Genomic DNA, 72,089 nt, shown 5'->3' on the forward strand with positions numbered 1-72,089 from the left:
GGCCGCGCATGGGCGGTAGAAAATGGCGGACACGACAGAGAAAAAAATGTTCACTTGAACTTTTTTTGTGCTGACGGTCCGCCAAAACACGACGGATCCGTTGCACAACGGACGCGACGAATGTCCACAGGCTAATACAAGTCTAAGGGCAAAAAACGCATCCTGCGGGCACATTTGCAGGATCCATTTTTGCCCAAAACGACGGATTGCGATGGATTAAAAAAAACGCTAGTGTGAAAGTAGCCTAAGTCATTATTTTTCCCATCCTCACAACAGCACCATAACGAGAGATAACAAAATCCTTTGAGAGGGACCACCTCTTGGAGAGCCTCTCCTCCAAAGGAAAGATCAGAAGCACTCAAATCCAACCAGTAGTGTTAAAAAAAGGTGGGTAGTAAAGACCAAGTTGCCGTCTTACAAATTTCATCAAGAGAGGCAATGGCCCTTTCTGCCAAGGTAGATACTGCTCTTGTAGAGTGAGATTTCAAACTCTCGCCTTGCAAGAGCAGTAGGCTAATGAAATTGCCAATCTAACTTATCTAGCCAGGGACCCTTTAGATGCTGCCTGGCCTTTGTTCAGACCCTGAGAGAAGAAAAACAGAGGTAGTTTTCTGCCACCTAGATGTATTTTCTAAGTATTGAATTAAACACCTTCTGACATCTAAAGAATGGAATCTAGCCTCTTTCTCATCCCTGGGGTCATTACAAAAAGAGGGTAAAAAGATGAGACCTATGAAAGAATAAGGACACCTTAGGGAGAAAAGATGGGTCTGGTCTAATGACCACTGTCAGAGAGACTACTGGTATATGGTTGGTTTACCGTAATTTCCCTATCCTTCTAGCTCAGGTAAAGGCCACAAGCAGGAGAGTTTTACAGGTAAGAACTTTTAAACTGTACTTCAGCTAACGGCTCAAAGACTAAATGGTGGGACCTAAGATGGAACCACAAGTCTAGACCTGCCCACTGAACGTATGAATCTCACTACCCATGGGGGGGGGGTCAGCAATTTTTTTTATTAAAAAAAAAAAAATACGGCCCAAGGCTGATATATACATACCTTAAGGGTGTTATCTGACAAACCTAGCTCCAGGACTTTCTGTAAGAATTTTAAGATCCTAGTCCATGGTACAGAGTCATTCAAAAAGGGGATTCCCTCGGATCTAGGGAAAAAAATCTTATTGACCTTGGATGGGGGTCTAAGGCTGGCTCATAATGTTACCATCATCTGAAATACTGAAAGGTTCAGGGACCATTCATCCTGACTTCACTGGTGAGGGCTTAGATAGTCTGCTTTGATATTGTTCTTTCCTTATAATCTGCCGATTTCTGCCATCGCCATGAGTTTCCCTGTTTCTTTCATCATACACCTGGACCTTGCCTCCCCCCATTGCTTGTCTACATAGAACATCGCTGTCCTGTTGTCTGAAAGAATTTTCACATTTTGTTTTTTTTTAGTCCAAGTAGGGCTTCTACCAGAGCCAACCTGACTGCTGTCAGTTGCCTCAGGGTTGAGGATGCGACACTTGTCTTAGAGCCTGTGCCCACTGCCCCTGAAAAGCCGTTCTCCAGGTGTGCCCCCCAACCGATGGGACTTGCTTCAGTGGTGATAACTGACGGACTCAAGATTTCCCAGGAACTCTCGAAAGCAAATTCTCCCAATAGAGCCGCCACCAAATTTGTGACTCAAGAGTTGTTTTTGAAACCCGAATTCTCTTGCCCAGTTGTCCATTGTATCTTTTTTCTGCATCCAGAACTTCCCAAGAAAGAATTTCCTCCAAGATGAATTAGCGGGAAACCCTTTCTGGATATCTGCTGCTGCTTCCAGTATTTGATAATGGAGTCGCCCAAAAAGGAATTCCTCCTGACAGACAGCGCCATCTCCCCAATCATTACATGAATGTGCACATACGGGCAGAGCGCCAGGTGTATGGGGCACGGAGGGGGCTTCGTTTGCCCTCCCTCATACTCGCCCCTTACAGGCACGGTTCTCCAACTTCCCAGGAGGGAAGGAGAATATCCATTAGACCAGCAGCCCCACAGGGGTATCCGTTACCCCCACACACCCTGTATTCACCACTCTGAATATTCTGGGGACGCAGATTTAGGCCTCATTCAGACAGATCTGGTTACCACCACAAGATTCCAGATTACATGCTCCCCAAGCACTTTAGAAAATGAGAGACAGAACCTGATTGGTTGCTAGGGGGCAGCTGCTCCATATGTTCAGTAATGATTTCATTGGCTGCTAGGGGCAAATCCCTCCCAATCAAATTCCAGTTTACATCTTCCCTAAACACCATGGAAAATAGGCAGGATCTGATTGGTTGCTAGTGGGACGTTGCGCCACATTTAGTAATGATCCAATTGGTTGCAAGAAGAAACATGTTTATTTTGTGTATAACCCTCAGCAACCAATCAGATTCTAGTTTTACATTTTCCCTGGAAAATAAAAGGCAGGATCTGATTGGTTGCTCAGATCAGTTGCTCCATATCTTGACAACACTAGGAAAATGAAAACAATGATTTGATTGGTTGCTGTGGGCAACTACCAGTGAGTACCTGTAAACCCAATTATTGGAATTGCATTGCTGGTTTCATTAACCCCATTGTGTCCTGGCAGCAGTCGTGCGTCCCCCGTCATAGCACATAGATGGCGCCCGCCTCCGTTCTGTGATCTTGGCAGACTTTCATGGCATCTGTCCATGAATCTTCTTCAACTGCGTTCTGTAATTGATGTCGTATTACGTTTACTAATGTTCCCCATTTTCGTGGCAGAAACAGGCAGCTGAGTAATCGGCAGCAGACGTGTAAATCCACTGAGCTGTGGAGATCGAGGATACAAGAGGTTAGGAAATCCCAGTGATTAGTAATGTGACAACTTACGGGATGGGGGGAACCGATTGTCTCCAGGAGAGCAGTCTTCAGAATCCATCCCTCATGCTTCACACTGCAGCTCTGCTCTGTAAGAGACCGCCATGCTCCAGCTTAGCTGCCTCGTCCGCCGCAGATGGCAACCCGCCTCCTTTCGACTATGTGCACACGATGCGGATTTAGTGCAGATCCGCAGCGTTTATTTCCGTGCAGAAACGCTGTATAATGTAAATCAATAGGAAAAAAAAAATGTGCTAATGGTGCAGAAAATTCCGCATGGAAAACGCTGCGGATCAAAAGAAGGAGCATGTTACTTCTTTTGTGCGGATCTGCAGAGTTTCTGAACCCTTCCATTAAAGAAATCCGCAGGGGTAAAAAACGCATGAAATCCGTACAAAATACGCATCGAATCCGCACCAGCGTTTTCTGCCAGGAAATGCAGATTTTGTGCCGAAAATTCTGCACCCCAATTCCGCAACGTGTGCACATAGCCTTCATGTGTTTCAGGGCCCCATTATGCCTCCCATTCATGCTTTACACTGCAGCTCTGCTCTCTTTGGGCACAGCTATGATCAGTGACTACAGTCTATAGTATTTCTATTGCTGTAGTTCGCTAGTGAGCGTTGATTTGGGCGTCGATCCACTGCTCCTGCCTGTAACATGGCAGATGAGGAACTATTGAAGGCTCCCATTGCCGCCATCTTTGTGCTCCTGTGAAGTCGAGCCTGTGGCCAGGCTACAGAAGAGGTTAGCAATGTTACTACAGTTTCCTTGGAGGAAAGGATGAGACAAAAAGAAGAAATCCCAAAAGAATTAATTAAACATTTTTTAAATTGCCTTCTTTTCCTAATACAATTTTTTTTTTTTTTTTAAGTAACTGGTATTGCTGGCCAGATCAAAATGTAGGAATATTTACCCTGAAATGCGCTATACACTGTAAGGCTATGTGCAAACATTGCGGATTCTGCTGCGCAGCGTCAAATCCGCTGCGAATCCGCAGCAGATTTCCATGAGTTTACAGTACCATGTAAACCTATGGAAAACAAAATCCGCAGTGTACATGCTGCAGGAAAAAAACGTGCAGAAATGCAGCATTGTTTTTTCCACAGCATGTCAATTCTCTGTGCGGATTCCGCAGCGGTTTACACCTGCTCTTCAATAGGAATCTGCAGGTGTAAAACCGCAGGTGGAGTCCGCAAAAAAACACACAAAAACCACGGCAAATCCGCGGGTAATCCACAGTGTGTTTTAGCTGCGGATTTTGCAAAAACAGTGAGGAAAAATCCGCACACTAATCCGCAACATGTGCACATAGCCTAAAAAGAAACACTTGAGAAGCCAGAATTGCTGTCTTTTTTTTGTGCACTTCTAAACAAAAATGCAAAGTGAGCAAAATGTGGTAAATTCCCCAATGTTACCAATGACACCGTTCTCACACCGCACAGAAAACGCGCTCACACCGCACAGAAAACTCTCTCATTGCGCAGAGAATACGCGCTCTCACCGCGCAAACAACCCGCTCTCTTACACTGCACAGAAAACACGCTCTCACCGCTCAGAAAACACGCTCTCTCTCACCGCACAGAAAACAGGCTCTCTCACCGCAGAAAATGCGCTCTCTCACACCACACAGAAAACACGCTCTCTCACCACAGAAAAAACAAACTCTCTCACACTACACAGAAAACGCGCTCTCTCACCACAGAAAAAACACACCGCACAGAAAACACGCTCTCACATTGCAGAAAATGCGCTCTCTCACACCGCACAGAAAACGCTGTCTCACCACGCAGAATATGCGCTCTCTCACACCACACAGAAAACACGCTCACACCGCAGAGAAAACGCGCTCTCTCACCACACAGAATATGTGATGTCACACCGCACAGAAAACACGCTCTCACACCGCAGAGAAAACTCTCTCATTGCGCAGAGAATACGCGCTCTCACCGCGCAAACAACACGCTCTCTTACACTGCACAGAAAACACGCTCTCACCGCTCAGAAAACACGCTCTCTCACAGCGCACAGAAAACGCACTCTCTCGCCGCACAGAAAACGCGCTCTCACACCGCACAGAAAACAGGCTCTCTCACCAGAGGAAACGCGCTCTCTCACCGCAGAAAATGCGCTCTCTCACACCACACAGAAAACACGCTCTCTCACCACAGAAAAAACACACTCTCTCACACCACACAGAAAACGCGCTCTCTCACCACAGAAAAAACACACTCTCACACCGCACAGAAAACACGCTCTCACATTGCAGAAAATGCACTCTCACACCGCACAGAAAACGCCGTCTCACCACGCAGAATATGCGCTCTCTCACACCACACAGAAAACGCGCTCACACCGCAGAAAAAACGCGCTCTCTCACCACACAGAATATGCGATCTCACACCGCACAGAAAACACGCTCTCACACCGCAGAGAAAACTCTCTCATTGCGCAGAGAATACGCGCTCTCACCGCGCAAACAACACGCTCTCTTACACTGCACAGAAAACACGCTCTCACCGCTCAGAAAACACACTCTCTCACACCGCACAGAAAACGCGCTCTCTCACACCACACAAAAAACACACTCTCTCACACCACACAGAAAACGCGCTCTCTCACCGCACAGAAAACACGCTCTCACACCGCAGAGAAAACTCTCTCATTGCGCAGAGAATACGCGCTCTCACCGCGCAAACAACACGCTCTCTTACACTGCACAGAAAACACGCTCTCACCGCTCAGAAAACACACTCTCTCACACCGCACAGAAAACGCACTCTCTCGCCGCACAGAAAACGCGCTCTCTCACACCACACAAAAAACGCACTCTCTCACACCGCACAGAAAACGCACTCTCTCACACCGCACAGAAAACACGCTCTCTCACACCGCACAGAAAACGCACTCTCTCACACCGCACAGAAAACGCACTCTCTCACACCGCACAGAAAACGCGCTCTCTCACACCGCAGAGAAAACGCGCTCTCTCACCACACAGAATATGCGATCTCACACCGCACAGAAAACGCACTCTCTCACACCGCACAGAAAACGCGCTCTCACACCGCACAGAAAACGCTCTCTCTCACACCGCACAGAAAACGCGCTCTCTCACACCGCACAGAAAACGCGCTCTCACACCGCACAGAAAACGCACTCTCACACACCGCACAGAAAACGCTCTCTCACACCGCACAGAAAACGCGCTCTCTCTCACCGCACAGAAAACGCACTCTCTCATACCGCACAGAAAACGCGCTCTCTCACACCGCACAGAAAACGCGCTCTCACACCGCACAGAAAACGCGCTCTCACACCGCACAGAAAACGCGCTCTCACACCGCACAGAAAACGCGCTCTCACACCGCACAGAAAACGCGCTCTCTCACACCGCACAGAAAACGCTCTCTCACACCCCAGAGAAAACGCGCTCACACCGCACAGAAAACGCTCTCTCACACCCCAGAGAAAACGCGCTCTCACACCGCACAGAAAACGCTCTCTCACGCCCCACAGAAAACGCGCTCTCTCACACCGCACAGAAAACGCGCTCACACCGCACAGAAAACGCACTCTCTCACACCGCACAGAAAACGCTCTCTCACACCGCACAGAAAACGCACTCTCTCACACCGCACAGAAAACGCGCTCTCTCACACCGCACACAAAACGCGCTCTCACACCGCACAGAAAACGCGCTCTCTCACACCGCACAGAAAACGCGCTCTCTCACACCGCACAGAAAACGCGCTCTCTCACACCGCACAGAAAACGCGCTCTCTCACACCGCACAGAAAACGCGCTCTCACACCGCACAGAAAACGCACTCTCTCACACCGCACAGAAAACGCTCTCTCACACCGCACAGAAAACGCGCTCTCTCTCACCGCACAGAAAACGCGCTCTCACACCGCACAGAAAACGCGCTCTCTCACACCGCACAGAAAACGCTCTCTCACACCGCACAGAAAACGCACTCTCTCACACCGCACAGAAAACGCTCTCTCACACCGCACAGAAAACGCACTCTCTCACACCGCACAGAAAACGCACTCTCTCACACCGCACAGAAAACGCGCTCTCTCACACCGCACAGAAAACGCTCTCTCACACCGCACAGAAAACGCACTCTCTCACACCGCACAGAAAACGCACTCTCTCACACCGCACAGAAAACGCGCTCTCTCACACCGCACAGAAAACGCGCTCTCTCTCACCGCACAGAAAACGCGCTCTCTCTCACCGCACAGAAAACGCGCTCTCTCTCACCGCACAGAAAACGCACTCTCTCACACCGCACAGAAAACGCACTCTCACACCCCAGAGAAAACGCGCTCTCACACCGCACAGAAAACGCGCTCTCTCACACCGCACAGAAAACGCACTCTCTCACACCGCACAGAAAACGCACTCTCTCACACCAGAGAAAACGCGCTCTCACACCGCACAGAAAACGCGCTCTCTCTCACCGCACAGAAAACGCACTCTCACACCCCAGAGAAAACGCACTCTCACACCCCAGAGAAAACACGCTCTCACACCGCACAGAAAACGCTCTCTCACACCGCACAGAAAACGCGCTCTCTCTCACCGCACAGAAAACGCACTCTCACACCCCAGAGAAAACGCGCTCTCACACCGCACAGAAAACGCTCTCTCACACCGCACAGAAAACGCACTCTCTCACACCGCACAGAAAACGCTCTCTCACACCGCACAGAAAACGCTCTCACACCCGAGAAAACGCGCTCTCACACCGCACAGAAAACGCGCTCTCTCTCACCGCACAGAAAACGCACTCTCACACCCCAGAGAAAACGCGCTCTCACACCGCAGAGAAAACGCTCTCTCACACCGCACAGAAAACGCGCTCTCTCACACCGCACAGAAAACGCGCTCTCACACCGCACAGAAAACGCTCTCTCACACCGCACAGAAATCGCGCTCTCTCACACCGCACAGAAAACGCGCTCTCTCACACCGCACAGAAAACGCGCTCTCTCACACCGCACAGAAAACGCGCTCTCACACCGCACAGAAAACGCGCTCTCACACCGCACAGAAATCGCGCTCTCTCACACCGCACAGAAAACGCTCTCTCACACCGCACAGAAAACGCACTCTCACACCCCAGAGAAAACGCGCTCTCTCACACCGCACAGAAAACGCGCTCTCTCACACCGCACAGAAAACGCTCTCTCACACCGCACAGAAAACGCGCTCTCTCACACCGCACAGAAATCGCGCTCTCTCACACCGCACAGAAAACGCTCTCTCACACCGCACAGAAAACGCACTCTCACACCCCAGAGAAAACGCACTCTCTCACACCGCACAGAAAACGCGCTCTCTCACACCGCACAGAAAACGCTCTCTCACACCGCACAGAAAACGCGCTCTCTCACACCGCACAGAAAACGCGCTCTCTCACACCGCACAGAAAACGCTCTCTCACACCGCACAGAAATCGCGCTCTCACACCGCACAGAAATCGCGCTCTCTCACACCGCACAGAAAACGCGCTCTCTCACACCGCACAGAAAACGCGCTCTCTCACACCGCACAGAAAACGCGCTCTCTCACACCGCACAGAAAACGCGCTCTCTCTCACCGCACAGAAAACGCGCTCTCTCTCACCGCACAGAAAACGCGCTCTCTCTCACCGCACAGAAAACGCACTCTCTCACACCGCACAGAAAACACACTCTCACACCCCAGAGAAAACGCGCTCTCACACCGCACAGAAAACGCGCTCTCTCACACCGCACAGAAAACGCACTCTCTCACACCGCACAGAAAACGCACTCTCTCACACCGCACAGAAAACGCACTCTCACACCCCAGAGAAAACGCGCTCTCACACCGCACAGAAAACGCGCTCTCTCTCACCGCACAGAAAACGCACTCTCACACCCCAGAGAAAACGCGCTCTCACACCGCACAGAAAACGCTCTCTCACACCGCACAGAAAACGCGCTCTCTCACACCCCACAGAAAACGCGCTCTCTCACACCGCACAGAAAACGCGCTCTCACACCGCACAGAAAACGCTCTCTCACACCGCACAGAAAACGCGCTCTCTCACACCGCACAGAAAACGCGCTCTCACACCGCACAGAAAACGCTCTCTCACACCGCACAGAAATCGCGCTCTCTCACACCGCACAGAAAACGCGCTCTCTCACACCGCACAGAAAACGCGCTCTCTCACACCGCACAGAAAACGCGCTCTCACACCGCACAGAAAACGCTCTCTCACACCGCACAGAAATCGCGCTCTCTCACACCGCACAGAAAACGCTCTCTCACACCGCACAGAAAACGCACTCTCACACCCCAGAGAAAACGCGCTCTCTCACACCGCACAGAAAACGCGCTCTCTCACACCGCACAGAAAACGCTCTCTCACACCGCACAGAAAACGCGCTCTCACACCGCACAGAAATCGCGCTCTCTCACACCGCACAGAAAACGCTCTCTCACACCGCACAGAAAACGCACTCTCACACCCCAGAGAAAACGCACTCTCTCACACCGCACAGAAAACGCGCTCTCTCACACCGCACAGAAAACGCTCTCTCACACCGCACAGAAAACGCGCTCTCTCACACCGCACAGAAAACGCGCTCTCACACCGCACAGAAAACGCGCTCTCTCACACCGCACAGAAAACGCGCTCTCACACCGCACAGAAAACGCTCTCTCACACCGCACAGAAATCGCGCTCTCACACCGCACAGAAATCGCGCTCTCTCACACCGCACAGAAAACGCGCTCTCTCTCACCGCACAGAAAACGCACTCTCACACCCCAGAGAAAACGCGCTCTCACACCGCACAGAAAACGCTCTCTCACACCGCACAGAAAACGCGCTCTCTCACACCGCACAGAAAACGCGCTCTCTCACACCGCACAGAAAACGCACTCTCACACCGCACAGAAAACGCACTCTCTCACACCGCACAGAAAACGCTCTCTCACACCGCACAGAAAACGCGCTCTCTCTCACCGCACAGAAAACGCTCTCTCACACCGCACAGAAAACGCGCTCTCTCACACCGCACAGAAAACGCTCTCTCACACCGCACAGAAAACGCGCTCTCACACCGCACAGAAAACGCTCTCTCACACCCCAGAGAAAACGCACTCTCTCACACCGCACAGAAAACGCACTCTCTCACACCCCAGAGAAAACGCACTCTCTCACAGCTCCTTCCACAGGAAAGTAAATATTGTGGGAAAAACGTTTCACGAAGTTCTGAGGTTTTTTGATCACTCGGATCTGAAGAAATGCAATGAATGTAATCCAGCATCGCCGTGATCGCGCCGCCCTTGAAAATCATTGACATCACACTGATCCGCTGTGAGAACCAAGTGCCAGGCCTGTCTGACAACCCCGACAGCGGCTGTGAGCCAGGGCACAGGGTTGTCAGCCAGCTTTCCCAGGGGCTATAAAACTCCCCCAGACACCGCTCTCCCCAGTCTGGGCAGTCCGGCCGCGCTTACAGGCGCAACCTCCCACTGATCCACGTGGCAGAAGTAAATTAAAGGCCAGATCTGAGACAGAAGATCTCCTGCCTGAAAATGGTGCAGTAAACGGTAGGACAATAAAGGGTTAACCATGCTGAAGATGAGAGGCACTGAGACCCCCCGACCGGAGACCCCTGAGGTGCGCCAGTCTCTGTCACTCACATGTCCCCGTAAGCTATTTCCGCTCTGCCGCAGCCTCGGTTTCAGTCCGGATGACGTAATCCTGAAATCTGTCTATTAGTTTAACGAAATGGTTGCGCGTGGGTGACGTAGTTCCGGAGGAAGTAGTTCTTGCTGTTGGTTTCCGTTTCCGGGTCCCCGGGCGCAGCGAGTGAGGTCGGTGTAACGGCGGCGGCCTCCTCCTGTGGGTGGCCGGTACCATGGCGGAGCTGGTGCAGGGACAGAGCGCGGCTCCCGTGGGGATCAAGCCTGACGGATTGGCGGACGTGCTGCACCACCGGGTCCGGCAGGTGAGGCCGGACGTGTACGGGAGGGGAGCAGGCCGCGGCTCCTGGGGAGGGGGTGGCCGAGGGCCCGGGCGCTTGGCGGTGGCGGGGCCTCGGGGGAGCGCTGTTCTGGATCTCCTCACGCCGGCGCTGTGTGGAGGGAGGTCCGCGCTGCTGCTAGGCCCTGCCCATCCCCCCGCTGTCACCAGGGCTCGGCCGCAGAACTGACACTCGGGGAGCCCCCAGCATGCAGCGCGGCCCTGATTATGTGCTGCAGACTGCACACAGCTGTTAGCAGGATTACTGACCTCATCATCCGTGCACGGATGCATGCTGGGCTCTGTAGTCCCGCGTCGCCTTGCCGGCTTCCTATTGCACATGTTTACAGCAAGTTTTAGAGCAGCTGTGAAACTACAACTCCCAGCATGTGCCACCATGACTCCTCCAGCACACTCCTGTCGACATGACCTACACCTTTGCCATTACGCCCCCAGCCCAGTGTGCTCCTGTCATCTCAGCCTCCCACCTAGCAGACACTTCCCTACCGCCACCTCCCACCCAGCGTACACTTCCCTACCGCCTCCTCCCGCCCGGCGTACACTTCCCTACCGCCTCCTCCCGCCCGGCGTACACTTCCCTACCGCCAACTCCCGCCCGGCGTACACTTCCCTACCGCCACCTCCCGCCCGGCGTACACTTCCCTACCGCCACCTCCCGCCCGGCGTACACTTCCCTACCGCCACCTCCCGCCCGGCGTACACTTCCCTACCGCCTCCTCCCGCCCGGCGTACACTTCCCTACCGCCTCCTCCCGCCCGGCGTACACTTCCCTACCGCCTCCTCCCGCCCGGCGTACACTTCCCTACCGCCTCCTCCCGCCCGGCGTACACTTCCCTACCGCCTCCTCCCGCCCGGCGTACACTTCCCTACCGCCTCCTCCCGCCCGGCGTACACTTCCCTACCGCCTCCTCCCGCCCGGCGTACACTTCCCTACCGCCTCCTCCCGCCCGGCGTACACTTCCCTACCGCCTCCTCCCGCCCGGCGTACACTTCCCTACCGCCTCCTCCCGCCCGGCGTACACTTCCCTACCGCCTCCTCCCGCCCGGCGTACACTTCCCTACCGCCTCCTCCCGCCCGGCGTACACTTCCCTACCGCCTCCTCCCGCCCGGCGTACACTTCCCTACCGCCTCCTCCCGCCCGGCGTACACTTCCCTACCGCCTCCTCCCGCCCGGCGTACACTTCCCTACCGCCTCCTCCCGCCCGGCGTACACTTCCCTACCGCCTCCTCCCGCCCGGCGTACACTTCCCTACCGCCACCTCCTCTGCTATGACCACCCACATTGTTCTTCCATAACCCCCTAGCTGTGCGCAATCTCTGTTGTATTGACCTCCACCCTCAAATTTTCTTCAGCTGCCTGGTCCGCAGAGCTCACACTTCCCCAATGTCTGTGTTCTCTCATTCCTTCCCGCATGTGACTTTTTACCCAATAGTTTCTGCTGCGGAAATACAAAACTCTGTTTGCAAAATGCATGCTGGGACTTGTTTCCATTTCCTCTCCTGCTGTAGTCTCGTGAACACCATGCGTCAGTATCGCTCTCTACTTTCCCCATTGTCTCACTACGGTTCTTTTACAGTTTGTCCCCATTTTTACCAATATGTAAGAGTACAGTGTAATCTTGAAACCAGAACTACAACTCACAGCATGGCCCCCAGGTAGTATGTGCTGGGATTTGTCATATCACTGTACACTCATGAATGTGAAATTAGAAGCTTGCATATATCAATGGGGGTCCAAGTCCGGAGACCACCGAGGAGCAGAGTGCAAGGTCAGTACACGGCTCATGACTATTGAGTCTGCACTCTCCCCTGTGCATGCAATGTGTGGGGTGTCGGGACTCTAACCCCACTGAACTGTGCAGAATTACAGGACTACAACATATAAAACAAAATACTAAAGTTGTTTTTTTTCAACTTTTGCTACCTTTGCAGCAGCTAAAGAACTATAATACCCAGCAAGTCACTTTCACTGCCCTGTGCCCTAAACTGACCCTTCTTAGTTGACCTACTGCCATATTGTTCTGGGTCTAGGTTGCATTCGCACATGTCCCAGTCTGAACACAGATGTGCTGACCAGCCGTGGGTTTCTTGGCGCAAACTTCACAGCCAAATAGACTTGTATGAGGCTTTCTAGTTTGGGTATGGACTCCCTCGGCCGGTCCCTGCTCTAACATGCCGATGTGTGACCTTCCAATGACCGTCCTGGTGTTCTCCTTGTTGCGTCTATACTTTTTATCCCAGTAGGTTGCATTCTCTAGAGTTGGGATAAAACTACAACTCCCAGCATGCCCATGGTGGGAAGATGTAACTTCAGCACTTGTTGCCGTTTCCTGGTTTCATCTGCTGCTGTCTTTCTGTAACTTCCAGTTGTGGTTCTGTCTCTAGTAAAGTTTTGCTTTTCAATGTGGCCCCTTATCTGCAGGCAGGCCAGTGCTGGGTGTTTCCTGTGTTCCCCATATGGTCTGGGCGGGATGATCAGAATATGTTGGTCTCATCACTTTATTTATGAACAGACCCTAATGGTTATCTCCTAGGTTTGCCAGGAGTACGGGTGCATCTGATATGGCCTTCATCACAGCCCCTGCCATGTAGTAACCCCATTTTTTAAATTTATTTATTTTTTATCAACTTTGCACAATAGGACGGTTGACTCCTTTAGCTGCTGTAAAGACTACTAGCATGCTTTGCCAGCTATCTGCATATTTGGAGATGTAGTTTGGCTTGGATCTTATCTAAACACTGAAAATTCTAAAATGGTGATTCAGTGTTGACCTCCTCACTCCCGTCTCATATTCCTCTTGTCCCTTCCGCTGCCCAGACCGTAGTCAGGGATGCTGAGAGTAGTAGTCAGAACTCTGAGGCAGGTGGTGAGATCTGTGCTCACGTGAATGCGACCCAGCTCCCTCTGGTGAATGTTACCTTTGGGAATTGTATTGTGAGCAGTTTCCCTGTATGAAGACCTCGCAGTTGTCCTCCAGTTGCCTGGATGGAAGTGCCGCCACCGTCACCCCCATGACTCGCTTATATTGGGAATATTTCCAGTATTCTTGGGATGTGATTCCCTAATGTGGTGACATGGCAACACATGCCTATAACACCTGGCATTGCTGCCGTCAGGATTGCACCGCGGCATATTGACGGCCTCCATTTTTTTCCTGCCATTGGTGCGATTAACCCCTTGTTGCACTTGCTGCCAGCAGCTCTGTGTCAGCCGCTCGTTGTGACGCTCACTCCAAGGTCACACAACAAGATTAAGTCTGAGCGCGGACTAGAGTCGTCTCTATCCCCTGGTGTCACGTTGGCTCTCCGCCTGCGCTTTCTTTGGCTCCGTGGCGTGAACTCTGCAACATGTCAGTCACTGCCCCTCGCCAGCTGTTGCCCAGTCCTGATCTGTGTATCACCCTACTGGTATCAACAGGTGGCAATGCAGACCACGTCCTGTAGCTGCAAGGAGGTCTTAACCCTTTCTGTTTTCTTGCAGTCATAAACCCCCATGACCATTTTCTTTTACATCTATTTTACAGATCGCTGCTAAGATTGATGGAATCCCACACTTGAATAATTCCGGACCGCTCGTGGACCCCTCGTTGTATGGATATGGCATCCAGAAAAGACCCCTGGATGACGGAGGTAGCGCCAATTATCTGCTGCTTTTATTTTACGTGTATTGTGTCATAATCTAGTGAATGGGAGCAACCTCATGCATCACATTGTGATGGTGCCGCTGCGCCATCTGGAGTGTGCAGTGTAGCTGCCATGCACGTCCTGTGGTGTGTGTGCAATGTTCTAACTGCCCCGCGCACCCTTTGTGGTGTGCAGTGTCGCACACTCCCTGCAGCTGTCATGCACACCCTGTGGAGTGTTCTTTGTCACCACTGTGTGCGCCCTGTGGTGTGCATGCATTGTCGTAACCACCGTGTGCGCACCATGGGGTATGCAATGTCACCTCCTCCGCAGACCCTCCCCCCCCCCCCCCCTCTTTCCGGCGATTGCGCGATGTCGCCTCCATGCGCTCTTGGAACTGCTGCTTCCCGTTTTCTGTTGAAATTCCCGTCATCGCTGCTTCTAGTTGGGAGCTGGAGATGATCCTGCCTGTGACATAATGCACGCTGCTCCGGAGCACAGACTGCTGCCTTTCCTGTGTCTCTCCACAGTGCTGGTATAATCTTGTCTGGTCACTGGGACCCCCGTGGTCATTGGAGGATCTCCTGTAGCTTGTGTGGCCACCGATCCCAGTGATCGTGTGATGAGATCTGGTCTGTAATTACCGCAGTGTGGTTCCGGCGTTGGCTCCTGGTTGGAGGACTGAAGGATTATTTTGTGGGTTTGCATGATGAAGTAAAAGTACAAGTGGGAGCTCCACATCGTATTACGGGGCAGCACATAGTGACACTCATGGTTCCTTGATTCCTGGGAGTTGTAGTTGTGCTGCAGGAGAGTTATGACCTGCGTCTATCCGCTCTTGTTTACCTGACGTATAAATAACATCTGTCGCGTCATCCGATCTCCTGGAGTTGTGGCTTTGCACAGCCGCGGAGCACTGGGAAAATCTCATGGAGAGAGCGGTACGAGGGCGGCGGGAGCAGTATAAATAGCCTCGGCTATCAAGAGCAAACCTCGCTATCTCCAGAGGAGGCCGGGCAGGGGGCGGCACTGAGTTACTCCATGGCATTACTGGGGGTGGACAGAGCGAGTCCTCCTTCACCTCCACTCAGCTGAGCGTTCCTGGAGCAGGTGTGCTGGGGACAATGGGATGGAGCCGCCCTCAGTGGGGATGGTTGGGGGGCACCTGCTGGTTGCCCTCTGCGTATTTGCTTAAATCTGTAGACATGCTTGTGAATGCATATAGCTAGAATCAATGATCTCTCGATACACACAATGCTGCAATATAAACAGACCTGGGAGGTGAGCACCGCTGCCGTCTTTAAAGGGAATCTGTCACCTCATTTTGGCCTTATAAACTTAAGCCACCACCTTCAGGGGCTTATCTACAGCATTCTGTAATGCTGTAGATAAGCCCCCCGATGTAACCTGAAAAATGAGAAAAAGTGGTTATATTATACTCACCCAGGGGCGGTCCGGGTCTGATGGGCGTCGCGTTCTGGGTCCGGGGTCTCCCATCTTCATGTGATGACGTCTTCTTCTTTGCTTCCTGTGGCGGCTCCTGTGCAGGCGTACTGATTTGCCCTGTTGAGCAGATGCAATGTACTGCAGTGTGCAGGTGACGGGAAAGGTCAGAGAAGCCCAGCGCCTGAGCATTGCAGTACTTAGCTCTGCTCTCAACAGGGCAAATCAGTACGCCTGCGCAGGAGCCGCCACAGGAAGCAAAGAAGAGGACGTCGTCGTATGAAGATGGGAGGCGCCGGACCCAGAACGCGACGCCCATCGGAGTATAATCTAACTTGTTTTTCTGCAGTTTATAGGGCCAAAATGAGGTGACCGATTCCCTTTAAAGATCTTTACTCCTCTACTTTCTTGGCGGCGTTGGTAACTTGGAGCATCACTGTATATTAGAGGTTGCAGCAGAGGTGGCGCATGCACATGAAGTCACTGAGCATGTGCAGGATGAAAGCTGGGGCACTTCCTTGGTTTGGCCATGCCTAGCTGACACTTTACAACACAGCTCAAGACACAAAGCATAAAATGGTAATTACTGTAGTGCGTCCTTGTGTGATCTGTGAAAAATGTTATGCCAGACGTGTGGACAATCAGCTGTTTGTGGACATGTTGCTGCTGTCAGACTTCACATCTTCTGTCTAGAAATGTCACCACTTTCTGAGCCTCCCCAGTAATGACCAGGAATACGCCACCAGAGACGTCAGTGTCGAGCGCTAAACAAAAATGATGTTTAGAAATGTGATTAAAAGAAAGAGACAAAATGCTATAAACTGGTGCAAAACGTCATGCTCCTCTTTCATGAGAACTCTGCTTGCTGTCAGTGACTCAAAAGACTTCTTCTCAACCAGAAGCTATAACTAGATGAGAATAAAGATTTGCAGTTCCCTGGTCCTGCGTCCGTGCCGGTATGCCGGCGTCATCCTTCAGTAGCACTATTCCCCAACTAAGTCCTGATGTCTGGCCAGCACTGCCCCGAAGGATCATAGTAGTTGCTGGATTAGGGCCTACAAGTCTTTCTCTTCCCCAGTAACAGCCTGCCCAGTCATCTCACAGCCGAGGGTTTGCTACATTCACACTCTTCAAAAATTCTAAACTTTATTAAAAAAAAAATATTCCATTTTACAATCAGATGGCAGTTGACTGGAATTCAATTTTAATTTTTAATTATCTCGAATTTTTTTTTCCGTCTTGGATTATACACTTGGCCACCAGAGTTTTCCTTGCTCCTTCACATATTGAGCCACAATGGTGAGCTATTAAAGGGGATATCCGGCACTTTATTAAAAAAAAAAAAAATGTGCCAAAGCACTAACAGGCAGGTAATTGAAACTTGTATATTTGTGCTAGGGGTGCCCTGTATAGATCAATCTAATGGTCAATAAAATGTGATGAATAAAATAGGAATTAAACCACAAATCATGCTGGATTAGTAATAAGACTTGGAATAAAGAAGTAACAACATGTAACACTAAGGCTACTTTCACACATCAGGCTTTTTGTTTCAGGCACAATCTGGCAATTTTTGGAAAAAACGGATCTGTTTGGGTTTTTTTACGCCGGATCCGTTTTTTTCCCATAGAGATGTATTAGCGTCGTATTGTGCCTAATGGCCAGACGTTTCATCCGTTTTTTTTCCGGATCCGTCCAAATAGTTGTTTCCGACGGACGGAGAAAACGTCCACAGCAACTATTTTTTTTTTGTCCGGCGGAAAAAAAGCACACAGTGATGGAATCGGCCAAAAACACATGAAACGGAGGTGTGAAACAATGAATCCGGCGCCCGGATCCGGTTTTCAAAGTCTCTCTCTCTCTTTCTCTCCCATATAAAAATATCAAAAAAATGTTACATAGAATTGCACCAGTAGAAATCCTAATTTTTAAGGGATTAAGCACAATCAGTATGGCTAATTGTAGCAACAGCAATGTCTCCCATATAGTATATGATTACTCAGTCAAGTCTGAAAGTGAAAGGATAGTGCTACATGTTAGAGCCAAAGTAAAGTGCGATAGTGCGTACTATTTGTATGTCACGTAAGTGCTTGGGTGCAAAGGTAACTGGCACATAATAAAGTAGTGAAACTTACATGGAAATGTGGATGGTACGTAATGGATCCCCACCTGCCGCCTCGACGCGCGTTTCGCCAGTCTTCTTCAGGAGGCGTGGTTTGCTAGCGCGTGTGTGTCAGTATAAATAGCTCAAGGAGCCAATCCGATCTAGTGTTTTGCCTGACGTCAGTCCATGCGGCGCATGCGTAGATATCACCGCACTACAAAACGGCATTTCCGCCCACGCTCAATGGAACGCACGCCATCCACCGCTGCTCGGCAGCGGGGATCACGTGTGTATACCGGAAAACATGTCTGGAAAGCCAAGTGCAGGAGATCTGGCCATGCGTACTGACTGCCCATCAGCAGGAATTGTATGTGCCTACAAATAAAGAGAGCATGCAGGTGAAACTATATGCAAAAAATCGGAGATTGCGCATTAGCTGTACTAATTGTGCAAGCCATAGATCGCATACCAGGAAAAAAAAAAAAATATATATATATATATATATATATATATATATATATATATATATATATATATATATATATATATATATATATATATATATATATATATATATATATAGTAAATTTAATAAATTTAAAACATATATATATATATATATATATATATATATATATATATATATATATATATATATATATATATATTATACACACAGATGCTATGTGTATATCAATGAAAATAAGTGCAAGGGAACTGAACGTGCATACTGACAACCGATCAGCAAAAATCTATATATGTATATCATTAAAGCATGTCAGAAGGACTAAGTGCAACGAGTCTAAGCATATCATGCTAATTATATAACAAACTATAAAAAGTCTGCCCGAATTATGTGTAAAAAAGGAAATATAAATAATTATAATATATAACTGTGCTGTATGTGTATGGTAAGTAAACCTAATTGAATATAAAACATCTTAGTGTTAGTGTAAAGTTCTAATAATTATTATAGATAATATAAGTAATTTTGATATATGATAATGTATGTGAGTGATAAAGGAGATGTATAGTGAAAACAGAACCCGGTATACAGATAACCAGAAAACATATATACAAGTATATGTCAAATAATAAAAATTACACTCCGCATGCAGAACGTAGCATAGGTTCAGCCAACCCGCCAATACAGCAGTCCAGATTTGATATAAAATATCCGTTAAATATTAATGTGGCAATATCTTGAGGATTTTTCACTCCATAAGTCCTATTGATAGTCGTATCTGGAAAATTCTTCCTCACCGCAATGGAGGACATAAGCAGAACACATCAGCGATTAAGAATAAATCTGGTCTATAGCCATTGTTCTTCCTATGTACAGTTTCCCACACGGGCATTTTATTGAATAGATTACCCCTTCTGTAGTACTTGTGATAAAGTCTCTGATCTTTAGCTCAATAGTCCCATTGGAAATGGAACCTTGTTTTTTCTGTATTTAATGTCCTGCTGGATTTACATTTTCGACATGGAAAGAAACCTGGGTTTTTGTTTTTTTTTGTAAAGGGTATGTGTGTGGGGCCAGGGACTTTGGGATGGTGGGGGCTATTGTGTTACCAAGATTATTAGCCTTCCTATAAATACATTTTGGTCGGTTGGGTAGTTTATCACCAATAGTCTTCTCTTCCTTCAGTGTTTATTGACTATTCTTCTTAAAATGTGAGTATTAGCATTGAATTGAGTGATGATGGAGACTTCCTCCGTTGTTGTATCGTTATCTGCTGTCACCTTATTTTGGGTAGCTGCGTTCTGGGTAGCTTCTCCACCAGTTCTTTGGCTTGGATTAAGGAGCTATGGGTGTATTCCTTTGGGGAAATTTGTGGATCAAGAGAGCTGCTTCTTGATCAAAGTCCTGTACCTTTGAGCAGTTTCTGTGGGCCTGAATTAGTTTGCTTTTAGGAACAATATTACATATTTAGGGTCTATATTACATGATAGCCGGTTATGTTTAGCTAGTCACATTAGCGCTACACGTAGTTACTTCTTTATTCCTAGTCTTTTATTACTAATCCAGCATTATTTGTGATTTTATTCCTATTTTATTCATCACATTTTATTGACCACTAGATTGATCTATACAGGGCACCCATAGTGCAAATATACTATTTTTTCGGTTTATCCATTTGCACATTGGGACAAATTAGGTGGCATTGTCCTAGTATGTGCAGCAGGGGCCCCGCTAGCGCCACTGGTTTAATACAAATTTAATTTAGGTCATTGAAACTTACCTGCCTGTTGTACGCGGCGCCGTTCTTCACCAGCACAGAAGTCTCTGCTGATGTCACATCTGCAGAGCGGAGGCTTCTTTTCCTCTCCGCTCCGTCGATGGGGCGGACTTCTGACGTCATTCTGTTAGGCAGCGGGGTTCTGGCTATCAATCAGAGTGGCGTCAGAATCCCACCCCGTGGCATCAGCAGGAGCGGTCTGTGGCGGGGATCCACGTCACCATGCACAACAGACAGGTAAGTTGTAATTCTCTGCCTGATAGTGCTTAAGTACATTTTTGTTTTTCCATAAAGTCCCGGATACTACCCCCTTTAATCTTTCTATATTTGTCAGGTAGACAATGCTGGGTTTCCCTCTTGATACTTTTTCTCTGCATTGTAGCAGGTGGCCAGATGAGGGATGTCTCGGCAAGGATGCTTCCATTCACTGACAGCAAGCAGAGAATAAGAATGAATTGGCATCATGTGGTTGGTGACTTGGGCGCATTGGACTTTCATTGTGCTGGTGCCAGTCTCCCATTGCTGTGGCACCTGCTGTAATGGAGGAGATCATAGTATGGAAATGGGAGGACCCCGAGGAGTCGCAGCTCCCGGTGGACGCGTCAATGTCCTCATATCGATCGGCGTTTACAAGGGCAGACATATGTCCCGGCCGGACACCAATCTGCCGCTCTTTACATCATCTTTAATTTGGCGGCCAGTGGGGAGTATTTAAAGATTTTTTTTATTTTTTTTTTGTACATTTTGGTTATGGGGGTCCGTCAGCGCATTATTCTCCAGATCCTCTCATGAGAGCCTCTGATCGATGTCCAGCTGCATCCTACCATTTATAGACCTAATGTACAAGGTCCGCACCCCTCCCCCACTCTCCTTTGGACCCCACATTATCTGTTATTTTCATACTTATGATTTTTCTTTTTTCTTCCTCTCTTCCACAGTTGGTGCCCAGCTCGGGGCCCTGGTACATCAAAGGTAAAGCCGCGGGCTCCGTTTTATTATCTATTGATCGGAATCTAATTGTGTATTGATCCGCCATCTGTACTCTGATGAGGGGGTGTAGTTCACACAATGTCCAGCATGTGGAGTAATAAGAGGGGGTCGATATAGTTTTTGATTTATGACTACGCAGGGTCACACTCCATGACGTCAGGCATTTTATAGGAAAGGGAGTTTTGTGATTGTAGTATAAGGTGGGCACGCCCTGTCGGGGGGATCAGACTAAAGCTATGTGCACATGTTGCGGATTAGGCTTAGGAATTTCTGGTGCGGATTCTGCCTCTCCTGGCAGAAAATGCACCTGCGGAGTTGTCGCGTTTTTTGTGCGGTTCCACAGCGTTTTTTGCTGCAGATTTCTTGTGGATTTGCTGCGGTTTTTACCCCTGCAGTTTTCTATAATGGAATGGGTACAAAAACGCTGCAGAGTCACAAAAAAGTGACATGCTACTTCTTTTAAACCGCAGCGTTTCCGCAGCGGATTTTCCGCAAAGTGAGCACAGCATTTTTTTTTCTCATTGATTTACATTGTACTGTAAATCAATTGCGGATCTGCAGCGTTTCTGCACCTCAAAAAACGCTGCGGATCCGCAGAGAATCCGCATTGTGTGCACATACCCTAAAGCAGGTCCTGAGCACGTGAAGGGCAGGGTCATAATAGAAGGGGAACAAGTCTATGATGCTATTAATACCCCGACTCAAGCACACTGGAACAGCCCTCCAGCGAGGACAGGGAGATTCCAACATGGCAGACCACAGTGTAGATTTATCCAGTGAGCGGCTTTTTGGGAGGCGACATGTAAATGCTTAGTTCTCCCGCCTCCTCTATGGACCGCAGCCACCATGGGGGGTTGTTACATTCCGGAAGTGGTAGGATTTGGGGGGCTGGTTTGTTTTCCTGGCTACATTTTTGGTTGCTGCACTATTTACCATGATTGGACCTTTTTTTTTTGCTCCTGACATCTTTGTTTTTCTTTCTTTCCAGGACTGTGATGACTGAAGAATTTAAAGTGCCTGACAAGATGGTGGGATTCAGTAAGTGTGCAGTGTCTTATGTGGTCGTTGGCGTGTAGACCTCTTGGCTCATCGGTCCTTCAGGGGCCGAGGAAAGCTGGGTGACTCCCCAGTGTAAGCTGTAAACCCTCTGTAGAGTTATTGCCTGGCTTTCCTGCATATACATAAAAGCAACTGTGGTTTTTAAAAATGTAGATTTACATGTTTTTTTTTTTTTTTTTTAAATTTTCATTTAAGGGGAAATGCCTTATAATGGAGGGTGGATTTAATTGGTGGCTGCTTGTGCTGCTTGCTGCTGATCACTTTTGTTCTCTCCTAGTTATTGGGCGAGGAGGGGAACAGATCTCAAGAATCCAGACAGAATCCGGATGCAAGATTCAGATTGCACCAGGTAAATATGGCTAGAAATATGGATGTCTGTGGTGTGTGCTGATGTAAGAGGGGTAGAGGTGTGGGGCTGTAGTGGTGGAGGGAATTATAGCGAATGGGTGTACAGGGCCGTAGCATTAGGGGTACAGTGGAATAGGGTTATTTGGTTGGGGTGAGGGGCTGAAGAGGGAGTTATAGTAGAAAAGGGGTGCGGGGCCATAGCGTTAGGAGTACAGTTGAATAGGGTTATAGGGCTGGGATGTAGGTCTCTACTGGTAGTGAGTTATTCCAGATTAGAGGTTCAAGGCCATAGCATTAGGGATACAGTGAAATATTATAGGGCTGGGGTGTGGAGCTGTAGAATGAGTTATAGCAGAATAGGAGTGTGGGGCCATAGCGATAGGGGTACAGTGGGATAGGGTTGTAGGGCTGGGGTGTGGAGCTGTAGTGGTAGAGGGAGTTGTAGCTGAATAGGGGTGCAGGGCCACAGCGGTAGGTGTACAGTGGAATAGGGTTGTAGGGCTGGGGTGTGGAGCTGTAGTGGTAGAGGGAGTTATAGCATGATAGAGGTGCGGGGCCATAGCGGTAGGTGTACAGTGGAATAGGTTTATTGGTCTGGGTGGGGTGTGGGGCTGTAGAGGGAGTTGTAGCTGAATAGGGTGCGGGGCCATAGCGGTAGGTGTACAGTGGAATAAGGTTATAGGTCTGCGATGTGGAGCTGTAGAGGGAGTTATAGCAGAATAGAAGTGTGGGGCCATAGCGGTAGGTGTACAGTGGAATAAGGTTATAGGGATGTGGTGTGGGGCTGTAGAGGGAGTTATAGCAGAATAGAGGTGCAGGGCCATAGCGGTAGGGGTACAGTGGAATAGGGTTATTGGTCTGGGTGGGGTATGGGGCTGTAGAGGGAGTTGTAGCTGAATAGGGGTCTGGGCCATAGCGGTAGGGGTACAGTGGAATAGGGTTATTGGTCTGGGTGGGGTATGGGGCTGTAGAGGGAGTTGTAGCTGAATAGGGGTCTGGGCCATAGCGGTAGGGGTACAGTGGAATAGGGTTATTGGTCTGGGTGGGGTATGGGGCTGTAGAGGGAGTTGTAGCTGAATAGGGGTCTGGGCCATAGCGGTAGGGGTACAGTGGAATAGGGTTATTGGTCTGGGTGGGGTATGGGGCTGTAGAGGGAGTTGTAGCTGAATAGGGGTCTGGGCCATAGCGGTAGGGGTACAGTGGAATAGGGTTATTTGACTGGGGTGTGGGGCTGTAGAGGCAGTTGGTTATAGCAGAATAGAGGTACAGCTCACGCTCTGTCCACACTTGCATGGTGTAGATGGCACCACAATGGCCATAACACAAAGGCTCCTTGTGATGCTGCTTCCGTCTGCAGAGCAGCGTCTGGGAGCAAAGCTACGACTCCCAGAAAGCAGCATGCTGGCAGGGAATATCTGTAATGTGCCTGTTACCTCAAGCACCGGGGTTCAGTGTTTTTGTTTTTCTTTCAGATAGCGGAGGAATGCCTGAGAGACCCTGTGTCCTTACTGGAGCCCCAGAAAGCATTGAGTAAGCCGCCCGCGCGCTACTGCGCCAGTTGCCATTTCCCTTTGTATCTGACTGCTGCAGTGCTGTGTAATCCGGCTCCGATCTCCCCATCCTCCCTCCTCTTTCCCTACATTCTCTTTCCACAATTACTGCACTTTTTTCTTTCCTTTTTTTTTTTTTTTTTTCTTTTTCCGCTTGGCGAGTGAACACAAAAGTCAGTAAAGGTAACTCAGCGGGCGGAGGTGATGCTGCGCAGGGTTCTTTATTCCCTTTCCTCCCTGCGCCCCCATCTTTGCTCAGAGCTGGCGATGGCCAACCGTCCGCTTGCCGTTCCCAGACTCGGTGCAGATAACTGGTTTCACTGCACCCCAGCAAGTCTCCAGCGTCTTCAATAGCCCCCTCATTCCCGCCGGGCTGCTGTGACTGCTGAACTGGAATAAGTGTTATTGGCAACTGCATATTACACAGCAAGCGCCCGAGTATCGGCTTTGTTTTCTTGTTTTTTTTTTTTCCTCTTTCTTGAAGATATACCCATTACTGTGCTAAGAAATCATTGTGGCAGCAGTCGCGCTCTTTAACCCTTTCATGCCTGGCCAGCGAGCGGAGATCTTAGATGAGTTTAAAGGGAGGGGAGGATATTCCCATCATGTACATTAGGATATGATACCCACAAGTGGGTATGCCTCTAAGGGGTTCTGTCACCACTTCCTTTTAAGAAAACCACACCTTGGGTGAAATTAGCAGCTATCAGGCACCTGCGTCGCTTTCTGCTACGCTGTTTCAGTGGAGCAAGGTTTTATGGTTAAAGTTCAGGGTGGGAGTTTCACATTTGGGAGGGTCATAAGGATCTAGATACTCCCTAGTAATGGTATATACCCAGAACAGCTTAGGTTATGTAACCTGAAGACCATGTCAACCTATTTGTCTCCTGATGTTGCAAAACTTCAACTTCCATTATGCATCATTGACAGGCTTCTAGTCTCTCTAGGGCAGTGGTTTCCAGCTCTAACAAAACTGCAACTCCCATCATGCACCGACAGGTTTTGCAGCAGCTGTAGAGCGACAGGTTGCAGACCACCGCCATAGAGGATTTCATATCCTCCCCGCTTCAGTGGGTTATTAAAGTTACTCTGTCTAACCCTGTGTCCATTTTTCCTGCGTCCCCACAGGCAGGCAAAGCGTCTACTGAGTCAGATCGTGGAGCGCTGCCGGAATGGCCCCGGTTTCCATAACGACATGGACGGAAACAGCACCGTCCAGGAAATTCTCATCCCGGCTTCCAAAGTTGGTCTGGTGATCGGTAAAGGAGGGGAGACCATCAAACAGCTTCAGGTAATACATCCTGGCCCTGCGAGGGTTAATTCGTAATTCCCTCTGACCTACCACCACCATCATCCTCCACGCTCTCCCCCCAGTACTAGGTGTTTTTCCCCCCCCTCTCCATCTACACCATTTTGCTAATAGTTTTGCTCTGCGGCAGGTATAAGCGTGTAATTACGCTCAGTGTGGTGCGGGCTTTGTAGGATGTTAATTTTCAGGATTTCAGTCTGACGCTAATTAACACTTAATTTCTGGTAACCGCAGAGCCATAAAAATAAAGTAAAACGCTAATAAACTCACTCTTTATCATTTTTTTTGTTTTGTTTTTCTTTCTTTGGTTTTTATTTGAAAATAAAAGAAAAAAGCGAGACGTTTTACACTTCTTGAATGTCGGGCGAACGCCAATAATCACTGGTTGCAGTTACGTAATGAGCAGTCGCTCGTCAGTCAGGTCCTCAGGTGACTGGTACTAGAAAAGTCAGCACCAGGCGAGGAGGAGGGGCAGGATGATTGAGGGCACGATTGCTACCGTGTCACTCCTGTCACGGGGTCAGAAAATGTGGAGGAGGAAATGCAAAATTTAGATGAGAGCAACTGTATAAGGCGACTGTGGGCACCAGGATTGGCACAAACAGACAATTATGGCCTAGTTATAAGTAGGATAAAACATGGCTGCCTCCTTCCACTGTTGTCCATGGCTGTGCATGGTATATAGGTGGATAGATCTGACCTGTTATACCGGACACCACCAGTAAAGGAGTGTGGTGCTCTGTGGCAGTCATTACCCATGTGCCCCCCTGATTGTCAGTAACAGAAGCTGCATTTAGCTAATGTCACTTTTTTTCCCCGCTTTTTCTGAAATGACCTTTTATCTGTTTGCACAGGAGAGAACTGGCGTAAAAATGATTATGATCCAAGATGGCCCATTACCAACCGGTGCCGACAAGCCCCTTCGGATCACAGGAGACCCATACAAAGTGCAGGTACTGGCGAAAGCTCTTCTGGACGCCGAGGCAGCAGCGAATAATTGAACACTTTGCACGCCATTCTAGACGAAGGATCCACCGCAGTCCATTAAACAGTGCGTGCATCTTCCCGCAGCTATTCGCCTCCGTACAAAATGTTCCCCTGTCGGGGACTGAAGTGCATGCTGGGATCTACAGCACTTAGTACCATATAGTGTGATAAATCAGCCGCGCCTCCTACAAAAGCTACACCCACTTTTAAAAACCTTTTTTGCAGAGGTGCCATTAAAATGCGACTAGTTGCAAAAGTTGTTCTGAATTTTGCAGCATTTCAGACAGTTTCACACCAGGATGTTGGAGCAAACTATGAAGAATTAGAGCCTTGTGTTGGGCGCAGGCTATAGTATTTATAGGCCGCTCATTGACCCATCCCCCACTAGAACTAGACCGGAGTTGTCGTTATATATTCACTAGATGGTGGCCCGGTTCTAACGCATCGGGTATTCTAGAGTGTGCATAGCCACGTAGTATATTGCCTAGTGACGTAGTATACAGCACAGAGCCACGTAGTATATTGCCTTCTCGCGCAGGGCCTGTGATGACGTCGCGGTCACATGACCGTGACATCATGGCAGGTCCTTCTCCCATACCATCTTTGCCACCGGAACCTGCAACGGAAGATGGCGGCCAGCGCGAGCGACTATGGAGGGTGAGTATAGCAGGTTTTTTTTTTTATTATTATTATTTTTAACATTACATTTTTTACTATTGATGCCGCATAGGCAGCGTCAATAGTAAAAAGTTGGGGAAACACAGGGTTAATAGCGGCGGTAACGGAGTGCGTTACCCGCGGCATAACGCGGTCCGTTACTGCCGGCATTAACCCTGTGTTAGCGGTGACCGGAGGGGAGTATGCGGGCGACAGGCACTGACTGCGGGGAGTAAGGAGCGGCCATTTTCTTCCGGACTGTGCCCGTCGCTGATTGGTTGCGGCAGCCCTGACAGGCAGCTGACGAGACCAATCAGCGAATGAATAACCGTGACAGAAGGACAGACGGAAGTGACCCTTAGACAAATATATATATATATATATATATCGCTCTCCTGGATGGCGTCTTCCCCAACGCGCATTTCAGCACTCTGCCTTCCTCAGCGGTGTAATATTAAAGGAGCACACAATCATTTCTTGTTCCTAAGTTCCAGCTTCATGTGCTCCCCTCCCCCGCATCATAGCTTATATTAAGTTTGTTTATGCACAAAGTACAAGGTGCGAGCGGGATGTCGGCCGAATAGGAAAGACAAACAGTAAATTGGTGAAAGTGGTGAGGGCTGACAGTCTAATCCTGGACCTTAGAGCAGCACTTCAGCCAAAATGTCACATGGAAGTTGTTACTGATTGCAGAGAGGCTCCGTATTTCACTCTCAGCTGTGTCCTGCTCAGAACGGTCTAAGATACAGGAGCTGTTTTCACGCCGTAGAGCTGTCTTAGTTGATACCTGTAACATGAAGGGTGCCTTAATCGGAAGACTTGGTGTCACCCATGCCTCTATCTCGGGGGGGCACTTTTTGGATGAGGGTCCCACCGATCAGCTGACTGTTCGCCATCGTTTGGGTCTTGCATGCAGCAGTTTTCTAGTTGTAGTAGGGTCGTCTGAATCGCAGCCCTAATGTTTGTTGCCACCACAGTTAACATTGTTTTAACTAGAGACCCTTGCGCTAGCGCAGACCCTCATGCCATAATGAATCACACTGCCGGTGAACCTTCGTTTTTATTCTTTTCCTCTTTGTATTGCAGCAAGCAAGAGATTTGGTCTTAGAAATCATCCGAGAAAAGGACGTGGCTGACTTCAGAGGGGTCCGCAGCGACCTGAGCTCCAGGATGGGGGGCAGTATAGAGGTGCGAACCATTGGAAAGGATGCAGTTTCCTGTCGTACTTGGTCTTTGAGGAGCTAAAACAATGGCCCTTTAATGGTGGACCATATTAGACTAGATTTGGGGCAACCAAGATATCATTATCTGTTGGAGCCTCTGAATTTCTGATGGCTCGGTGGACTATAGTCAAAATTTCGTGTGGCCATTTTCACAGTGGTCTGCCTACAGCATTGTAACATGTAGCTCGTACTACAACTGCCAGCATGCTGTAATCTGATTGGCGTTGCGGTTTTGTACATCAGCCTGAATATGTGCCAACACCAATGATGCCGTATTTTTCTGTAATATCCCCTCTTTTCTTTTCCATCCCAGGTCTCCGTCCCAAGGTTTGCTGTAGGAATTGTGATTGGCAGAAATGGTGAGATGATCAAAAAGATTCAGAACGACGCCGGCGTAAGAATTCAGTTCAAACCAGGTTTGTGAGATGGTCATTGGGTTATGTCACTTTTCATCTCTGCCATGTCCTGAAGCTGCGGGTGAAGGGGTTAAACATTTGGGTCGGTGCCTTGTAGTTTCCGTTGCGTTCCTGCAGGATGGCGTTTTTTCCATCTGAGCGTAGGGTTTGTGTTTGCTGCTGTTGATTCTTGGATGCAACGATGTGAAGCTTCTCTGCACGACCGCCAAGGGTTTAATGCTTTGCTTTGGTTGTCTCCCTCCTGCAGATGACGGAATCAGCCCTGAGAGAATGGCGCAAGTAATGGGCCTCCCTGACCGATGTCAGCATGCAGCGCACATCATCAATGAGCTGATCCTGACTGCACAGGTGAGACGGCAGAAATGACACTTTTAACCCTTAGCTCGCTGTGATTGGTCATCATGTGTAAGCTGCCTGACATCAGTCAGTCAGCTTCCAGTCATCTCGGGGAACACTCTTTAAAAGGCCAGGACAAATATTAAGAATGGAGGTGGTCATTTTCTAAATTGGCTAATACTTCCTTTTTCTTTTCGCAGGAACGAGACGGGTTTGGGAGTCTGGCTATGACACGAGGGAAAGGGCGTACCCGGAGCGAATGGAATTATTGCACAGGCGGGATGCAAGAGATTACATACACCGTGCCGGCCGACAAATGTGGTCTTGTCATAGGCAAAGGTACCGTGGCCGCAGCAGCCTTTGAGCGCTGCATTTTACACAACTGCAAGTTGTGCTGCATCACATTCACATTGTACAGCAACCTTGCAGCTCCCATTCTGCTAAGTGCAATCCTTACCACATGGCTGACAATGGTGGGATCTGAACGTTGTGCGTAGAAAGTTTGATTTTGATTTTTTTGCCCTTTGTCACGCCGTCCCTTTCCCCGTAATTCGGCATCCTCTCTTGTGATTTTTGTGCGGCTCAGGAGTCTTGTAAGCTCTCAGCATCCACAAATCTCTTGTGCTTCCGTCGCCTGGTGAAGCGCGGCGGTATAATTAGATTATAATAACATAACGATTAGAAGCCTGGGCACTTAAGAATATTTAGAGCCAATTTGCTTCCCCAGCTTGCCCTCTCTCTTCAGTAAAATTGCGCTCGCTTATCAGGTTCAGTAAAGCTGTGCGCTGGTAATGTGGTGTCCATATAGCGCACATTTATACGGCTAGTGTTAATGAACTATAATAGCGCCGTGGTGTTTTCTTGTTTTTCTTACTTGCATTTAGGGATGGAGGATGGTTGGTGTTACGCCGGCCATTCACAGCCTAATTTTGGTATTGTGTGCCAGGTCCAATTATTTTTGGTGTATAACCACTTAACCTGAGGCACTGGATCACTCCAGGTCATTGCTCGCTGTTCGGACTTTTGTTTTCCCCATAGTAATCGAGATATTATGGCTCGGCACTGATTAGGTTTTTTAGTAATGTCCATATCATTGGGGCTCCATCCGCCCCCTGCTCCTGGCCCAGTCACATTTCCATGATAAACAGAGGCGGGGTGGGGGGCTGTCCTTTCGGCCTTTAAACTGACTTGATAAATTGCTTCACAATTTGCCCACCCGCTGCCTTCCACAACCTTTCTTTCCTTTTTTTTTTTTTTTTTTTAACCAATGCGGTCCATGTAAATAGAAAAGGGCAGGAGCCGCTGCATTGTAATTCAGTCTAAGGAGGAACAAATTGGGGCAAAGCTATATAAGGCCGTTTACATGTAGGAATCATGCAGGTATAGAAAGTGAGACAAGCAAGTCCCATCTCTGCTCCTGGAAGATAAAGCATCGACTACCCCATCCCGACTCCAGATCCCACTGTCGGGGGCACTTTATACTGAATATGGAGACAGAAGACATATTTGACAATATTAAGGGTTCTACTACATATTCTTCCCAGAATGTTGTAGGTTTTTTTCCCCACAGACTTAGCAGAAATCTTGACAATAGTTTGTAAAGGAATCACAAATTCTGCTTAAAAGTTGCAGCAATACATCCAACTGCCATAACATTAATACCATTGGTGTGCGATAAAACAGTGATTACCTGGGGACACGAGCGAGGGGGTGGAAGTCTTGTGAGCAGGTAAAATGGACAAACGGAAGAAGCATCAAAGGCCCAACTGTGATATCTGACTGGGTCATCTTCAAAATATGCTTGCTTTGTGTTCCGCGGTATACAGCAGATCTTGTGTGGTGTTCCCTGTTATACAGCGGGTCATGCGTGGCGTTCCCAGGTATACAGCGGGTCTTGCGTGGTGTTTCGCGGTTTATGGCGAGTCTTGCGTGGTGTCCCGCGGTATATAATTTGTCTTGCGTGGTGTTCCCTGGTATATGGCGGGTCTTGCGGGGGTGTTCCCTGGTATATGGCGGGTCTTGCAGGGGTGTTCCCTGGTATATGGCGGGTCTTGCGGGGGTGTTCCCTGGTATACGGTGGGTCTTGTGGGGGTGTTCCCCTGGTATACGGCGGGTCTTGTGGGGGTGTTTTCCAGTATACGACATGTCTTGAGGGGGTGTTCCCTGGTATACGGCGGGTCTTGTGGAGGTGTTTCCTGATATATGGCGGATCTTGCAGGGTTGTTCCCCGGTTTACGTCAGGTCTTGCTGGGTTCTCCCCCATTATGTATTAATAAGTTGGGACGCAGTGGGGACTGCACTACTAGTTTTAGTGACTTAAGGTACCGTCACACAGTGGCATTTTGATCGCTACGACGGCACGATCCGTGACGCTTCAGCATCGTAACAATATCGCTCCAGCGTCGTAGACTGCTGTCACACTTTGCAATGTACGACGCTGGAGCGATAATTTCATGACGTATGTGCGATGAAGAAGCCGTTGGTTACTATGCGCACATCGTATACACTATCGTGCACACCTTTGTTACACCATGCGATCATGCCGCCACAGCGGGACACTAGACGACGAAAAAGTTTCAAACTATCTGCTACGACATACGATTCTCAGCGGGGTCCCTGATCGCAGTAGCGTGTCAGACACTGCAAGATCGTAACTATATCGCTGGAACGTCACAAATCGTGCCGTCGTAGCGATCAAAATGCCACTGTGTGACGGTACCCTTAGTGCGTTATGGCTGAAGAATGCAAGTCCTCCCAGGATCAGACCTTCGCTCCCCGACCCTGCGTCTTGGGTGCAGCATCTAAATGGCTTTCTCTACTTAGCAACCTGTAGCTTGTGGAATCCACTCGGTGCTGTCATTAATGCGGTGACCGCTCGTGGCGCTTGTTGCTAAGTGATGGGAATTGTGCGGTGAGCGGCGTATACTTAGCTGGCGCTCCGCACGTTACATAATGTTCCGGATGCCTCGCAGATTCTAGATCTATTGCTGATGTATCTGTTCCCATCAGCGACTCGCCCTGTCCGGGACTTACCAGAAGGCTTCAGTCCATTGCAGAAGTCCGTACAGTGCTCATCAGACTAGCCCCCCCCCCCCCCCCCCACACACACACCAAAACCCCATTCCCCCCCCCCCCCCCCCCATGGTCGATGTCCTTTGTGCCGGTCTCCTGTGTGTGGGACGGTCATGAATGTAAGACCAGGGTGTAGTGGTCAGGGGTCGTGCCAGTAATGAATAGCTAATCTGCTGCGCCCCCTGCTGTCTGTAACGGTGCAGCATCACTATACAGCAAGAGGACATGCTTTAATCAATTCTCCGTACCCTGCTGACTTGTTTGCAGACGCCAAGCTCCCATATGCTCCGTCCTGGCAGTCTGTTGTGTCGGAGCGCGGCACGTCTGGGGCGGCAGCACAGAACAATATGCTTCTATCAGATGTCATTACTGCCATAATTAGGCTATGACTAGTAATCTCTGGATAATTGGATAATTCCTTTATCTAAAACGGCGCTGCTTTTTATTTGTTTAGTCTCCATAAGTAAACGAATGAGCAGCTATGGGGTGTTTTTTTTTTTGTTTTTTTTTTTTTTTTTTTTTCTTTTTGGAATGGTGCAAAAGCTTTAGCTTTTAATATTCTTTATTTTACAATTTTTCTAAAAATAATATATTATAATTTTTTTTTTTTTTTTTTTTGCAGGGGGTGAAAATATCAAAAGCATAAACCAGCAATCAGGAGCCCATGTGGAGCTTCAGAGAAATCCGCCTCCCAACACGGACCCTGGCGTTCGGATATTCACCATCCGAGGCCTCCCACAGCAGATCGAGCTGGCCCGGCATCTCATTGATGAGAAAGTTGGGGTAGGTTATCTCATATCCGGAGCCAGTAGCTGTATTGGGCCCTCTGCACTCTTGCACAGGGGCTTTGCTGCTCACTGACACTTCAGTTCTGAAGTTTAACCCTTTCCTCTTCCAGGGTTCTGCCATCGGAGCCCCGAGCAGCTTTGGTCAGAGTCCTTTCAACCAGGCACACGCGACACCTCATCAGAAGTAAGTGTGGGGCTTGTCCCATGGGTGTGGTGTCTCTTCAGTCTTTTTTTTCCACCTATGGATCACATTATTTACTTTTTTTTTTTTCAATTGGTTTATGTACGAATGAGGAATTGCTATCCACCGAGCAACAAACAGAGGGCACCACCTCTATAATAGAGATTACCTTAGGCATACCAAAACTAGTAAATGACCACTTAATAATAATCAAGGGATCACCTTACAATAATAAATATATATTAATTAAACCATAACCCACAACATGATAAAAATGTCAAAGAAAATACCCCCAGATCAAAAGGAAAATGGGCTGATGCAAAAGTTTTGGTACCCTTAAAGATTTTTGTGCGCAGTTAACTTTGACCAAGGTTTCACACCTTAAAGGGACTCTGTCACCTGAATTTGGAGGGAACAATCTTCAGCCATAAGGGCGGGGTTTTCGGGTGTTTAATTCACCCTTTCCTTACCCGCTGGCTGCAATATTGGATTGAAGTTCATTCTCTGTCCTCCATAGTACACGCCTGCGCAAGGACAATTGAGTGTCTTCAATTGCCCTTTCCTCAGTTTAAAATGTAATTAAGAATTGACAGGAACAGTGGCGTTTAAGATAACAACATCTGGAAGACCAAGCAAAATTTCAGTGAGAGCTTTCTCGTAGGATTGCTAGAGAGGCATATCAGAACCCCCCCTGCTTTACTATAATAAATAATATATATAAATAATATTGCACGCCCCACTTCTCAGTTTTTGAATTTCCACGAAAATTTTAAATAACCAATAAATTTAGTTCAACTTCACAATTGTGTTCCACTTGTTGATTCTTCACCAAAAATTTACATTTGGTATCTTTATGTTTGAAGCATGATATGTGGGAAAAGGTTGAAAAGTTCCAGGGGGACGAATACTTTCGCAAGGCACTGTAACTATATCAACCAGGCTGAAGTCAAACTGAATGCATATATAGCGAGTAGGGTATAGGTTTGTGCATGATCTTTGCCCCATGGGTTTTATTACATGCCCGTACTCATTTAACCCTTATTTGGGTCTTTATAGGGCACTGCAGCGGTTGTTTTACAGGTTTGAACTACTGGCTATATATTCATTCAGTTTGACTTCAGCCTGTTTGATATAGTTATATTTGTATGCTCATTTTTTATCTTTTATATTTGGTCATGCTGATGTGGCCTTATGCGTTGTTATAGTTTGGTCAGGGGGCATTTTCTATTTTGCCTTTTTAGGCTTTTTAATTTGTTTTTATCAGGTTGTGGTTTATGGTGTAATTGATAAATTTCTATTATAAGGTGATCCCCTTTTTCTTGCCTACTCTTATGTGGGAATTGCTATGTATGCACTTTCCTTACCTAGAAGATTCATGTTGGCCTTTTGCACTTCTGCAGCCTAAATCCCTATTATCCCTGGAACAATTAATCCCTATGCCATGTCAGTCTTTACATGCAACTGGCTATTCCTGTATTGCAGGGAGTTCTGTTTGCACTACTCTCGTCCCTATGAGCTCATGGTGTCTTTAATCACTATATACATATAATTTATATATATATATATATTTTATTTTTTTTGCAGTGGTCCTCAGGCGTTCGTAACACAGGGTTGGGGTAGCACTTACCAAGCATGGCAGCAGCCTACTCAGCAGCTTCCAGGTGGGTTCACAGTTTAATTTGTTTTCTATAAATTGCTTATTGCCACATTCTGTTGACAGCAGCTGGCACTTGTAGTTCCATACCCATATGAGCACTCTGGAAAGCCTGTGCATTGCACATCACAGCCTCGTTGTCTGGGTTATTTCTCCATGCAGGAGAGGATTTGTGGATGATAATGGTTGTGATCCGGGGAGGAATATCACATGTTAATACATTAATGGTCACCCATCCCCTCACTTGTCTGCTGTCATGTGCACTCTATTCATGGTTTCCAAGGTGAACTGTACAAGTATGCCAGCGACATTCACCTCCGTCCTGTACTCCTGCATAGTGGCGCTATGTCTGATGAATGCTCAGATGGTGCATGCTGAGGAGGAAGCCCCCCAGAGTAAGGCAGGCCTGCGCACTATATAGGCAGCAGTGCATTGCTGCATTCTCCCTGTGGTGCTGTCGCAGGGTCTCCTGCTTCTGAGAAAAGCTAAGCAGACAACCCATTTAATGAAGGGACTCATTACTTTTTTTTCCCCCATGTCCTCCCACATGTGAGGCATGAAGCCAGAATAATCGTAAACTGATAGCCATGGTTTAGGCTTGATTCCTGCCTGCCCGCGAGCCTCAGATCACTTTCCTTTGCTTGAGAAGAGTATGAGATATCGATCCGAGCCGAGGCTTCCCGCTGAGAGGGATATAGGAAGCGAGTGGGGAGATGGGCTCCATCTCGCGGCTGTAATCCTTTCCAACTACATTATTTGGTGCCAGTCCCATCCCCACAGCTTATGTCCTGCTGGTCGTATTGTATGCAAGCAGTGAGCGTCAGTAACTATTCCAACTGGTGGACAAATTGAGCGAGCAAGACCCCCTATCCCCCCCCACCCCCCTTTTCCCCCCCCATCACCACCACCAAGTCCTAACCAGTGATCTAAACATGGAGGGGTTTATTGCTCCTTACAATCCTCCCTCGCAGACATATAAAGCCATGGATGAGGTTAAACATGCCGGCCTGCAGTCCATTAATTGGCGTGTCCCTCAATGACTTCCCAAAGAAAGGCCATTGATTGAGCTCCCTATTGTGGGGACTGGCAGGTGGGCTCTTTATGTGACCCCTGAGTAATTGATAAAGGAACATTGGCCTGACTTGTGGCAGTGGTCAACCCTTAACCCATTCCTGGTGCTCTTAAGCCTCTCTTATAGCTTCCTTCATGTTTCTTTGTAAATTGTAATAAATTTAGATTACACCCAGTATTATGGGGATTTTTTTATTTTTTTTTTATTTTTACGTGCGGGTCCAATTTGTGATGTTTCTTTGCTGGTGTTTCACTGAGCATTTAGCCTACTGTGAAGAGGCCTTCTGTGTTTGCCACTGCTCATTGTACAATTCCTAACCTCCTGATATCCGCTGCATGCTCAGGAGCTGCGCCCGCTCCTTACATATCGGGATATTGGCCGTACAGCAATGATCAGAGCGAGCGCCGATCACTGCTACTTAACCATTCATTTACCATCTGCATTGGTGCATGTCACAGCCTACTGAAGGCCCCTATCACACCATCTTTGTACTCCCACAAAGCCCTTCCTGGGCTCCATAGGAGATTGTTAATGTCACTATATACTGTAGTCCTAAAGTGTTTGACGAAGAGGTCGAACAATCACAGGGAGAATAAAAAGTTATCACCTATGCATAGGAAAGATGATGAATGTAGGATTGCTGAGTGTCTGGCTGGTGAGGACCCCACAATCCTTTTTGTGAATTGAGGGCCTAAAGTCACCTGCATGATTAGAGCGGTAGTGGGCAGTAGTGAGCGAGTGCGACCACCACTGCTATAGACGGTGAATGGGGCGGTAGTGAGCAAGTGCGACCACCACTACTATAGATGGTGAGTGGGGCGGTAGTGAGTGAGTGTGACCACCACTGCTCTAGACGGTGAGTGGGCAGTAGTGAGCGTGTGACCATCACTACTATAGATGATCAGTGGGGCAGTAGTGAGCGTGTGTGACCATCACTGCTATAGGCGGTGAGTGGAGCGGTAGTGAGCGTGTGACCACCACTGCTATAGACGGTGAGTGGGGCTGTAGTGAGCGAGTGCAACCACCACTGCTATAGACTGTGAGTGGAGCAGTAGTGAACGTGTGTGACCACCACTGCTATAGACTGTGAGTGGGGCGGTAGTGAGCGTGTGTGACCATCACTGCTATAGACTGTGAGTGGGCGGTAGTGAGCGAGTGCGACCACCACTGCTATAGATGATCAGTGGGGCAGTAGTGAGCTGGCTGCCAAGTATGAGGAGCTAGGCTCAGTGATTTGTACACTGCATTTATCTGTTCTCCTCCCTCTTGGCTCCTAATCTGATATCCGTATTGGAAGCCTCCACCTCCTCCACCATAAGCAGTTTCCAAAGCAGTTCTCTTAGTAACTGTTCTCACTTTCCTGAGCCGTCTACTTGTTCAAAGGTCTTAGTATCTCTAAATAACATCCAGTGTTAACAGAGCAGACTCAGAACGGTTGTCCAAATGGGGAAAAAATAGAGAACAAAATGCATCCCGTATGTGTGATACTATATCCTGAGCGCTGTGAGGTCCTGTATGTGCGATTATACCGAGCGCTGTCGTCCTGTATGTGCGATTATACCGAGCGCTGTCCTCCTGTGTGTGATTATACCGTATACTGAGTGCTGTCCTCCTGTGTGATTATACCATATGCTGAGCCCTGCATCCTCCTGTATGTGATTATACTGTATACTGAGCGCTGTCCTCCTGTGTAGTTATACCGTATACTGAGCGCTGTGCTCTCCTGCGTGATTATACCGTATACAGAGCGCTGTGCTCTCCTGCGTGATTATACCGTATATTGAGCCCTGCATCCTCCTGTATGTATGATTATACCGTATACCGAGTCCTGTGACCTCCTGTATGTGTGATTATACCATATACTGAGCGGTATGCCCTCCTGTGTCATACTGTATACTGAGCGCTATACTCCTGTGTGATTATACCGTATGCTGAGCCCTGTATCCTCCTGTATGTGTCATTATACCGTATACTGAGCGCTGTGACCTCCTGTATGCGATTATACCGTATACTAAGCGCTGTCCTCTTGTATGTGTGATTATACCGTATATGGAGCGCTGTGACCTCCTGTGTCAGAGGCCCACGTAGTGTGTAGCAGGGGCCCACGTAGTGTGTAGCAGAGGCCCACGTAGTGTGGCAGCTTTCTGGAGACCGTCCCCGGCCCATCCGTCCATGAGAGGAGCAGATGTACGGCCGGTGGTGAGAGTGGCGGAGTGCAGGAGCAGCACACGGCCCGCGCATAACAATAATGGGACACGTGTGTAGATGACGGAGATGCCGAGGGCCCGGCCGGGAGTGTGGCTCACACGGGGCGCCCTGCAGGACTCCACAGTGCCCCCACATGGGCTGGCTCCGAAGAGCTGTTCACGTGCGGGGTGATAGTCCGCCCTCCCTGTAGTCCGGCACGGAGGCCGTTGCTGGCGGAGGACGTCGTGGCTGCTCCCGGTAGTGTGCGGAGCCCCGGGCACAGGTCAGATGATGGAGGCCGCTGTGATCTCCCCGTTGTATTTCCATGTCCCGCATTGAGCGCTCGCTGCTTCCTCCCCATTATAACCTGGTGCACCATGTGCGGATCATGTAACATAGTAACATAGTTAGTAAGGCCGAAAAAAGACATTTGTCCATCCAGTTCAGCCTATATTCCATCATAATAAATTCCCAGATCTACGTCCTTCTACAGAACCTAATTGTATGATACAATATTGTTCTGCTCCAGGAAGACATCCAGGCCTCTCTTGAACCCCTCGACTGAGTTCGCCATCACCACCTCCTCAGGCAAGCAATTCCAGATTCTCACTGCCCTAACAGTAAAGAATCCTCTTCTATGTTGGTGGAAAAACCTTCTCTCCTCCAGACGCAAAGAATGCCCCCTTGTGCCCGTCACCTTCCTTGGTATAAACAGATCCTCAGCGAGATATTTGTATTGTCCCCTTATATACTTATACATGGTTATTAGATCGCCCCTCAGTCGTCTTTTTTCTAGACTAAATAATCCTAATTTCGCTAATCTATCTGGGTATTGTAGTTCTCCCATCCCCTTTATTAATTTTGTTGCCCTCCTTTGTACTCTCTCTAGTTCCATTATATCCTTCCTGAGCACCGGTGCCCAAAACTGGACACAGTACTCCATGTGCGGTCTAACTAGGGATTTGTACAGAGGCAGTATAATGCTCTCATCATGTGTATCCAGACCTCTTTTAATGCACCCCATGATCCTGTTTGCCTTGGCAGCTGCTGCCTGGCACTGGCTGCTCCAGGTAAGTTTATCATTAACTAGGATCCCCAAGTCCTTCTCCCTGTCAGATTTACCCAGTGGTTTCCCATTCAGTGTGTAATGGTGACATTGATTCCTTCTGTGTCAGCAGTGACGCACGCAAGGGGCACTGACTGGGGGGATTAGGGAGGGGCCAATTCGCGCCACTTGTTAGCGGTGACTGGAGGGGAGTATGCGGGTGCCGGGCACTGCAGGGGAGTAGGGAGGGACTAATCGGACTGTGCCTGTCGCTCATTGGTCGTGGCAGCCATGACAGGCAGCTGGCGAGACCAATCAGCGAAGCGGGATTTCCGTTACGGAAGTTGAGAACAGAAAGACGGAAGTACCCCTTAGACAATTATATACGGTATATAGATACTGAGTGCTGTGACCTCCTGTGTGATTATACTATACTAGATGGTGGCCCGATTCTAACGCATCGGGTATTCTAGAATATGCATGTCCACGTAGTATATTGCCCAGCCGCGTAGTATATTGCCCAGCCGCGTAGTATATTGCCCAGCCACGTATGTCACAGGATAAAAAATAAACATACTCGCCTTCTGATCCGAGGGCCCCTTGTAGCTCTGTTGCCTGTTCGCCAGCTTCCGGTCCCAGGGTGTGATGACGTCGCGATCACATGACCGTGACGTCATGGAAGGTCCTTGTCGCATACCATCTTTAGCACCGGAGCGTCGCGAGGAGCGGGAAAGGCGCCGGAGGGTGAGTATATGATGATTTTTTATTATTTTTAACATTAGATCTTTTTACTATTGACGCTGCATAGGCACATCAATAGTAAAAACTTGGTCACACAGGGTTAATAGCGGCGGTAACGGAGTGAGTTACCCGCCGCATAACGCGGTCCGTTACCGCTGGCAATAAGCCTGTGACTGCGGGGAGTATGGAGCGGGCACTGACGGCAGGGGAGTAGAGAGGGACTATCGGACTGTGGCCGTCGCTGATTGGTCGTGGCAGCCATGACAGGCAGCTGGTGAGACCAATTAGCGACTTGGATTCCATGACAGACAGAGGCCGCGACCAATGAATATCCGTGACAAACAGGACAGTCACAGACAGAAGTGACCCTTAGACAATTATATAGTAGATACTGAGTGCTGTGACCTCCTGTATGTGTGATTATACTGTATACTGAGCGCAGTGTCCTCCTGTATGTATGATTATACCGTATACTGAGCTCTGTGACCGCCTGTATTATTATTTATTATTATTATTATCTATAATATAACGCTGGGAGCGTCACTCTGTCCGAAGCCTCTATAGACTGCGCAAGCGCCGGCGCAGTCTGGGCCTCACAGAGCGACGCTCCCGGGAGATCGCGGTATGCGTAAGCACTGAACGCATACCGCCATCTCCACCGGAGAGTCAGGGACCGCCAGGAGGGAGGGTAAGTATACTCACCTTTCCCGGTTCCAGCGCTGCTTGCGGCTCCGTCTCCCGGCTCCTCTGCTCCCGGCTCCGGAGGGCGCGGACTGCGCAGGCGCCTATTCCTGCTGCCGGAATCGGCGCCTGCGCAGTCCGCGCTTTCCGGCGCCATTTTCTTGAAGACACACTCCGGCTCCACTGCAGGTGTGTCTTCAAGAAAATGGCGCCGGAAAGCGCGGACTGCGCAGGCGCCGATTCCTGCTGCCGGAATCGGCGCCTGCGCAGTCCCCGCTTTCCGGCGCCATTTTCTTGAAGACATACCTGCAGTGGAGCCGGACGATAGGTGAGTATGGTATTTTTTTTTTTTTTTTTTTTATATGGCAGCAGCATTCGGGGGCATACACACTGGAGCGGGGGGCATATAATACAATGGTGGCGCAGGATGGCCGCAGCACATGACAGAACGGGCGCAGGATGGCCGCAGCACATGACAGAACGGGCGCAGGATGGCCGCAGCTCATGACAGAACGGGCGCAGGATGGCAGCAGCACATGACAGAACGGGCGCAGGATGGCAGCAGCACATGACAGAACGGGCGCAGGATGGCAGCAGCACATGACAGAACGGGCGCAGGATGGCAGCAGCACATGACAGAACGGGCGCAGGATGGCAGCAGCACATGACAGAATGGGCGCAGGATGGCAGCAGCACATGACAGAACGGGCGCAGGATGGCAGCAGCACATGACAGAACGGGCGCAGGATGGCAGCAGCACATGACAGAACGGGCGCAGGATGGCCGCAGCACATGACAGAACGGGCGCAGGATGGCAGCAGCACATGACAGAACGGGCGCAGGATGGCCGCAGCACATGACAGAACGGGCGCAGGATGGCCGCAGCACATGACAGAACGGGCGCAGGATGGCAGCAGCACATGACAGAACGGGCGCAGGATGGCCGCAGCACATGACAGAACGGGCGCAGGATGGCCGCAGCACATGACAGAACGGGCGCAGGATGGCCGCAGCACATGACAGAACGGGCGCAGGATGGGAGCAGCACATGACAGAACGGGCGCAGGATGGCAGCAGCACATGACAGAACGGGCGCAGGATGGCAGCAGCACATGACAGAACGGGCGCAGGATGGCAGCAGCACATGACAGAACGGGCGCAGGATGGCCGCAGCACATGACAGAACGGGCGCAGGATGGCCGCAGCACATGACAGAACGGGCGCAGGATGGCAGCAGCACATGACAGAACGGGCGCAGGATGGCAGCAGCACATGACAGAACGGGCGCAGGATGGCAGCAGCACATGACAGAACGGGCGCAGGATGGCAGCAGCACATGACAGAACGGGCGCAGGATGGCAGCAGCAAATGACAGAACGGGGACGCAGGATGGGAGCAGCAAATGACAGAACGGAGGCGCAGGATGGGAGCAGCACATACCAGGATGGAGACCATATACCAATATAAATGCTCGCCACCCGGGCGTAGAACGGGTTCAATAGCTAGTTTATTTATATAGCACCATTGATTCCATGGTGCTGTACATGAGAAGGGGTTACATACAAGTTACAAATATCACATACAGTAAACAAACTAACAATGACGGACTGATACAGAGGGGCGAGGACCCTGCCCTTGCGGGCTTACATTCTACAGGATGGTGGGAAAGGAGACAGTAGGTTGAGGGTTGCAGGAGCTCCGGTGTTGCTGTGTGATTATACTGTATACTGAGCGCAGTGTCCTCCTGTATGTATGATTATACCGTATACTGAGCTCTGTGACCGCCTGTATGTGTGATCATACTGTATACTGCGTGCTGTGACCTCCTGTATGTGTGATTATACCGTATACTAAGCGATGTCCTCCTGTATGTGTGATTATACCATATACTGAGCGCTGTGACATCCTGTATGTGATTATACCGTATACTAAGCGCTGTGACCTCCAGTAAATTGTGATTATACCGTATACGGAGCGCTGTAACCTCCTGTGTGATTATACCGTATACTGCGCGGTGCATCGTCCTGTATTTGTGATTATACCGTATACGGAGCGCTGTGACCTCCTGTGTGTGTGATTATACCGTATACTGAGCGCTGCATCCTCCTGTATGTATGATTATACCGTATACTGAGCGCTGGGTCCTCCTGTATGTGTGATTATACCGTATACTGAGCGCTGGGTCCTCCCGTATGTGTGATTATACCGTATACTGAGCGCTGCATCCTCCTGTATGTATGATTATACCGTATACTGAGCGCTGGGTCCTCCCGTATGTGTGATTATACTGTATACTGAGCGCTGTGACCTCCTGTGTGTGATTATACCATATACTGTGCGCTGTGACCTCCTGTATGTATGTTTATACCGTATACGGAGCGCTATGACCTCCTGTGTGTGTGATTATACCGTATACTGAGCGCTGCGTCCTCCTGTATGTATGATTATACCGTATACGGAGCACTTTGACCTCCTGTATGTGTGATTATACCGTATACTGAGAGCTGTGACCTCTTGTGTGTGTGATTATACCGTATACTGAGCACTGTGACCTCCTGTGTGTGTGTGTGTGATTATACGTATACGGAGCGCTGGGTCCTCCTGTATGTATGATTATACCGTATACCGAGCGCTGTGACCTCCTGTGTGATTATACCGTGTACTGTGCGCTGTGACCTCCTGTATGTATGATTATACCGTATACTGAGCGCTGTGACCTCCTGTGTGTGATTATACCGTATACGGAGCGCTGGGTCCTCCTGTATGTATGATTATACCGTATACTGGGCGCTGGGTCCTCCTGTATGTGTGATTATACCGTATACTGAGCGCTGGGTCCTCCCGTATGTGTGATTATACCGTATACTGAGCGCTGGGTCCTCCTGTATGTGTGATTATACCGTATACTGAGCGCTGGGTCCTCCCGTATGTGTGATTATACCGTATACTGAGCGCTGTGACCTCCTGTGTGTGATTATACCATATACTGTTAGCTGTGACCTCCTGTATGTATGTTTATACCGTATACGGAGCGCTATGACCTCCTGTGTGTGATTATACCGTATACTGAGCGCTGCGTCCTCCTGTATGTATGATTATACCGTATACTGAGCGCTGTGACCTGTATGTATGATTATACCGTATACTGAGCGCTGTGACCTCCTGTGTGTGATTATACTGTAGATATAGAAAAACTGACTGAACAGCAATCTAATCTGAACTGGTGCATAACCAAAAAAGTCATATAGCAAATAGGTCAATGGCTGCACTCAAAATGAATCTGTGCTAGAGCAAGGTAATGTGCAATACATGAAATGGGAATAGCATAATGGCTTGTGAAATATATGAAAAAACACATGAGATTCTTAGCACAAGATTTGGCCAAAAGTTGTGAGCCCATCCACCAATCGTCAAGGTAATCTCAGAACGGATGGGTACCTGAGCTGACTGCCTAGTGTGAACACTTACCTATGGCTAATAACGTGGTAAAGCCTGCTTATATAGGAAGCTCAGAACCAACTGTGTTACGATGTAATTAAAATCACAGCATGGTGAAGGACGGGGCGTTCAAGTCAGAAAAAATATTACATAGTAGATATAGAAAAACTGACTGAACAGCAATCTAATCTGAACTGGTGCTAAGAATCTCATGTGTTTTTTCATATATTTCACAAGCCATTATGCTATTCCCATTTCATGTATTGCACATTACCTTGCTCTAGCACAGATTAATTTTGAGTGCAGCCATTGATCTATTTGCTATACTGTATACTGAGCGCTTGGTCCTCCTGTATGTGTGATTATACCGTATACTGAGCGCTGTGACGTCCTGTGTGTGATTATACCGTATACTGAGCGCTGTGACCTCCTGTGTGTGTGATTATACCGTATACTGAGCGCTGTGACCTCCTGTATGTATGATTATACCGTATACTGAGCGCTGTGACCTGTATGTATGATTATACCGTATACTGAGCGCTGTGACCTCCTGTATGTGTGATTATACCGTATACTGAGCGCTGTGACGTCCTGTGTGTGTGATTATACCGTATACTGAGCGCTGTGACCTCCTGTGTGTGTGATTATACCGTATACTGAGCGCTGTGACCTCCTGTGTGTGATTATACCGTATACTAAGCTCTGTGACCTCCTGTGTGTGATTATACCCTATACTGAGCGCTGTGACCTCCTGTATGTATGATTATACCGTATACTGAGCGCTGTGACCTGTATGTATGATTATACCGTATACTGAGCGCTGTGACCTCCTGTATGTGTGATAATACCGTATACTGAGCGCTGTGACCTCCTGTGTGTGTGATTATACCGTATACTGAGCGCTGTGACCTCCTGTGTGTGATTATACCGTATACTGAGCGCTGTGACCTCCTGTATGTATGATTATACCCTATACTGAGCGCTGTGACCTCCTGTATGTATGATTATACCGTATACTGAGCGCTGTGACCTCCTGTGTGTGTGATTATACCGTATACTGAGCTCTGTGACCTCCTGTGTGTGATTATACCCTATACTGAGCGCTGTGACCTCCTGTATGTATGATTATACCGTATACTGAGCGCTGTGACCTCCTGTATGTATGATTATACCGTATACTGAGCGCTGTGACCTCCTGTATGTGTGATTATACCGTATACTGAGCGCTGTGACCTCCTTTGTGTGATTATACCGTATACTGAGCGCTGTGACCTCCTGTGTGTGTGTGATTATACCGTATACGGAGCGCTGGGTCCTCCTGTATGATTATACCGTATACTGAGCGCTGTGACCTCCTGTGTGTGTGTGTGTGTGTGTGTGATTATACCGTATACTGTGCGCTGTGACCTCCTGTGTGTGTGTGATTATACCGTATACGGAGCGCTGGGTCCTCCTGTATGTATGATTATACCGTATACTGAGCGCTGGGTCCTCCTGTATGTGTGATTATACCGTATACTGAGCGCTGGGTCCTCCCGTATGTGTGATTATACCGTATACTGAGCGCTGGGTCCTCCTGTATGTGTGATTATACCGTATACTGAGCGCTGGGTCCTCCCGTATGTGTGATTATACCGTATACTGAGCGCTGTGACCTCCTGTGTGTGATTATACCATATACTGTTAGCTGTGACCTCCTGTATGTATGTTTATACCGTATACGGAGCGCTATGACCTCCTGTGTGTGATTATACCGTATACTGAGCGCTGCGTCCTCCTGTATGTATGATTATACCGTATACTGAGCGCTGTGACCTGTATGTATGATTATACCGTATACTGAGCGCTGTGACCTCCTGTGTGTGATTATACTGTAGATATAGAAAAACTGACTGAACAGCAATCTAATCTAAACTGGTGCATAACCAAAAAAGTCATATAGCAAATAGGTCAATGGCTGCACTCAAAATTAATCTGTGCTAGAGCAAGGTAATGTGCAATACATGAAATGGGAATAGCATAATGGCTTGTGAAATATATGAAAAAACACATGAGATTCTTAGCACAAGATTTGGCCAAAAGTTGTGAGCCCATCCACCAATCGTCAAGGTAATCTCAGAACGGATGGGTACCTGAGCTGACTGCCTAGTGTGAACACTTACCTATGGCTAATAACGTGGTAAAGCCTGCTTATATAGGAAGCTCAGAACCAACTGTGTTACGATGTAATTAAAATCACAGCATGGTGAAGGACGGGGCGTTCAAGTCAGAAAAAATATTACATAGTAGATATAGAAAAACTGACTGAACAGCAATCTAATCTGAACTGGTGCTAAGAATCTCATGTGTTTTTTCATATATTTCACAAGCCATTATGCTATTCCCATTTCATGTATTGCACATTACCTTGCTCTAGCACAGATTAATTTTGAGTGCAGCCATTGATCTATTTGCTATACTGTATACTGAGCGCTTGGTCCTCCTGTATGTGTGATTATACCGTATACTGAGCGCTGTGACGTCCTGTGTGTGATTATACCGTATACTGAGCGCTGTGACCTCCTGTGTGTGTGATTATACCGTATACTGAGCGCTGTGACCTCCTGTATGTATGATTATACCGTATACTGAGCGCTGTGACCTGTATGTATGATTATACCGTATACTGAGCGCTGTGACCTCCTGTATGTGTGATTATACCGTATACTGAGCGCTGTGACGTCCTGTGTGTGTGATTATACCGTATACTGAGCGCTGTGACCTCCTGTGTGTGTGATTATACCGTATACTGAGCGCTGTGACCTCCTGTGTGTGATTATACCGTATACTAAGCTCTGTGACCTCCTGTGTGTGATTATACCCTATACTGAGCGCTGTGACCTCCTGTATGTATGATTATACCGTATACTGAGCGCTGTGACCTGTATGTATGATTATACCGTATACTGAGCGCTGTGACCTCCTGTATGTGTGATAATACCGTATACTGAGCGCTGTGACCTCCTGTGTGTGTGATTATACCGTATACTGAGCGCTGTGACCTCCTGTGTGTGATTATACCGTATACTGAGCGCTGTGACCTCCTGTATGTATGATTATACCCTATACTGAGCGCTGTGACCTCCTGTATGTATGATTATACCGTATACTGAGCGCTGTGACCTCCTGTGTGTGTGATTATACCGTATACTGAGCTCTGTGACCTCCTGTGTGTGATTATACCCTATACTGAGCGCTGTGACCTCCTGTATGTATGATTATACCGTATACTGAGCGCTGTGACCTCCTGTATGTATGATTATACCGTATACTGAGCGCTGTGACCTCCTGTATGTGTGATTATACCGTATACTGAGCGCTGTGACCTCCTTTGTGTGATTATACCGTATACTGAGCGCTGTGACCTCCTGTGTGTGTGTGATTATACCGTATACGGAGCGCTGGGTCCTCCTGTATGATTATACCGTATACTGAGCGCTGTGACCTCCTGTGTGTGTGTGTGTGTGTGTGTGATTATACCGTATACTGTGCGCTGTGACCTCCTGTGTGTGTGTGATTATACCGTATACGGAGCGCTGGGTCCTCCTGTATGTATGATTATACCGTATACTGAGCGCTGTGACCTCCTGTGTGATTATACCGTATACTGAGCGCTGTGACCTCCTGTGTGTGTGTGTGTGTGTGTGTGTGTGTGTGATTATACCGTATACTGAGTGCTGGGTCCCTCTGTGTGTGATTATACCGTATACTGTGCGCTGCGTGTACTCCTCCTCGCACTCACTCCTGTTTCGTGTTTGGGTCGCAGGTCAGCAGAGTCAGCAGCAGAACGCACAGCCCGATTACAGTAAAGCGTGGGAGGAGTACTACAAGAAGCAGAGTGAGTTCTGTAGGGATGGTGTCTGTGCTCGCTGACTGATGTCCTCGGAGTTGTTCTCTGACAATTGTCCCTGCTGCTCTTATTCCTCTCATGCCTGTTAGTGGATGATTGGTCAGATGTTTTGTCATTTTTATTTTGTCAGATCAAGCAGCCAGCGCCCCGTCTCAGCCAAGCTCCCAGCCCGACTACACCATGGCGTGGGCAGAGTATTACAGACAGCAAGCTGCTTACTATGGGCAGTCTCTGGGACAGACGCAAACCCACAGCCAGGTGAGTGACTGAAGGGTGCTTGTCCCCTTGGAAAAGCAGATCACCACTTTATTTATTAGCACTTTTAAAACCACCAATTACAAGGTTAGATGAGAAATAATTAGTTGTGGAAGTATTAATAGCTTTATCTTAGATGATTGGAATTTTATAATTTATTTTTATAATAAAAAGTTAAATAAAATTCCTACTGATTGACTTGGTTCCGATTTGCTGATTGATTTATTTATTTTTTTAATATTTTCTTGTCTTCCAGGAGCAGTAGAACAATAATCCAGGCAGTTTCCATTCAAATTTTTTTGGTTTTTCCCCCCCCCCCCCCTTTTTTTTTTTTTTTTTTCTCCTTTCCCTCGGAATCATTGCAGAAGAACCTTTAATTCTTAATTTGTAACCGGTTTCTAGATTTGCATATGTTTTGATGAAGACTTTCTCTTTCTGTTTGTAAAACACTAGTGAATATAGGGATAAATCTATACTGAACTTTGCTAAGAATCAGGATTCTGTAATATACTAAAGATATAAATGTGCTGGGAGTATTTTTATTCGTTTATTTTTATTTTTATTTTTCTTTGTATACATTTCTTACCCTTGAAAAAAAAAAGTGTTAAAATGAATTCTTTTTTTTTTTTTTTTTTTTTTTTTCTTGGAGCAGATCAGGTTATATTGAAAAGAAAATATAAAATGGCAAAAAAAGAGAAAAAAAAATCTGTATATTCCTCCATTGTGTAGCTCCTTTCGCCCCCTTTTTTGGTGCTGATATTGCAACATATTTGTCTCAACTTATTTTTATTTTTTTCTTCGTAGCATTTTGTCTATCAGACAATGCAGCTTGGAGGTCTTATCAAAATGATATAAAATTATGTACACAGTTCCTGAATTTTTTAAATGTGTATTTAAATATTCTTAACTGTAAATTCATTAAATGTTTTACGTCTGATTTTTCTGGTATTATGACTGTATTTTTGATTTTATTGCTTTTTTTTTTTTTTTTTTTAAAGAGAAGTATCGATCTATGTTACTTGGAAATTATTGCTCGTTCTAAAAAGGAAATATTTGGATCTATTTCTTGAGACAAGTATTGTGTGTCGGGGTAAAAGGGGAGGGGGAGCAGGGTCATTTTTGTAGGCTTTGTACAATACCTAGGGTTTTGAAGGGTTAATATTAAAAAAAAAAAAAATGATTGTTAACCCCTTCCCCTCCCTGTCCTTTCCGATGGACATTTTAACACATCGCAGTGCAATGTGATTGGCGTCCGTCTGGTAGGACCGGGGGAGGGTGGGGCATTTTATAAAGCAATGTTTATCACTTCTGAAGATGCCTCTGTATATCAGACTTCCAAGCTATAACAGAAATTTACTTTTTTTGTGCTGTCAGAAATAAATACTATTATTTTTTAATATGAAAAAAATTAAAAAAAAAAAGTTTCAACTGTAATAAGAATCTTTAAATGCAAACACTGTGGAAACCTAGGTTTAAAAAAGAAGAAAAAAAAAAAGAATCGTAATAACTATTTTTTAACTCCAGGGTTTGTTCATGTCGCTTTGATTTTTTTTTTTTTGTTTTAAATATTTTCTTATGTAATTGTCAAATTTATCCTAGAAAGTAAAGACTCTAGTATTAACCACAGTATGTGCTAAAAATAAAAACAACCCATTTGATTTAATAAAAGGGATGTGATTTTGAATGTTTGTAGTTTTATTTTATTTTTTCTGTGTACAGACATTTTGTTTTTGTTTTTTGGGTGACGAAAAAACGGAATTCAAGCTAATTTTTTTTTGTGTGTGAATTTCAAATTTTAATCTTTAAGAACATTCCGTTTTTTTGGAAGTTGAGTTTGACTTTTTTTTTTTTGTTCCTTTTAAAAAATGTTTTAACAAATTAAAAAATCACGTTTGGATGATATTCATTATGTTACAGAGATGTCTTATCTGACAATTGCATTTTACACTCTATATAATAAAAAAAAGAAACCACTCCACACACCTGCTTGTGGATGAAATTCGCCTTCTGTCTGTTTTCTTCTCTTTTTGGGTTGTGTAAAAAAAAAAAAAAAATACAAAAAAATTTCTAGAAGGAGGGAGGAAATCCCGTTATTTAAATAATATCTGGCAGTAATTTGTAGCCCTGGTGGCAGGTTCTTAACCTCTTGTATTGTGGTAATTAAAATATGATTTTAAGCTGAAATGAAAAGAAGAAACATTAATAATTAAAGTGAAAAGCATACAAGTCGTACAATTAGCACTGGAGACATTGAGATCTCCATGGGGTGCTAGGGAAAGAAATCTGCTTAATGGACTTGTCTGTGTTTTTTTTTTTTTTTCCTTAAAGTGGTCCCAAAAAAAAAGAGTTTTAATTATTTTACTTTTTCCCCGCGCTGACCAATCCATGTCCAACATTCTTTTTTTTTTTTTTTCCTGGTTTCAATCCCATGGACTTTTCTTCCATGTGCGAAGCTATAATAGCTGTGTTATAGCATCTTCGCTGTCTGTGAACCCCGTATTCTACCCTCGGCATCGCTCACTCCTCTGTAACACAGACCTGCAGCTGTGGTGCGGCCCATACACATGAGACCACAAAGTCCAAGTATGGGAGTGACCTGCACTTTCTTTTTGGGTGGTGGTATCTGCTTTTGAGTGATGGCCAAGTTGTGATTAAATATAATTATTTTGGGCTCAAATGCAAAATCTGCTACTGTGCCCCTTCAGGGTTAAACACTGGGTGCAGCTGTTCCTTCTACTTGCGCTATGCCCCTGGTTGGGGAAAATATTGTCTACTTGCGCTATGCCCCTGGTTGGGGAAAATATTGCCCTAAATATTGAACAATTTCCAATGGGTGCAGGGTCCAATAGCAGAGACCCTCTCTCCCCTTGGACTTCATGCTTCTTCACTCATGCTCTAGTTCATGCATACTTCTTCCTGGCCATTTTCCATTATTCCCTGTGAATTGCAGTGTTGAGGCTCCTGCGGTGTCGTCAGCGGCCATGTAGGCAGAAGTCATCCATCCATACATCTCTCTTCGCAAGTTCTTGTGATCTGCGCTGTCACTAATAAATGGCCTTTGGGGACGGCAGTGGTTTGGAGGGGGTGACTCCATTATCCGAGGATGTGGAACTTTCCAGCAGATCTGAGGCTTCTTCCGATCCTATATATTATGGTGATGCTCCAGTGGGTCATCTGATATTTCTGATTTTTGGATATCGGGAAGATGGCTTTTCCCTGGTGGTTCTAGGTTTAGGGTCTACAACTGGATCAGGAAACGTGTGACATGGTGGCCTTGGCTTGAGTGCTCTCCTTAGTCATGTGATTCCGCTACTGTAGGGGCAAGTAAATATTTTGGGTGGTGTTTCCTGGAAATTATACGTGGAAATGTACATCTGGGGATCTTTCGCGCAGTCACCGGCCCATGTATACTGAGGGGCGGGGGGGATATCTAACCCTAGATAACTAATACTACAGATTATATTTGCTAATAATTTATTTGAGGCCTTAGACCTGAAAAACAAATCTGAGCTTTCCTGAATATTAAGTTTGTGTGACATGAAGGTATTTCTGTGAATGGAGCAGCCACTCCTGCGCTCTCCTGATGGAGGGTCAAGTAAAATGTCAAAAACTCCATGTTTCACGGACAATCGGCCAATCCTAACCCAGCACTGCGGCTAATTGAGAAATTGTGCATGTTGTGCACCCATCCTCCACCAGAAGTGGGTGACTGAGGATACATGTCACATAGATTTGTGTGGATGGAGAGGAGATCTTTCTGGCTTTCTATATTCCTTCAGTATTTCATACTTTCTCTTTGTTTGAAGTGATCATTTCTGGCTACTTCTAGAAGCTTCATGTCCATGCAGTTGACCCCTTTAGGTCATTTTGTGACCGGGTCTTAACTCATTCTGGGACTGAGCGCACATTGGGTGAAGTTCAGCCAGGAGCTCATGTGATAGGGATACTAATCTCTTCCTCAGACCTGAAGTGGCCATTTTGTCTAACCAAAATGTATCAGGCATAATGCATGGAAACGAATGTTACCATGGCAATTTCAAGAACAATCTAAAGTTTTCCCCTTACAACCAATTATCTATTTGCTTGTTTTTGCCCGTAGTAACCAATCAGCTCACTGCTTCTATTTCTTACCAGCACTAGAGAAGTTCAAGCTGGATTCTTATTGATTGTTATGGAATAATGAGCGTGATGATCTGAGTGGTTGCTATTGGCAACTTGTTCCCACCCATGAGGCCCGTGCTAATGATATAAATGGCAGATATGGCATCTCACATCACATTATGGTGGGCGTCATGCTATAGGGCCTTTTCGCTAGAGCTGCATATATGAAAGGGCTGACGCCATCACGTGTCGGCCATTGTAAAGACTTGCCTTTATGCAGAGTAAATCTCTTCCCGGGCGCCAAGCACAAAGCGTCATCTATCATCCTGCATTACGAGGCCGCAGGGGTGACTAAAGTAAAACCTAAAGCCCCAATCCATAGTGCCCCTCCTAGACTATAAAAATGGCCGCTGATGGCAGGTAATGGACGCGCCAACGAGACGCCCACGTACCATCCTAACAGAAGTGCGCACTGACAATGGTGGTCGCTTCTCGGCCCCCCACCCCGCCCGTGATAAAAGCCTGAGTCCTAATGAAGGATTTCTATAATTCATAGTAAGGGATCCACAGGGAGCGGCCGGAGCTGTACTTACAGATATCTGCGAGATTGCATCCGCCCGCAGATCCTCAGACATTTATGGCTTTGGCACGGAGCGCAATGCTCAGTCCTCAATTACGGGACACCTCAGAGTTCATTACTGCTCAATTACCCCCCCCCCCCCCCCCCCGGTCCCGGCCAAATGTGATCTTGGCACAGAGCTCCGAGGATGAATTACAGGGAAATGTTTGCTGTAATTCTGCACTTTCAATTCCCATCCCGATACTCAGCATTACAGGCTGTCTCATCCGCTCTATGGCTGTCAGTCCACCCGCAGCACTAACCGTCCATCTCTACTCCACCTGCGCATCCTAAGACGTCTGCGGCCAAAAGAGCTGTATCACAGCATCTACATTACAGCTATGTATCTAAGCCTGTCATGTGGGATACTGGCTGCTGTATCTAATGATACCATGTGCAATATTGTACTGAACTATGTATCTAACCCCATCCTGTGTAATACTGGCTGCTGACCTGTGTATCTAATCCCATCCTGTGTAATACTGGCTGCTGACCGGTGTATCTAAGCTCATTCTGTGTGATACTGAGTATTCACAGTTTTATCTAAAAGCCTCTTCACATTAAGCGACGCTGCAGCGATACCGACAACGATCCGGATCGCTGCAGCGTCGCTGTTTGGTCGCTGGAGAGCTGTCACACAGACCGCTCTCCAGCGACCAACGATGCCGGTAACCAGGGTAAACATCGGGTAACTAAGCGCAGGGCCGCGCTTAGTAACCCGATGTTTACCCTGGTTACCATCCTAAAAGTAAAAAAAACAAACAGTACATACTTACCTACCGCTGTCTGTCCCCGGCGCTCTGCTTCTCTGCACTCCTCCTGTACTGGCTGTGAGCACAGTGGCCGGAAAGCAGAGTGGTGACGTCACCGCTCTGCTTTCCGGCTGACCGACGCTCACAGCCAGTGCAGGTGGAGTGCAGAGCACAGCGCTGGAGGACAGACAGCGTTAGGTAAGTATGTACTGTTTGTTTTTTTTACTTTTAGGATGGTAACCAGGGTAAACATCGGGTTACTAAGCGCGGCCCTGCACTTAGTTACCCGATGTTTACCCTGGTTACCAGTGAAGACATCGCTGGATCGGTGTCACACACGCCGATCCAGCGATGTCAGCGGGAGATCCAGTGACGAAATAAAGTTCTGGACTTTCTTCAGCGACCAACGATCTCCCAGCAGGGGTCTGATCGTTGGTCGCTGTCACACATAACGATTTTATTAACGATATCGTTGCTACGTCACAAAAAGCAACGATATCGTTAACAATATCGTTATGTGTGAAGGTACCTTAAGCTTTTTGTGTGTGATACGGTCTGCTGAGCCATGTATGCAATACTATCTTAAGGCCCCTTCACATTAAGCGACGCTGCAGCGATACCGACAACGATCCGGATCGCTGCAGCGTCGCTGTTTGGTCGCTGGAGAGCTGTCACACAGACCGCTCTCCAGCGACCAACGATGCCGGTAACCAGGGTAAACATCGGGTAACTAAGCGCAGGGCCGCGCTTAGTAACCCGATGTTTACCCTGGTTACCATCCTAAAAGTAAAAAAAACAAACAGTACATACTTACCTACCGCTGTCTGTCCCCGGCGCTCTGCTTCTCTGCACTCCTCCTGTACTGGCTGTGAGCACAGTGGCCGGAAAGCAGAGTGGTGACGTCACCGCTCTGCTTTCCGGCTGACCGACGCTCACAGCCAGTGCAGGTGGAGTGCAGAGCACAGCGCTGGAGGACAGACAGCGTTAGGTAAGTATGTACTGTTTGTTTTTTTTACTTTTAGGATGGTAACCAGGGTAAACATCGGGTTACTAAGCGCGGCCCTGCACTTAGTTACCCGATGTTTACCCTGGTTACCAGTGAAGACATCGCTGGATCGGTGTCACACACGCCGATCCAGCGATGTCAGCGGGAGATCCAGTGACGAAATAAAGTTCTGGACTTTCTTCAGCGACCAACGATCTCCCAGCAGGGGTCTGATCGTTGGTCGCTGTCACACATAACGATTTTATTAACGATATCGTTGCTACGTCACAAAAAGCAACGATATCGTTAACAATATCGTTATGTGTGAAGGTACCTTAAGCTTTTTGTGTGTGATACGGTCTGCTGAGCCATGTATGCAATACTATCTTAAGGCCCCTTCACATTAAGCGACGCTGCAGCGATACCGACAACGATCCGGATCGCTGCAGCGTCGCTGTTTGGTCGCTGGAGAGCTGTCACACAGACCGCTCTCCAGCGACCAACGATGCCGGTAACCAGGGTAAACATCGGGTAACTAAGCGCAGGGCCGCGCTTAGTAACCCGATGTTTACCCTGGTTACCATGCTAAAAGTAAAAAAAAACAAACAGTACATACTTACCTACCGCTGTCTGTCCTCCAGCGCTGCGCTCTGCTTCTCTGCTCTCCTCCTGTACTGTCTGGGAGCCGGAAAGCAGAGCGGTGACGTCACCGCTCTGCTTTCCGGCTCACAGCCAGTACAGGAGGAGTGCAGAGCGCAGCGCTGGAGGACAGATGGCTGTAGGTAAGTATGTACTGTTTTTTTTTTTTTTTACTTTTAGCATGGTAACCAGGGTAAACATCGGGTTACTAAGCGCGGCCCTGCGCTTAGTTACCCGATGTTTACCCTGGTTACCAGTGAAGACATCGCTGGATCGGTGTCACACACGCCGATCCAGCGATGTCAGCAGGAGTCCAGCGACGAAATAAAGTTCTGGACTTTCTTCAGCGACCAACGATCTCCCAGCAGGGGCCTGATCGTTGGTCGCTGTCACACATAACGATTTCATTAACGATATCGTTGCTACGTCACAAATAGCAACGATATCGTTAACAATATCGTTATGTGTGAAGGTACCTTTATCCTATGTTATACTGTCTGCTGAGCAGTGTATCCAAGTCTGTCATGTATGAAACTTGCTGCTGGATCTGTACTAAATCCGTGCTGGATCTGTACTAAATCCGTGCTGGATCTGTACTAAATCCGTGCTGGATCTGTACTAAATCCGTGCTGGATCTGTACTAAATCCGTGCTGGATCTGTACTAAAGCCGTGCTGGATCTGTACTAAAGCCGTGCTGGATCTGTACTAAAGCCGTGCTGGATCTGTACTAAAGCCGTGCTGGATCTGTACTAAAGCCGTGCTGGATCTGTACTAAAGCCGTGCTGGATCTGTACTAAAGCCGTGCTGGATCTGTACTAAAGCCGTGCTGGATCTGTACTAAAGCCGTGCTGGATCTGTACTAAAGCCGTGCTGGATCTGTACTAAAGCCGTGCTGGATCTGTACTAAAGCCGTGCTGGATCTGTACTAAAGCCGTGCTGGATCTGTACTAAAGCCGTGCTGGATCTGTACTAAAGCCGTGCTGGATCTGTACTAAAGCCGTGCTGGATCTGTACTAAAGCCGTGCTGGATCTGTACTAAAGCCGTGCTTTCTCATTGTATCTGTATTGTAATTTTGTCTCGGTGCTGTATCCCTGCTGAACCGCTGTTATCTGTGTTGTGTATCCACGTTGTTTCCATGCCAATATACCTGCTGTATCTGTCCTGAATCCAGCTCATGAACAGTTTAGTCTTTATTCACAAAGATGTATAAGAGAGGATTAAAATCAGTTTTCATGATGATGATGATATCATCACGGTTTCACGTAACCAAGCACCCTTGTTCAACATTGAATAAGGCTGCTTGGTCACTCGAAATGCGTTGATGTTGTCATCCTCACTATTACCATCATTGTGAAAACTTAGTTTTTAATCCTCTGTTATATACCTTTGTGAATAAAGACTGTTCACTGTTGGTTAGCTGGATCCCTCCTCTCCATCTGTGCTGTATCCCTGCTAAATCACTGCTGTATCTGTTATATCTTTGCTGTATCCGTGCTTTCTGTGCAGTAGCCATACTATATCTGTGCTTAATCCCTGTTGTATCTATGCTGTATTGTGCTTTTATACTTTCTGTATTCATGTTTTCTCTGCTGTGTCCTTGCTATATCTGTGCTGTATCCCTGCTGTATCTGCACTGCATCTTTGCTATACACTGTGTGCAGAATTATTAGGCAAGTTGTATTTTGATCACATGATACTTTTTATACATGTTGTCCTACTCCAAGCTGTTCAGCCTTGAGAGCCAACTACCAATTAAGTAAATCAGGTGATGTGCATCTCTGTAATGAGGAGGGGTGTTGTCTAATGACCTCAAAACCCTATATAACGTGTGCTTAATTATTAGGCAACTTCCTTTCCGTTGGCAAAATGGGTCAGAAGAGAGATTTGACGGGCTCTGAAAAGTCCACAATTGTGAGAGGTCTTGCAGAGGGATGCAGCAGTCTTGAAATTGCCAAACTTTTGAAGCGTGATCACCGAACAATCAAGCGTTTAATGGCAAATAGTCAACAGGGTCACAAGAAGCGTGTTGGGCAAAAAAGGCGCAAAATAACTGCCCATGAATTGAGGAAAATAAAGCGTGAAGATGCCATGTGCCACCAGTTTTGCCATATTTCAGAGCTGCAACGTTACTGGAGTAAAAAAAAAGCACAAGGTGTGCGATACTCGGGGACATGGCCAAGGTAAGGAAGGCTGAAAAACGACCACCTTTGAACAAGAAACATCAGATAAAACGTCAAGACTGGTCCAAGAAATATCTTAAAGGGACACTGTCACCTGAATTTGGAGGGAACAATCTTCAGCCATGGAGGCGGGGTTTTTGTGTGTGTGATTCACCCTTTCCTTACCCGCTGTCTGCATGCTGGCTGCAATATTGGATTGAAGTTCATTCTCTGTCCTCCATAGTGCATGCCTGCGCAAGGCAAGATTGCTTTGTGCAGGCGTGTACTACGGAGGACAGAGAATGAACTCCAATCCAATATTGCAGCCAGCATGCAGCCAGCGGGTAAGGAAAGGGTGAATCAAACACACAAAAACCCCGCCTCCATGGCTGAAGATTGTTCCCTCCAAATTCAGGTGACAGTGTCCCTTTAAGACTGACTTTTCAAAGGTTTTATGGACTGATGAAATGAGTGACTCTTGATGGGCCAGAGGCTGGATCAGTAAAGGGTAGAGAGCTGCACTCCGACTCAGGCGCCAGCAAGGTGGAGGTGGGGTACTGGTATGGGCTGGTATCATCAAAGATGAACTTGTGGGACCTGTTCGGTTTGAGGATGGAGTGAAGCTCAACTCCCAGACCTACTGCCAGTTTCTGGAAGACTTCTTCAAGCAGTGGTACAAGAAGAAGTCGGTATCGTTCAAGGAAAACATGATTTTCATGCAGGACAATGCTCCATCACATGCCTCCAACTACTCCACAGCGTGGCTGCCCAGTAAAGGTCTCAAGAAAAAAATAATGACATGGCCCCCTTGTTCACCTGATCTGAGCCCCATAGAGCAGGGGTCCCCAACTCCAGTCCTCAAGGCCCACCAACAGGTCATGTTTTCAGGATTTCCTTTGCATTGCACAGGTGATGCAATTATTACCTGGGCAAGACTAAGGAAATCCTGAAAACATGACATGTTGGTGGGCCTTGAGGACTGGAGTTGGGGACCCCTGCCATAGAGAACCTGTGGTCCCTCATAAAATGTGAGATCTACAGGGAGGGAAAGCAGTCCACCTCTCGGAACAGTGTCTGGAGGCTGTGGTGGCTGCTGCACACAATGTTCATCGTAAACAGATCAAGCAACTGATAGAATCTATGAATGGAGGCTGCTGAGTGTCATCATAAAGAAAGGTGGCTATATTGGTCACTAATTTTTTCGGGTTTTGTTTTTGCATGTCAGAAATGTTTGTTTCTAAATTTTGTGCAGTTATATTGGTTTACCTGGTGAAAATAAACAAGTGAGATGGGAATATATTTGGTTTTTATTAAGTTGCCTAATAATTCTGCACAGTAATGGTTTCCTGCACAATCAGATATCCTCCTAAGATAGCAAAATCTAAAAAACCGCACTCCAACTTCCAAAAATATTAAGCTTTGATATTTAAGTCTTTTGGGTTGATTGAGAACATAGTTGTTGATCAATAATAAAAATAATCCTCTAAAATACAACTTGCCTAATAATTCTGCACACAGTGTATCTGTACTGTATCTGCACTGCATCTTTGCTATACAGTTATAAGAAAAAGTTTGGGCACCCCTATTAATCTTAAGCTTAATGTTTTATAAAAATTGTTTTTTTGCAACAGCTATTTCAGTTTCATATATCTAATAACTGTTGGACACAGTAATGTTTCTGCCTTGAAATGTGGTTTATTGTACTAACAGAAAATGTGCAATATGCATTCAAACAAAATTTGACAGGTGCATAAGTATGGGCACCCTTATCATTTTCTTGTTTTAAATACTCCTACCTACTTTTTACTGACTTACTAAAACACTTTTTTGGTTTTCTAACCTCATTAAGCTTTGAACTTCATAGCCAGGTGTATGCAATCATGAGAAAAGCTACTTAAAGTGGCCACTTGCAAGTTGTTCTCGTGTTTGAATTTCCTCTGAAGAGTGGCATCATGGGCTCCTCAAAACAACTGTCTAATGATCTGACAACAAAGATTATTCAACATAGTTGTTCAGGGGAAGGATACAAAAAGCTGTCTCAGAGATTTAACCTGTCAATTTCCACTGTGAGGAACATAGTAAGGAAATGTAAGAACACAGGTACAGTTCTTGTTAAGGCCAGAAGTGGCAGGCCAAGAAAAACATCAGAGAGGCAGAGAAGAAGAATGGTGAGATCAGTCAAGGACAATCCTCAGACCACCTCCAGAGAGCTGCAGCATCAACTTTCTGCAGATGGTGTCACTGTGCATCGGTCAACTATACAACGCACTTTGCACAAGGAGAAGCTGTATGGGAGAGTGATGCGAAAGAAGCCGTTTCTGCAAGCACGCCACAAACATAGTCGGCTGAGGTATGCAAAAGCACAATTGGAGAAGCCAATTTCTTTTTGGAAGAAGGTCCTGTGGACTGATGAAACCAAGATTGAGTTGTTTGGTCATACAAAAAGGCGTTATGCATGGCGGCCAAAAAACACAGCATTCCAAGAAAAACACTTGCTACCCACAGTAAAATTTGTTGGAGGTTCCATCGTGCTTTGGGGCTGTGTGGCCAATGCCGGCAGCGGGAATCTTGTTAAAATTGAGGGACGCATGGATTCCTCTCAGTATCAGCAGATTCTTGACAATAATGTTCATGAATCAGTGACAAAGTTAAAGTTACGCAGGGGATGGATCTTTCAGCAAGATAATAATCCAAAACACCGCTCCAAATCTACTCAGGCATTCATGCAGAGGAACAATTACACTGTTCTGGAATGGCCATCCCAGTCCCCAGACCTGAATATCATTGAACATCTGTGGGATCATTTGAAGAGGGCTGTCCATGCTCGGCGACCATCAAACATAACTGAACTGGAATTGTTTTGTAAAGAGGAATGGTCAAAAATACCTTCATCTAGGAATTCATTAAAAGCTACAGGAAGCAACTATAGGCTGTTATTTTTGCAAAGGGAGGATCTTCTAAATATTAATGTCACTTTTCTGGTGGGGTGCCCATACTTATGCACCTGTCAAATTTTGTTTGAATGCAGATTGCACATTTTCTGTTGGTACAATAAACCTCATTTCAAGGCAGAAACATTACTGTATCCAACAGTTATGTGAAACTGAAATAGCTGTTGCAGAAAAAAAAACAATTTTTATAAAACATTAAGCTTAAGATTATTAGGGGTGCTCAAACTTTTTCATATAATTGTACCTGCATCTTTGCTATATCTGTGCTGTATCTGCACTGCATCTTTGCTATGTCCGTTCTGTATCTGCACTGCACCTTTGCTATATCTGTGCTGTATCTGCACTGCATCTTTTCTATATCTGTGCTGTATCTGCACTGCATCTTTGCTATGTCTGTTCTGTATCTGCACTGCATCTTTTCTATATCTGTGCTGTATCTGCACTGCATCTTTGCTATGTCTGTTCTGTATCTGCACTGCATCTTTTCTATATCTGTGCTGTATCTGCACTGCATCTTTGCTATGTCTGTTCTGTATCTGCACTGCATCTTTGCTATATCTGTGCTGTATCTGCACTGCATCTTTGCTATATCTGTGCTGTATCTGCACTGCATCTTTGCTATGTCCGTTCTGTATCTGCACTGCATCTTTGCTATATCTGTGCTGTATCTGCACTGCATCTTTACTATATTTATTCTGTATCTGTGCAGAATCCCGCCTATAATGGTACTGTACCTGTCTGGTGACCTGGATCCATTAGACCGGTTTATCCCTGGAGGTTGGGAGTAGTAGTGAAGCGTGTAATGTGAGGTGATGGATCTGATAATGTCAGATACATGATTCTCGTTAATCGTGTGTCCAGGGCAGCGCTGTCTAATCTGGCGCAGGTGTCGCTCATCAGTGGGATTATGTGCGTCCCCGCCATTGTGTGCAGTGTCAGTTCCTCGCCAGTGACACTGCTGGACGCATTAAGATCTGCAGGAATCCTTGTCTTCTCCTTTCTGGATATTAATCTTCTTTAAACCCGGCTCATTACATGCGGTGTTGCAGACACTGAGCACATGGCCTGCAAAGGGGAGTGGCACTACTACTCCCAGTGTGACTCCAAGAGACTATTCCAGCCTGTGCTTATCATGATCTGTGGACTGCAGGGTGACTCCAGGGGTCACAGGGTGTATAGGGCAAGACCCAAATATCTGACATAATGAACAGCATGCTGCTCTTTATCAGAGCTCCAGAATAGACGTCACATCACTGGCTTCAGTGATTTGAAACTCAGAAATTTTGGTCCAGCACACTAAGTGTTGAGAGTAGTTAATCACCCATTTTGTTTAAGGTCTAGGTTTTTGTGGACAACCAGGGAGTGGATGGGAGGTTGTCCACCCTATCTCCAACCCTGGGTGTGGCCTGGGGCTTAAAGGGACACTGTCACCTGAATTTGGAGGGAACAATCTTCAGCCATGGAGGCGGGGTTTTTGGGTGTTTGATTCACCATTTCCTTACCCGCTGGCTGCATGCTGGCTGCAATATTGGATTGAAGTTCATTCTCTGTCCTCCATAGTACACGCCTGTGCCACAATCCAAGCTGCTGGAGGCCTAGTGTGAAGTTTCCACAATCAGTGATGGTTTGGGGAGCCATGTCATCTGCTGGTGTAGGTCCACTGTGTTTTATCAAGACCAAAGTCAGCGCAGCCGTCTACCAGGAAATTGTAGATCACTTCATGCTTCCCTCTGCCGACAAGCTTTTTGGAGATGGAAATGTCATTCTCCAGCAGGACTTGGCACCTGTTCACACTGCCAAAAGTACCAATACCTGGTTTACAAACAAAAGTATCACTGGGCTTGAGTGGCAGCAAACTCGCCTGACCTTAACCCCATAGAGAATCTGTGGGGTATTATCTAGAGGAAGATGAGACACCAGACCCAACAATGCAGACGAGCTGAAGGCTGCTATCAAAGCAACCTGGGCTTCCATAACCCCTCAGCAGTGCCACAGGCTGATCCCTTCCATGCCACGCCACAATGATGCAGTAATTGATGCAAAAGGAGCCCCGACCAAGTATAGAGTGCATTTACTGAACATACTTGTCAGTAGGCTAACATTTCAAATTTTAAAATCATTTTTCAAGCTGGTGTTATAAAGTATTCTAATTTACTGAGATAATGACTTGGGTTTTAATTGGCTGTAAGCCATAATTATCAACATTAACACAAATAAACACGTGACAATGATCACTCTGTAATGACTCTATATAATATGAATTTCACTTTTTGTATTGAAAAAGTGAACTAAATTCACTTTTTTTATGATATCCTAATTTAGTGAGAAGCGCCTGTATCTATTTATCTATCTGTCTATTATCTATATCTATTCTACCTATCCATCCATCTCATTTCTTTCCTAATCCATATATTTACACCTCAGAATCTCCTTTTCTTCCAGTGATGGAAAAGCTTAATGGTCTTGGATTCAATTAAGTGTATTTGGTTCTCAGGGGAGGGGAGGTTCCATGGGAGAGACCTGGGAGATTACAGGAGATAATGCTATGGCCCCAAGGTCTTTACTGACTGTTCCCTTATCTGAGGCCTCAGGGTTCAAGAATTGGCTGATACCTGCTCTGATATGAATACCAGCTGGGGTGAAAAGACTTTGTAGATAAGACTCAAAGGAAGAGAAAGTGTCAGAGTGCCATCCATAGTAAGAGGATCTACCGCCATAGGAGGTGACATTGTATCCACAGCACATCAAAAGGTGAACACTTCAAGGAATTGTCCACTTTTAGATAAGTGTGATCTTGTTTTGGGAGGTCAGACCATACAGTGCAGAAAATGGGACCCTAGGCAATAAGCGAAGCAAAGCTTCACAATGACATTTTCGCAATTTTCACATTTTGAATTTTTATTCTGTTAAACCAGAGAGTTATGTGACCCAAAATAGTTAATAAATAACATTTCCCACATGTATACTTTACATCAGCACAATTTTGGAAACAAAATTTTTTTTGCTAGGAAGATATAAGGGTTAAAATTTGACCAGCGATTTCTCATTTTTACAACGAAATTTACAAAACCATTTTTTTTAGGGACCACCTCACATTTGAAGTCAGTTTGAGGGGTCTATATGGCTGAAAATACCCAAAAGTGACACCATTCTAAAAACTGCACCCCTCAAGGTACTCAAAACCACATTCAAGAAGTTTATTAACCCTTCAGGTGCTTCACAGCAGCAGAAGCAACATGGAAGGAAAAAATGAACATTTAACTTTTTAGTCACAAAAATTATCTTTTAGCAACAATTTTTTTATTTTCCCAATGGTAAAAGGAGAAACTGAACCACGAAAGTTGTTGTCCAATTTGCCCTGAGTACGCTGATACCTCATATGTGGGGGTAAACCACTGTTTGGGCGCACGGCAGGGCTTGGAAGGGAAGGAGCGCCATTTGACTTTTTGAATGAAAAATTGGCTCCACTCTTTAGCGGACACCATGTCACGTTTGGAGAGCCCCCGTGTGCCTAAAAATTGGAGCTCCCCCACAAGTGACCCCATTTTGGAAACTAGACGCCCCAAGGAACTTATCTAGATGCATAGTGAGCACTTTGAACCCCCAGGTGCTTCACAAATTGATCCGTAAAAATGAAAAAGTACTTTTTTTTTCACAAAAAAATTCTTTTAGCCTCAATTTTTTAATTTTCACATGGGCAACAGGATAAAATGGATCCTAAAATTTGTTGGGCAATTTCTCCTGAGTACACCAATACCTCACGTGGGGGTAAACCACTGTTTGGGCACATGGTAAGGCTCGGAAGGGAAGGAGCGCCATTTGACTTTTTAAATGAAAAATTATCTCCATCGTTAGCGGACACCATGTCGCGTTTGGAGAGACCCTGTGTGCCTAAACATTGGAGCTTCCCCACAAGTGACCCCATTTTGGAAACTAGACCCCCCAATGATCTTATCTAGATGCCTAGTGAGCACTTTAAACCCTCAGGTGCTTCACAAATTGATCTGTAAAAATGAAAAAGTACTTTTTTTTCACAAAAAAAATCTTTTCGCCTCAATTTTTTCATTTTCACATGGGCAATAGGATAAAATGGATCATAAAATTTGTTGGGCAATTTCTCCCGAGTACGACGATACCTCATATGTGGGGGTAAACCACTGTTTGGGCACTCGGCAGGGCACGGAAGGGAAGGCGCGCCATTTGACTTTTTGAATGGAAAATTAGCTCCAATTGTTAGCGGACACCATGTCGCGTTTGGAGAGCCCCTGTGTGCCTAAACATTGGAGCTTCCCCACAAGTGACCCCATTTTGGAAACTAGACCCCCCAAGGAACTTATCTAGATGCATATTGAGCACTTTAAACCCCCAGGTGCTTCACAGAAGTTTATAACGCAGAGCCATGAAAATAAAAAATAATTTTTCTTTCCTCAAAAATGATTTTTTAGCCTGGAATTTCCTATTTTCCCAAGGGTAATAGGAGAAATTGGACCCCAAATGTTGTCCAGTTTGTCCTGAGTACGCTGATACCCCATATGTGGGGGTAAACCACTGTTTGGGCGCACGGCAGGGCTCGGAAGGAAAGGCACGCCATTTGGCTTTTTAAATGGAAAATTAGCTCCAATCATTAGCGGACACCATGTCACGTTTGGAGAGCCCCTGTGAGCCTAAACATTGGAGATCCCCCAGAAATGACCCCATTTTGGAAACTAGACCCCCAAAGGAACTAATCTAGATGTGTGGTGAGGACTTTGAACCCCCAAGTGCTTCACAGAAGTTTATAACGCAGAGCCATGAAAAAAAAAATATATATATTTTCTCAAAAATGATCTTTTAGCCTGCAATTTTTTATTTTCCCAAGGGTAACAGGAGAAATTTGACCCCAAAAGTTGTTGTCCAGTTTTTCCTGAGTACGCTGATACCCCATATGTGGGGGTAAACCACTGTTTGGGCACATGCCGGGGCTCGGAAGTGAAGTAGTGACGTTTTGAAATGCAGACTTTGATGGAATGCTCTGTGGGCGTCACATTGCGTTTGCAGAGCCCCTGATGTGGCTTAACAGTAGAAACCCCCCACAAGTGACCCCATTTTGGAAACTAGACCCCGAAAGGAACTTATCTAGATGTGTGGTGAGCACTTTGAACCCCCAAGTGCTTCCAGAAGTTTATAATGCAGAGCCGTGAAAATAATAAATACGTTTTCTTTCCTCAAAAATAATTATTTAGCCCAGAATTTTTTAATTTTCCCAAGGGTAACAGGAGAAATTTGACCCCAATATTTGTTGTCCAGTTTCTCCTGAGTACGGTGATACCCCATATGTGGGGGTAAACTACTGTTTGGGCACATGCCGGGGCTCAGAATTGAAGTAGTGACGTTTTGAAATGCAGACTTTGATGGAATGCTCTGCGGGCGTCACGTTGCGTTTGCAGAGCCCCTGGTGTGCCTAAACAGTAGAAACCCCCCACAAGTGACTCCATTTTGGAAACTAGACCCCGAAAGGAACTTATCTAGATGTGAGGTGAGCACTTTGAACCCCCAAGTGCTTCATAGAAGTTTATAATGCAGAACCGTGAAAATAATAAATACGTTTTCTTTCCTCAAAAATAATTATTTAGCCCAGAATTTTTTATTTTCCCAAGGGTTGCAGGAGAAATTGGACCCCAAAAGTTGTTGTCCAGTTTCTCCTGAGTACGCTGATACCCCATGTGTGGAGGTAAACCACTGTTTGGGCACACGTCGGGGCTCAGAAGGGAAGTAGTGACTTTTGAAATGCAGACTTTGATGAAATGGTCTGCGGGCGTCACGTTGCGTTTGCAGAGCCCCTGGTGTGCCTAAACAGTAGAAACCCCCCTCAAGTGACCCCATTTTAGAAACTAGACCCCCCAAGGAACTTATCTAGATATGTGGTGAGCACTTTGAACCCCCAAGTGCTTCACAGACGTTTACAACGCAGAGCCGTGAAAATAAGAAATCATTTTTCTTTCCTCAAAAATGATGTTTTAGCAAGCATTTTTTTATTTTCACAAGGGTAACAGGAGAAATTGGACCCCAGTAATTGTTGCGCAGTTTATCCTGAGTATGCTGGTACCCCATATGTGGGGGTAAACCACTGTTTGGGCACACGTCGGGGCTCGGAATTGAGGGAGCACCATTTGACTTTTTGAATACGAGATTGGCTGGAATCAATGGTGGCGCCATGTTGCGTTTGGAGACCCCTGATGTGCCTAAACAGTGGTAACCCCTCAATTCTACCTCCAACACTAACCCCCCCCACACCCCTAACCCTAATCCCAAATGTAGCCATAGCCCTAATCACAACCCTAACCACAACCCTAATTCCAACCCTAACCCTAAGGCTATGTGCCCACGTTGCGGATTCGTGTGAGATTTTTCAGCATCATTTTTGAAAAATCCACGGGTAAAAGGCACTGCGTTTTACCTGCGGATTTTCCGCGGATTTCCAGTGTTTTTTGTGCGGATTTCACCTGCGGATTCCTATTGAGGAACAGGTGTAAAACGCTGCGGAATCCGCACAAAGAATTGACATGCTGCGGAAAATACAACGCAGCGTTTCCGCGCGGTATTTTCCGCACCATGGGCACAGCGGATTTGGTTTTCCATGGTACTGTAAACCTGATGGAACACTGCTGCGAATCCGCAGCGGCCAATCCGCTGCGGATCCGCAGCCAAATCCGCACCGTGTGCACATAGCCTAATTCTAAAGGTATGTGCACACGCTGCAGAAAACGCTGCGGATCCGCAGCAGTTTCCCATGAGTTTACAGTTCAATGTAAACCTATGGGAAACAAAAATCACATGCTGCGGAAAAACTGCACGGAAACGCAGCGGTTTACATTCCGCAGCATGTCACTTCTTTCTGCGGATTCCGCAGCGGTTTTACAACTGCTCAAATAGAAAATCGCAGTTGTAAAACCGCAGTGAAATGCGCAGAAAAAACGCGGTAAATCCGCCATAAATCCGCAGCGGTTTAGCACTGCGGATTTATCAAATCCGCAGCGGAAAAATTCGCAGAGGACCAGAATACGTGTGCACATACCAAAACCCTAGCCCTAACCCTACCCCTAACCCTACCCCTAACCCTACCCCTAACCCTACCCCTAACCCTAACCCTAACCCTACCCCTAACCCTAGCCCTAACCCTACCCCTAACCCTATTCTAACATTAGTGGGGAAAAAAAAAAATTCTTTAGTTTTTTATTGTCCCTACCTATGGGGGTGACAAAGGAAGGGGGGTCATTTATTATTTTTTTTATTTTGATCACTGAGATATAATCTATCTCAGTGATCAAAATGCACTTTGAAACGAATCTGCCGGCCGGCAGATTCGGCAGGCGCACTGCGCATGCGCCCGCCATTTTGGAAGATGGCGGCGCCCAGGGAGAAGACGGACGGACCCCGGCAGGATCGGTAAGTATGATGTGGTGGGGGGGAGCACGGGGGGGGGATTGGAGCATGGGGGGGTGGATCGGAGCGCGGGAGGGGTGGAACGGAGCACGGGGGGGTGCATTGGAGCATCGGGGGGTGGATCGGACTGCAGGGGGGGTGGATCGGACTGCAGGGGGGGGTGGATCGGAGTGCAGGGGGGGTGGTTGGAGCACGGGGGAGGGTGATTGGAGCACGGGGGGAGCGGACAAGAGCACGGGGGGAGCGGCGCACAGGACGGAGGGGAGCCGGAGCAGTGTACCCGACAGATCGGGGGGCTGGGGGGGCGATCGGTGGGGTGGGGGCACATTAGTGTTTCCAGCCATGGCCGATGATATTGCAGCATCGGCCATGGCTGGATTGTAATATTTCACCCGTTATAATAGGTGAAATATTACAAATCGCTCTGATTGGCAGTTTCACTTTCAACAGCCAATCAGAGCGATCGTAGCCACGGGGGGGTGAAGCCACCCCCCCTGGGCTAAACTACCACTCCCCCTGTCCCTGCAGATCGGGTGAAATGGGAGTTAACCCTTTCACCCGATCTGCAGGGACGCGATCTTTCCATGACGCCACATAGGCGTCATGGGTCGGATTGGCACCGACTTTCATGACGCCTACGTGGCGTCATGGGTCGGGAAGGGGTTAAGGACCGCCGATACGCCTTTTAATGGCGGCAGTTAAGGGTACTTATTCCTTGGCGCCGCTTTTCAACAGCGCTGAAAAATAAAGAATATGGTGCTCACCAGCGTTGGAAAATCTCCAGGTTCTCGGCTGCCGGGGGTAGCTGAGACCCCAGAGAAAATGATTTGTGTCGGTTTTTACCATCCCCAGTGTTGCGATCTCTATTATTCACCAAATAACTGCAAAAAAAAGTAATAAACCCTATCACAGTGGTCAAAATAAAAAAAAGAAATAGTAAATGAACCCCCCCCCCTTTATCACCCCTTTAGTTTGGTTAAAAAAAATAATAGAATAAAAAATATATATTTTTTAATTTTTCTATTAGGCTTATGATTAGATCTAGGGTTAGTGTTGGAGATAGGGTAGGGTTGGCCTAGGATTAGGGTTGGAGCTAGGGTTAGGGTTGTGGTGTTGGGGTTAGGGCTGTTGTGTTAAGGTTAGGGTTGTGGTGTTGGGGTTAGGGTTAGGGTTGGGATTAGGGTTAGAGGTGTGTTGGGGTAAGGGTTTGGATTATTTATGTGTTAGGGTTGGAGTTAGAATTGGGGGGTTTCCACTGTTTAGGTACATCAAGGGGTCACCAAATGTGAAGTGGAAAGCGCCATTGATTCCAGCCAATTTTATGTTCAAAAAGTCAAATTGTGTTCCCTCCCTTCTGAGCCCTGCCATGCTTCCAAACAGTGGCTGTCCCTCACAGGGTATCGGCGTACTCCGGAGAAAATGCACAACAAATTTTGTAGTCCATTTTCTCCTGATACCTTTGTGAAAATAAAAAAGTTTGGTTCCACAGTAAATTTTTTGTGAAAAAAAGTAAAATTTTCATTTTTTTCTTCCACATTGCTTTAGTTCTCGTGAAGCACCTAGAGGGTTAATAAACTTCTTGTATGTGGTTTTCCGCACATTGAGGGGAGCAGTTTTTAGAATTGTGCCACTTTTGGATATTTTCTGTTATGTTGACCCCCAAACTCACTTCAAATGTGAGGTGGTCCCTAAAAAATGTTTTTGAAAATTTTGTTGGAAAAATTAGAAATCGCTGGTCAACTTTTAACCCTTATAACGTCCTAACAAATAAATTAGATTTCCAAAATTGTGCTGATGTAAAGTAGACTTGTGGGAAATGTTATTTATTAACTATTTTGTGCGATATGACTTTGATTTAAGGGCACAAAAATTAAAAGTTTGAAAATTGCAAAATTGTTGACAAATTTCCATTTTTTTCATAAATAAACACAAGTCATATTGAATACATTTTGCCACAAACATGAAGTACAATATGTCACAAAAAAAAAATCTCAGAATCAGTGGGATCCTTTGAAGCGTTTCAGCGCTATAACCTCATAAAGTGACAGTGGTCAGAATTGTAAAAATTGGCTTGGTCATTAAGCACAAAATTGACTCTCACTTTAGGGGTTAAATATTAGACAAAGATAACACAAGTAAACACAAATTGCAGTTTTTAAATGAAGGTCTTTATTATTAAAGGGAAAAGAAATCCAAACCTACGGGCCCTGTGTGAAAAGTGATTGTCCCTAAACCTAAAAACTGGTTGGACCGCCCTTTGCAGCAACAACTGCAATCAAATGTTTGTGATAACTGGCAATGAGTCATTTACAACACTCTGGAGGAATTTTGGCCCACTCATTTTTGTAGAATTGTTGTAATTAAGCCGTATTGAAGAGTTTCCAAAGTTGAACAGCCTTTTTAAGGTCATGCCACAGCATCTCCTTCGAATAAACGTCAGGACTTTGACTAGGCCACTCCAAAGTCTTAATTTTGTCTTTATTTTTTAAGCCATTCAGAGGTGGACTTGTTGGTGTGTTTTGGATCATTGCTGTATAACCCAAGTTCTCTTCACCTTCAGGTCACAAATAGATGACCATACATTCTCCTTCAGGATTTTTTGTAAACAGCAGAATTCATGGTTCCATTAATCACAGCAAGTCTTCCAGATCCTGAAGCAGCAAAACATCCCCAAACCATCACACTACCACAACCATATTTTAATGTTGGTATGATGTTCTATTTCTGAAATGTTGTGTTAGTTCTACACCAGATGTAATGGGACATACACTTTCCAAAAAGTTAAACTTTTGTCTTGTCAGTCCACAGAGTATTCTCCCAAAAGTCATCAAGGTATTTTCTTGTGGATCATCAAGGTATTTTCTGGCAAAACAGAGACGAGCCTTTATGTTCTTATTGCTCAGCAGTGGTTTTCATCTTGGAACTCTGCCATGCAGACCATTTTTCCCCAGTCTCTTTCTTATGGTGGAGTCATGAACACTGACCTTAACTGAGGCAAGTGTGGCCTGCAGTTCTTTGGATGTTGTTGTGGTTTTTTTTGTGACCTCTTGGATGTGTTACTGATAGGGATTCTAGATTGTGAGCCCCAATGGGGACAGTGATGATAATGTGTGCAAAACTGTAAAGCGCTGCGGAATATGTTAGCGCTATATAAAAATAAAGATTATTATTTATTTATGTGTTGTCGCTGTGCTCTTTGGTTAATTTTGGTCGGCTGAACACTCCTGGGAATGTTCACCACTGTTCCATATTTTTGCCATTTGTGGATAATTGGCTCACTGGAGTCCCAAAACTTGAGAAATGGCTGTATAACCTTTTCCAAACTGATGGATCTCAATTACTTTGTTTCTCTTTTGCTCCGGAATTTCTTTGGGTCGCGGCATGATATCTAGCCTTTGAGGACCTTTTGGTCTACTTCAATTTGTCAGCCAGGCCCTATTTGAGTGATTTCTTGATTGAGAACAGGTGTGGCAGTAAACAGGCTTGGGTGTGGGTAGGGAATTTGAACTCCGCTAACCAAAGATGTGATAACTCACAGTTAATTTATGTTTTAAGGGGAAAGGGGGCAACCACTCTTTCACACAGAGTCCTGTAGGTTTGGATTTCTTTTTCCCTTAATAATAAAGATCTTCATTTCAAAACTGAATTTTGTGATTACTTTTGTTATCTCTGTCTAATATTTATATTTGTTTGGTGATCTGAAACATTTAAGCGTGACAAACAAGCAAATGAATAGTAAATCAGGAGGTGGGCAAACACTATTTCACACAACTGTATATGCTCGTTGTAATACTCCTTAAGCCATATATATACACTACCACTTTTCATGTCCTGTATATTGGGTGTAATTCTCATTATCTGTATTGTTCTGAATGTAACGGGTAAAATAAGTATTGAACACGACACAAACTTTCTAAGTAAATATATTTCTAAAGGTGCTATTGACATTAAATTCTCACCAGATGTCGGTAGCAACCCATCAACAATCAAACCATAGATGTCCATAAATTATGTGTAATAATTAGAAATTACACAGGGAAAAGTATTGAACATGGTTACTGAAATGTATTTAATACTTCGTACAAAAGCCTTTGTTGGTGGTGACAGCTTCAATATGCCTCCTATATGGAGAAACTAGTCGCATGCATTGCTCAGGTGTGATTTTGGCCCATTCTTCCACACAAACTGTATTCACATCCTGAAGGTTCTGTGGGCTCCTTCTATGGACTCTGAGCTTTTGTTCTTTCCATAGATTT

The 72,089-nt window shown here is 46.8% G+C and overlaps 1 protein-coding gene across 2 annotated transcripts; it reads left to right on the top strand.

The window, feature by feature from the left end:
* The first annotated feature begins 10,698 nt into the window (after positions 1 to 10,698).
* FUBP3 (far upstream element binding protein 3) lies at positions 10,699 to 50,202 on the top strand. Of its 2 annotated transcripts, XM_069747525.1 has the most exons (18): positions 10,699 to 10,875; positions 14,436 to 14,541; positions 21,264 to 21,297; positions 22,304 to 22,353; positions 22,652 to 22,723; positions 24,195 to 24,252; positions 25,401 to 25,563; positions 26,436 to 26,534; positions 28,312 to 28,413; positions 28,762 to 28,864; positions 29,112 to 29,212; positions 29,401 to 29,539; positions 32,895 to 33,055; positions 33,171 to 33,244; positions 34,826 to 34,902; positions 47,865 to 47,936; positions 48,079 to 48,206; positions 48,460 to 50,202. In XM_069747525.1, the coding sequence occupies exons 1-18, from the start codon at positions 10,786 to 10,788 to the stop codon at positions 48,466 to 48,468; spliced, it is 1,638 nt and encodes a 545-aa protein (XP_069603626.1). In that variant the 5' UTR covers positions 10,699 to 10,785; the 3' UTR covers positions 48,469 to 50,202. The 2 variants fall into 2 exon arrangements, with proteins under 2 accessions (XP_069603626.1, XP_069603627.1); XM_069747526.1 differs by lacking the exon at positions 47,865 to 47,936 and having other exon boundaries at positions 48,460 to 49,140.
* Positions 50,203 to 72,089: the final 21,887 nt, after the last annotated feature.

The sequence above is a fragment of the Ranitomeya imitator genome, chromosome 2, assembly GCF_032444005.1.
Source record: "Ranitomeya imitator isolate aRanImi1 chromosome 2, aRanImi1.pri, whole genome shotgun sequence".
In the NCBI taxonomy this organism is placed as follows: Eukaryota; Metazoa; Chordata; class Amphibia; order Anura; family Dendrobatidae; genus Ranitomeya; species Ranitomeya imitator.

Coding starts and splice junctions, on each gene's coding strand:
- FUBP3 (XM_069747525.1), top strand. CDS start 10,786: ATGGCGGAGCTGGTGCAGGGACAGAGCGCGGCTCCCGTGGGGATCAAG. Junction 24,253..25,400: donor GGAGCCCCAGAAAGCATTGA/GTAAGCCGCCCG, acceptor GCGTCCCCACAG/GCAGGCAAAGCGTCTACTGA. Junction 29,540..32,894: donor TGGTCTTGTCATAGGCAAAG/GTACCGTGGCCG, acceptor TTTTTTTTGCAG/GGGGTGAAAATATCAAAAGC.